This window comes from Alosa pseudoharengus, unplaced genomic scaffold (assembly GCF_046254945.1).
Source record: "Alosa pseudoharengus isolate Yale_2024_CS ecotype anadromous, Long Island Sound unplaced genomic scaffold, YU_APseudo_1.1 YU_APseudo_1.1_scf_3, whole genome shotgun sequence".
NCBI lineage: Eukaryota > Metazoa > Chordata > Actinopteri > Clupeiformes > Clupeidae > Alosa > Alosa pseudoharengus.
Genome location: NW_027468718.1, coordinates 11278553 through 11350641, shown reverse-complemented (window position 1 = coordinate 11350641; position 72089 = coordinate 11278553). Strand labels below are relative to the sequence as shown.

Here is a 72089-nt window from a genome sequence, read left to right as displayed (position 1 = left end):
ACTTGGTTTGGGCACATGTTGTTCTGACATCTAAAGTTGTACTTCAAGGCTTTGCAGTCTGCACATCATCATGTTTGAGTTTCCAAAAGTACAGCGTGCGGTTTACAAAGGTCAAAGCTGTATGCACAGGATTAACCTGTTGTGGATGGTCATCTACTTGATGGTTTGTGACACCAGTAAACAATTACATGACAACATGACAACAATAGTATAGCCTTTAGTGTCAATGTCACTTAGTTTTTACTTCAATTTTACTTCAAGATTAAGTTTCAGTAAGGCTTCATATGTGATATCTTTAAGAATATTTTGAATGGGGCTGTTGCATTCTGGGAGTAAACTTCCGCTAATGGGCGGGGGTTTGGGTCGGTTCATTGGATAAATGCATTCCCCATTCCCAGGAGGCTTTGCTCCATTCTACGTTAATTTAAGAACAAACAAACTAATTAAATTGTCATTTGTTTTATTTGTGACCATGAAAGTTTTGTAACGCCTGAATAACAATAATTAAAATCAAGATTGGCTACACAAAAATCAGTATCTGATCAGATTGGAGAGACGAGTGTGCAGGGTAACCATAACTGAGATATAGAGAGTGAGAGTAATCGATATAGATATAGAGAGTGAGCAAGTGGTATAAATATTGGATGGACTTATGTTTTATCTAATAATTGAATGTCAGTAATTTCAATGAACCCAAAGGCTGGGCTAGTAGCCTATGTCTCAGCCACTCCGATTAATCTAAAGAGTCGTTGGCTGGCTGAAGGGGAAAACAATGAATTGAATGCCACAAGGTATGTTCCTGTATAAATCTGATTATATTATCTTGTACATTGAGGTATATTCTCATATAATTGTACATATAACAAAACCAATGTCTACATTGCGTTATCTAAAAGTGTTTTGTTGACACCAGTAGAAGAAACCCTATTGGACAGTAGGCTAGGCTACCCAGGTCTGAACTAGATAGACCTGGAAGTAGAAATGAGGCCGGTTTTCGCTAATTCTGTGAGGAAGGGGGTCATATTGTCACCATCTGAATGAGTCTCTCTTGAGGCATAAAGGCTATAACCTACAAACATAATTTTGACCTGTTGCCAAAGCATGCATTGCAGCCATTTCAAAGCACCTCACAGACATTGGCACAGGACGTGGATGCTTAGTGTAGATTTTGCAATGTTCACAATCACAAACTCAAGCGAGGAGTAGGCTAGGCTTTCTCATGATGCGTAGTTGGAACTTGCCGTTTCGTCAGCAAACAGAACAGGCAACCACTAGTGCATTCAAACTTCTGTAGACTGCTCCAACCCGATGAAAATGTATGAGCGGCAGGTGATTAAAGGAACCATTGTTTTTGTTTCAGAAAATCTAGTTCAGAACTTTTAGGTAGCATACTATCCAAATAATGCTGTTACAGGGGGGCTACACTTAGCCTGGGATTCCTGATTTTCACCTCAACGAAGGAACCAATCACAGAACGGAAGGGGGACAGCAAGACGATGACGACGGCTATGCGACACACCGAAGAGGCTATGAGCTACGTACAGACACATTTGATAGACATTCGTAGTGACCAATGAATGGCTCTGGGCATTCGTAAACCACGTGTCAAATACGAGAAAATTAATGTGTAGTTCCCAGACTCCATCTCAATTAGATGAGGTCTGGTGTTAGCCAGGCTAGGCTACACTGGGCACATAACTGAAGCGTTCCGTTTGCGACGCGTAAAACAATTTTAGAAGACTGCACTGGTCTATTTTCTTCGAACATATGCTCAAATGACATTTCATTTTTCTTTATTGCATTTTGCATTTCACATTATCCAATTAGTTAGCATTGTCTTTGTAGCCTAATCCCTGAAATAAGTGAAAATACGGGATAATTTCCAATTAGCAAGTGACTATAGAACTTTAAAAAGTCATATACCACTTGTTTTTCCATTTTCCATTTCACTTCCAACATAGAAAAATGAATGAACGCAAAAGTACACAAACCTGTTTTGAGCAAGACCATTTATTTGCATTATCACTGAATGGGCTTACAGTGATGCAAACAGGGCAGGTTGCTATGTCACTATTTTTATACCACTAAACATGTAATTACACTTCTGTGGTAGTGTGGTGAGCGGTTCTACAGACAAACCGAAGTATTACGAACTTTGAAAGTGTACAGAGAGGTTATAACAAGACCTGAATCTGCATCAAGAAATCAGCAGACGCTTTGGATTGAATCAGTGCTGTGCAGATTTGGCTGAATTTTTCAACACAAACATTCCTTACAGGAAGCCATGGACATACAGTATGATCACATTCTGTTTTTATTTGCATTTTACAGAATGACCCAACTTGTTCTGACTTGGGGTTGTATTTGCCTGTTAAATAACAGTAAAGAACTGGCAGTATGGTTGCCATTATTTTCCTGTTTTTTTAACAGTGGACTACTGTGACAGTATCTTCCTGTATAACAGACCTTTGCTGTACATTTTGGGAAAAATGAGAATCAACTGGCAGTACACTCTTAAAGAAAAAAAGGTCCACTAGCCACATCAATTGCATCTGCTCATACTTGCACTGCTGTTTTGTCGCTCTGATTTTGTTTTTTGTTTTACTTCACATATCACCCGTCTGCGACATGATAGTGGTAGTCTAAGCTACTGTGTCTGCATGCATGCCTACGTGCCGTGCATTCTTTGTAACATTAATGAAAATATTTAAAATACTGTATATACAAGTACAATGTCTCTAACATTATTATACTTTATTGTACAAAATATTTTTATCACCTATAAAAAAGAATGCATACTGTGTTAGTCTTCTGAGTACCCTTACCTTGCACTGACTTGCTGCTTCATCTATGAGGCTGAAGCTGTGATCTTTATGTTTCTTTGTCTCTGGGCAAATATGACACACAGGCTGTTTATCCTCCAGACAGAAGAGCTTGAGTTCCTGTCTGTGAAAACTACAGAGCACCTCAACCTGCGATATGTCACCTTGCTCCACTAGGAAGGCCTCACACAGGTGCCTTAGAGCCAGGTTAGGGGGATACCCCATTTTTGAGCACTTTCTCCTGCAGAGTGGACACTCTGGCGATCCTTTGGTCTCCCACCACTGCTCCAGACAGGCTTTACAGATACTATGACTACATGTCAGAATCACAGGTAGTTTATAGATGTCACAGCACACTGGACAGGAGAAATCCTCTTTTGATAATTTGTTGGAGGCCATCTCCACCAGGATTTGTTGCAGGATTTAACTATAAATCCATAGATTGTGAAAGGGAGTCAAGAAGCCTGAAGTTTTGAAGTAAATGAAGTTTTCACTTCCTCCTTCCCTTAGGGAGAGAAAGAGGGAGGGAATCTCTAGAAAATGGATTCTGATTGGTCAATACAGCTCAAGGACAGGCATCACCTTCAATATATTTGAAATATGTGAAACTGGTTTTTCTTATCAGCCTTGTCAACAGAGAAAGAGTATGTGCCATGTGACTACGTGGCAAAGACTACCTGGGTCAGTCAACATTTATAGACGGGTTTCACGTTTGGCAACATTACTAAATGTGTATGGAGTCACAAGGCAAAAGACTTTCAGAAGCCTACCACAACATTATAAACTTAAATAATCGGATGCTGTAACATACAATTGGCATGGTTGGTATACCCAAGGCCCTGTGTCAGTACTGTCTCATATGCAATAACATGTCATTTCAGAGTTTATTTCAGAGTTTGCCTTTCATTTTTGTCTTTTGCATTATGAATATAACATAACCTCCATATTTTTTTTGTGAAGGCATGCATTCCTTTAGGAATATTGAACATTCTCTAACTATTGCTGTTTCAGTTGGTACATTTTACAACACAAAATCTCTTCTTGGGAGTGCTGCATTATGCAGTTCTGTGGTGCTCCCTGAGTTCCGCACACATTTTTCTGTGACGTTGCATCCATGTATACTGATGATGAGAAACTGGGTGTGTGGAAGTTAGAAACACACCAGTTAAAGTTAGATAAATACAAACTATGACTAACATATTAATTTCTCCAGTGTAACATGCTCTATATCAGATATAATGCAAAATGTAAAAGCATTTTCACATTAGTCACAAACCCTGAATGATTTTACTTTGTTTGTCAGTCACAGCTGACACTCACATAAATCTAATCTTCATTAAGCCCGGTAACTTTGTTTCCACAACATGGATCAAAGCAGTATTTGGAACTATTAGCTTAGAGGTAACTTGAGGGTGTGTGTGTATGTGTGTTGAAGAACCCCCCTTGTACTACAGTACTGTATTCAACATCTCCTACACTGTTTCATTTCATGTTTGCTTGTGATGTATAGTATTGTATATATACTCTTATGATTCCGTGAGGGAAATTAAAGATTTATTCTCTTTATCCCAATCCGTGAATTAGTGAAACACACACTAAACCGGAGCAGTGAGCTGCCTGTTACAGCGGCGCTCGAGGAGCAGTGAGGGGTTAGGTGTCTTGCTCAAGGGCACTTCAGCCGTGGATGTGGCATGGGAGAGCAGTGCTCAACCATTTCCCCCGCCCACATTTTTCCTACTAATCGGGGATCGAACCAGCAACCCTTTGGTTACAAGCCTGAAGGCCTAACCAGTAGGTCACGGCTGCCCCAATGTTTAGGTCACAGGACTGACTGACAGAACATAGAACACCTGCCTTCACATTCCTGACATTAATTCAAGATCACTGTCTGATCACACACACACACACACACACAGAGAGAGAGAGAGAGAGAGAGAGAGAGAGAGAGAGAGAGAAAGAGAGACAAACCATTAAGCAGTTACTGAATATGAGATGACATTCTTTCATTCAGAGCACTCATCTAACATAATAATAGCAATACATTTTAGATTCAGAGCTGATCTATACAAATTTAATTTAATCATATTACACAGTACATTCATTAAAAAATCATATTATTATTCATTTTAATTTACATTCATTAGAGTGTTTTAGAGTTTTTTGTTTTTAAAAAAAATATTTAAAGTGACATTTCAGTATGTAAATTCAAATGCTCTCCATGACAACTGTTATATAAAGTTCTGCCACCAGGATGTGCTATTTGTTATCATGCAATTAGCTTCAGTTGCTGGACCATATTCTGAAAGGCACCTGTACATTTATAATGAATGTTATAGTTGTGCTGTGACAAATACTGACTTCACATTTCCACGGTTGGATACAGTAGCATTGTAGCCTGGCTAACGTCAGACCTCATCTCATTGAGATGGGGTCTGGGAACTAGACATTCACTTTCTCGCATTTGAAATGTGGTTTACGAATGCCCAGAGCCGTTTATTGGGCGCTACGAATGTCTATCAAATGCGTCTGTACGTAGCTCATAACGACTTCGGTATGTCGTCATCGTCTTGCTGCCCTCCCTCCGTTCTGTGATTGGTCCCCTAACTGAGGCGAAAATTTGCTCCATGGAATCCAGGCTGCCTAGCAGTGTGAATAAAATTGCACGCGTAAGGCAGCATGGGAAAACTCAGGCTAGGAGCATTGAATATTAAGTGAAAATGTGAAAAGTGTGTGAAATCACTGTCATTTCTAAAGGCTTGTGGTAAAGTTGATTAATTCTGTTAATGGAGAGTGTGTGTGCCATAGTGCTAAATAGTGTAATAGTAGTGTAGCTCTAGTATTCTAAAATGTCAAACAAGTTTAATAATTTACATTCTATGACCTGATGCAAGACCGAGGGTTCACATGACTGAAAAGTAGTGAAACAATTTAAAAATGATATTATAGTCACATAATTGGGATGGTTCATGATTTATTAGGTTGTCACACATTTAAAACTAACTTTGGTCTAATACCACAATTGTCGGATTACACCAGTGGTGGAGGAAGTACTGAAATTCAGTACTTAAGTAAAAGTACAAATAAGCAGAGAAATACCCAGTAAACAAAATAAAGTCCTGGCGACATCCCCTAAAGGTCCCCTGGCGAACGTCACCTCCTCGACATTGTGTAGGGTTCCCTTTACGTCCCGCGGACCTCTGTTCGGGAGGTCTAAAAGACGTCCACGAGACTTTGAGAGGACGTCCTGTAATGGTCACCGCGACGTTATGCGCGCAACGTTTATATTTCCGCGATGGTAAAAGAAAAAAACATGAAGCGCGATTTGGTATGGTATTACATCCTGTAAGTCTCAGCGTTGCTAGGAGAGAGGTAGACGGAACATGAACACACATTAATGACTTGTTCTACAACTACACAATCAACTTCACTCACCACATATTTTCACGCATGTATGAAATCACTAACCTGACAATAGCCAGATGAATTTCGCTCCGCCTAGCTCCACTCATCCATCTGGAACCGATCCATTGAAGTGTTGCTTCAGAAGGCTGGGCCTAATCAAAAAATGCTTGCATATGATTGAATAAGCCACTTGTCCGTCATCTATTGATGTGCTACTTCAACCACTCACATCGAAGCCAACCCGTGACGCTAATAACAGTCTCACAGTCGCTTCTACGCTATGTCACATCTATGAAACTCCCGCCCTGCGTCCTGATTGGCTGAACCATAAAGTCGGTTGCAGAAATCACTCTCAATGGAAGAGGTCCCAGATGGATGTGAGTGAAGCTAGGCGGAGCGACATTCATCTGGCTATTGTCAGGTTATGAAATCACGTCCTCCGAATGTATTACAGTAATGATGAGTAGACATGGAAATTTATACCGGGCTAGGATGTGCTGCTTTCACATCTACGGTGTCATTTTCTTAATAAACTAATACGACGTTTTAATGGGCATACCCTGTAGCATATTGTTCAAAACATCATCAGAGTAGGCCTAGGCTAGCCTAAAATAAATTGTTCAAACCATATTGTTTCAAAATATTAAAAACTAATAATAGCCAAAATACTAAATGAATCGCAATGCATGCTGAAAAGCAAAACTCAACATGAAATAAAGTAGGCTACATGAAACATAACTAGAATGCATTGACATTCAGTCGTTTTCTTGGACCTGTGATCAAACAGGGACAGCCTATAAATGTAAGCCTATCTTCCTGGAACATTGCAGATAAAGAAAAATGTATCGTTTTCTCTATGAATGCTCTTTGTAGCCAACTTTAAGATGAAATAAATAGATTCCAGATGTTTCTATTCTATATCATTGTTTTATTAATAAACAGGCTCTAGTGAGGCAGAGAGATCCTTGTCAGAAATCTCATCGGATACGTGCACTCTTTGCTGTTTCCACAAGGAGCTGCTGTAACATCGGGGACAGCTATGCGTGACACTTTTAAACGCGAGCATGTGTCAAATAAATTACAATGACATTTAAACAAGTCATGAAGAAGCAGTATCCTTAATTCTTCTGCAATGTAGAGCTAGATCGTTTTGCTTTACAAATTAAGTAGTCACAGACGTGACGTCGTGTAACGTGAAGTCGTGCATGGATGTGATGTCTCCGTCCTGCAGGCGGCAGCCAGAGCGCTCTCAACTCCGCCATGTGTGAATAAACAAACGTCCCCCCCATGTCCCCGGTATAACGTTATTGTCGGGTCCTTAGGAGGTATTTGAAATGACCAAATGCAAATGTCATCCGAGGGACCTGACGGTGACGTCCCCAGAAAGTCCTGCACCGGACGTCAGGAAATAACCAAACGATAACTTGCTCCGGACGTCAATAAGGTCACCGGAACGTCCGCTAGAGAACATGACGTTAGGGACCAATCTGGGACGTTGTGAATGTCGGCATAAGGTCCGGGGGACGTCCCGTGTTTGTCGGGTATTTACTCTATAAAGTAAAAATACCACAATGACAACCCTACTTAAGTAAAAGTAAAAAGTACCTGTGTTTAAATGTACTTTAAGCATTAAAAGTAAAAGTATTTGCATTATGATTTATTCTCTTAATATCTATATAAAAAAACAGTATGGCCTGTGGCATTTTAATTAAGCTAGTTTTAGGTTATACCAGGCTAGTTTTAAGCTAATGTAATTGTGCTTACCATCTGTGGCTCAGTTTACATTCTGACTTACAATTCTGGAGACTGTAATTCTAGTTATCTACTAGGGTGATCTGCTGAGTTAAATATCATTCAGCACAACATGAAGTTTAGAAGAGGCTGAAGTTTAACGGGGTAGACAAGATAGATAGATAGATAGATAGATAGATACTTTATTGATCCCCAAGGGGAAATTCAAGGTCTCAGTACCATACAGACATCACACACAACATGCACTTACTGCAGAAAGAGTAAATATAAGTATATACATATAACAAAACTCCACTGTACAATAGAGACAGCAGAATATAAGAAAAACTAAAAAATGAAATACTAAATATACTATATAATTAAAGGGAAGGGAAGGGAAAAGGAAGGGAAGACAAGGGGAAAGTCCGGTGGATCGTAATGCCATGGTCCAGATTGAACAGAAAAGTTGTTGAGAAAGGTGTGTTTATGATGAGGTTCAGTTTCACTTGTGCAGACGTGCACAGACAATGAATGAGCGCTCACATTAAGCTCCCCCCAATTGTAGGCTATGCCTCTTTATTTGATCATACACAACTAAGAAATATTTCCTAATCCGGAAAATGTTTCGTTTTTTCTATAATAGTCTACCATTAATTTGCATGGCAAATGATCAGACATGTGACAGAAGAATGGGCATAGCATGTAACTTCGCTGCTCCGTGGACTAGCAATCTCATCGGAGAGGAGTCCCTAATGCTGCAGACAATAGACAGAGAAAGGCAAGCATGCTCAGGGCACAGAACACAGCTTCATGTCCAGCGTAGCCATGGGTCACTGTAAAAATTCTTTAGTCAAGCCAACTTAAAAATGTAAGGCAACCAGCTGCCAAAGGATTTTGAGTAAACTCAACTCAGGGCGAAATAATTGTGCTGACTTGCTCTAAAATACACAGATGTGTATTTTATGTTGACTTTACTTTATTTAAGTTCAGTCCATTCAAATTGTGACGTTGAAATAAATTGAAATAATCATTGAAGTTAAATCATCAAATGCTACTGCCAACTTATCTAAGGACTAAGTATTGTAAGTAAAGAGGACTTTAGTTTTTAGTTGGTACAACTTACAAAAACAAGTCTAAAAAACAAAAAACAATTAGTGGAAGTTTATTCCCCGAATGCAACACCCCAGTCAACAAATTCATAAAGATGTCACATACAAACACACACACTGAAATGTAATCTTGAAATAAAATACAACTAAGTGACAGTGACACTAAAGGCTGTACTGTTGTTGTCATGTTGTAATGTAATTGTTTATTGGTGCCACAAACCATCAAGTAGATGACCATCCACAACATCTTAATCCTGTGCATAAAGTTTAACCCTTTGCAGACTGCATGGTCAAACACCAGTATTGATGACGTGCAGTCTGCAAAGAGTTAAAGTATTGTGTTGGAGGCAGGAAGAAATGTACACAACCCTAGTTGTGCAATGATGTCATTGTGAATATAAACTATTACTTCAGTTTGCTTTAACTTGGGAGGGGGGGCTATTAGTACAATTCAAAGGGCGCAGCACTGACAGTGGGCCCCAGTCCACGACAATACTATACATTAGAGCCCCCTCCCCAATAATACTATATACAATTTGGGGGCCCACATTCTCCAGCAGCGCCCCTGCAGACACATAATGCAAGTTTCCAACTGTATGACACTGCCAAGGGTATATATTAGTGCTAATTAAGACAGTAGTCAATTTTGCATTGCATTCAAAACAAAGTATGCTACTCGCTAAAATTTCCATATATTTTAATAATGGCCTTCTCCTCAGTGGTAATCCTGACAAAACTCCCTTTTCACTCCCTTACACAGTCATTTTCTTCATCAGTTGTTCTTTGACCTACACATCCCAAAAACCCAAAATAAAGAGTTATGAGGAAAAAAAATAAACATTATAAACAAGAAAGTAACACTTACCCATAATCCCTAACTGCTGTAGGTAGGACCACAACTTTTAAGTAGGACCACCATTTTTAAGTTCAGCCCACATGTTATTGAGTTGACTTCAAGCAAAGATTGTTAAGGCGGAGCAAGATACTTCGTCGTAGTTCATGTCTATGGGCGTGAAATGGGGATCGAATCCTGTCTGCATAAAGAGGCGTGTCGATGACGTATTGATGAGCGTACGTTGCAAACCGCCAAGAGCAGCGGCATAAATAACCGGCGCACACCTGATATAAAGTCGATTTTCTCCAGACTGGAATGCTCAAAAATGCTACAAATGTTGTAGCATAAAAAAAAAAATGCTTACAAATGCTAACTCTATAGAACTAAGACCGTAGCATATGTGGTAAAATTCTGAGCTATGCCTATAGACTTCAATGGAGCAGTCGCTGCCTCTGCTCTGCATAAAGGGGGATTTTGAGCCCCCCCTCGTGCGATCCGGGTTCCCGGAAGTGGCTCCTGATGAAGTATCTTGCTCCGCCTTAACAATCTTTGCTTCAAGTTTAAAATGGGCTCTCCATACCAAAAGCTGCAGCTTCTTCTTCTTCCTTAAATTTATTGGCGGTTGGCATACCAACTTGGTGCATTACCGCCACCAACTGTTTGGGGTGCGGAGCTTCAATGCGGAATTAGACACCTATATTTATTTTGTGAAGGGAAAAAACCTTAAATTCTATTGAAAAGACCTGTTTCCTTTAAATACTGCATGAGCGCTGACCATGCTGATGAGTTCGATCCTCACATGGGGCATGACTCTTTTTTTATCAACTGTGATGAACCAGGGTTAATCCATGGTTAATTTTAGTAAGGGATAACTTAGAACCATGATGTGCCAACTTGCTCTTCTAAGTTGAGTTCACTCAAAATCCTTTGGCAGCTGGTTGCCTTACATTTATAAGTTGTCTTGAGTGAAGGTTTAACTGCAGTGCAACCATGATAAAACTAGTGATAAGCCATGAGGTCTCCATACAAGCATCTGCAGCTGAATCCTTGTTAGCGCAGTATGTAGCACACCAGTCTCATAATAGGCTGTGAGTTCAATCCTCAGATGGGTCATGATGCTGTGTTATCAACTACAGTGATAAACCATGGTTATCATGGTTACCCCAAAAAAACATAGTAAAACCATGGTTGGTCCATGGTTAATTTTCGTAAGGGTTTTGGAATGATTATTTAAATTTATTTCTACATCACAATTTTAATGGACTGAACTTGTTAAATAAAGTATAGTCAACATAATATACATAGCTGTGCTCACTTAAAACATCAAGTCAGCACAACTATTTAGCCTTTAAGTTAACTCAAAATCCTTTGGCAGCTGGTTGCCTTACATTTTTAAGTTGGTTTGACTAAATAATTTTCATAAGTCAAGTCAAGTCATTTATTTATATAGCACATTTAAAAACATCAGGGGTTGAGCCAAAGTGCTGAACAAAGAAAAGGTTAGCTAATAAGTCATAACAATAAGACCATACATCTACACAAAGGCCATACATCTACACAAACTAAGTGTGATTATTCGTAGCAAGACAGCATTAGTAGCAGCGACAAGAAAATAGAAAGATAAATAAAAATAAATAAGAAAATTAAAACAAGACCAAAAACATCATACTGTATTAAAAGCAAGTGAGAAAAAATATGTCTTGAGATTGGATTTGAAGGAGGTAATTGTAGGGGAGGATTTGATATGTGGAGTAAGGGTATTCCAGAGCTTTGGAGCAGCTACAGAAAAAGCTCGGTCGCAACGGGTTTTAAGGCATGTATGTGGGACAGCAAGCAGTAGTTGGTCTTGTGACCTGAACGACTTGGTAGTAGAGTGTGGGGGCAGAAGTTCAGAGATGTAAGGTGGGGCTAAACCTTTAAGGGCTTTAAAAACAAAAAGTAAAATTTTAAACTCAATCCTGAATTTGACCGGAAGCCAGTGTAGCTGAGCTAAAATTGGTGTTATGTGATCACTCTTTTTGGTGTTGGTGGAACGATGGTGTTGTAGAAATGTAGCGGAGCAAAAGTACAGATAATTGCTGCAAAATGTAACAAAGTAAAAGTCAAAAGTATGCACTATAGCTTCTACTTAAGTAAAGTACAAATACATTTACTTAAGTACCGTAACAAAGTATTTGTACTTTGTTACATTCCACCACTGGATTACACATACTACCACACACACACACACACTACCACACAACACAACTCTCAATTTAAAACATGCACTACCACACACTACCAAACTGTACTTTGATAGCTGTAATATGATTTAACCTAATACGTTAAATGAGGTGAGGTTGGAGGTGAGCATTAGCACAACTTTAACTTTTGATGTCCATTAGTATTATTTATTTGACAGAGGCCTTTACTGGTGAGATCCTTAGATGGACATTTCTGGGAGTACAAAAGTATGGAAACACTTTCTCAGTGAAAGTGTGTGTGAAAGTGTGTAGGTGTGTGTTATTATCAGGGTCAGAGAATAACAGCTCTCCTCTGTCCCAGTCCAGCTGCACTCTGATCCTCTGGAGTTTCTGCTGCACTGTGAGGAGAAGGTAGGCACGAGGAGGAGCACGTGCTGCATATACAGCACCATTATACAACACATACCACAGTTCACTCATGAAGTATATGTCTCCCTTCCTCTGGAGAGACTCTGCCATCACACCCACATACCACATTGTGTTCTCTCCAACCTCCACATCCCAGCAGTGAGTCCCTGAGTTAAAGCCCTCAGAGCCCAGGACATTGGGATACTCATCAAATCTCTCTGGGTTATCAGGAAGCTGCTGTCTCTCATCACCACATCTCACACTGGTCAGATCCTCAGACAGGATGAGTCGTGGGTGTGCAGTGTTGGGATCCAGAGTCACAGGAGCTGCAGAGAGAAAGAACACACACATGAGCTGAATACTGAGTGATGTGTGATGAGGATGTGAATGATGGTCATTATTAATAGTGGTGTTAGCAAGTGTAATGGCAGGAGAAGTAGTAACAGTGAAATGCTCTTTAGTCATCAGGATGAAGGGATCACAGCGGGAGTGGAATGATAGTGGAATTATGGGGTTATCATCACACACACACACATCGCCACTCTCTGATCTGATTTAATTTGCTAATAACCCCTGGTGTGTTTGGTTATGTGGAAACAGCAGACTACACACTGAACAGTCTCCTGCATCTTCTCCCAGACTCTGAACTTCAGGTTGCCCAGGTGCTTTGCCACATTGATCAGAGCTCCTGAAACCCTCTCTGGATCCTGCAGTGTGCACTGGGCTCTGAAATAACATTCAGGAGTCAGTGCTGCTGTGGGTTTGGGTTCAGAACCACAGAGAAGAGAGAGACAGGAGGCAGATCACTCACCTTTCCACTGTGCAATTGTACTGGAAAATAAGTAATGAGGAAACATTACACTGATGGACACTGATGCTCCCAAACAAAACTGTTTATTTTATTTATTTATTTATTTGGGGGGGGGGGGGGGGTTCTTTTGGAAACGGTGGTACCAATGATATAGACATAATGTATGGTTCATATTTGCCATTTACCCCTGTGAGATGACACTTATGATCATGCATCAGCCAAATGTAATGTAATGTAATATGATCATTTTTGTTATTTTGTGACACACACACATACAGAGAAAGACATACAAACACAAACACAGAATGATTTCAGTCAATGTATCACACACACACATTCTCTGTCCATGTCCTGGCCCAAGCCCAGAAGATATGACAGACGGGGATTGAATCTGATCTCACTATCCATCACAATCAACCATAGGAAGATGTGTAATATGGTGGTTAATACAATGATGTGAGTGGCATGAACAAGTCAATACAATATTATAGCCAGACTTTTTTATCCTTAAAGATCTAACACACTTCATTATACAGACAGTGGATGGTTCATACCTGCAGTAATGTGATGTCATCAGCTCCCATCTCCTCTTCTAGGTCTCTGATTGTGTCTGAAAGAGATGAGATCTCTCTGCTCATCTTCTCAATCTTCTCCTTCATCATCTGACTCTTCTGCTCCTCTTCCTCCCTCAGTGCAGTTATCCTGGCTGCCTCTTCATCTTGTAGAAACTGGTGAAGATTCTCAAACTCCTGCTTGATTTGCCTCTCTGTGTGTTGGGCCTGAGTCTAAATAAAAGAACATTACACAATGATTGTTCCAATTTCATGATTATTAGATCTGTGAATTTAATGTGAAATGAATCATCACTCTCGAAATTATTTGTGTTCACATGATGGCGTTAAAAATACTATTTCTTTATCATATAATCCATATCTCACCTTAATATGTGATGCTGTTTGGTCACAGATGAGTTTAACTTCATCAAAGGTCTCCAGTTTCGTCTGTAAGGGCTGCAGTTGGATCTTGAGCTCCTCCTGGAATGAATGAGCACAAGTTGCTGCATGTAGGGAGTGTGTGTAGATATCTGTGAGATGTTGATATACAGTATATGTGCATAGATTCAGGACTGCTATGGTGATAGCAGGGGGCAACCACAACATGTAAGAAAGTAATAGAAAAAAAATGGCTCTGATGAAGACGCCGTCCGCGTTGAAATGTTAGTCACCAGCTCCATTAAAGCTCAGTTCAAGTATTTGTGTGCTCCGGTCCTTCTGTGGTCCTTCTTCTGAAGTGGCCCAGGACCTGCTGTTGATTCTGTGGTCCTGCCCTGTGAGCACTGACGGACTAGAGTGCAAGTGATATCCACTTTATAAGTTATACCGGTATATGGGTGTTATACATTAAGAGATACCGAGATGTGAGAGATATGGTTTAATGCAAAAGCAAACTGAATGTGAAAAAAATATATATTTCAACAATTAAAAGGCAATTGTGGTGCATAGGCCACATCTCATTATATCTTGAAGAGTTAAAGGTTTCTTGAAGTTTGTTGCTAGAGACACGGTGAATTCTTGGAGTGACATAATGGGAGTGTCAAGAGTATCCCTCCAAGTACCAGCTCAGAAGTCTGGATGTTGCGCAACACTCATCAGTTGTAACAGCAGGGTGTAGAGTGCCATCTACTGGTGCATTAAAGGCATTACAATACCTCCTGCCATGACTCATCATGACTCCCAGTGGCGTGCACAGACAAGACCGCGCGAGTTCACGTGACAAAGGAAGAGAGATAGGTCGGGTGTGCGTGCGCAAGGAGGTGGCTCATTTCGGGGCATTGTTTCAGTCGTTTTTAATGGCTCAGGTTTTCAAAAGATCACTTCAAAACCGACCTCAGTAAACTCTTAATAATATTAATAATAAAAAAAGAAGAAAAATAACAAGTTTCAAAAGGGCATTTTCGTTGATAAAGGGCAAACTTCCTAGTGCTTTAGCACCACCTAGTGTCTATGTATGCACGCCTATGATGACTCCACTACATTATGGGCGAATAGATGATGATGTGTGTTCATAGAGCCCATCACCAATATTACCACAGTAGATTCTTACCTTACGATCCTGTGCTGCTTCATCTATGGGACTGAAGGTGTGATTCTTATGTTTCTTAGACGTCTGACACACCAAACACACAGGTTGTTTATCCTCCAGACAGAACAGCTTGAGTTTCTCACTGTGCAGACTGCAGAGCATCTCAGACCCTGCTGAAGCTCTCTGACTTCTCTCCTCTAAGGTCTCACACAGGTTCTTCAAGTGGAGGTTAAGTGGAGGTTTGTCATTTGAAGATGTTGTCCTGCAGACTGGACACTCTGTAGATCCCTTAGTGTCCCAGAACTGCTGCAGACAGACTTTACAGATGCTGTGACTACAGGACAGGAGCATGGGATCCTTGAAGACATCAGTGCACACAGGACAGGAGAAATCCTCCTCAGCAAATGATGTAGAAGCCATTTTCTTTTTCAGTGCAAGTCTCGTTCTATAACTGTTTGAAGATTTACTTTCACTTTTAGGTAGGTTGAAAAATGCTTTCAGCTTTTTAAGATTCTCCACAAAGAACCTCCTACTTCACAAGATTGTGAGACACATCAAATTCTTACAAAACAGGAATGACCAAATCAACACAGTTTGTATCCCACATAACATCTTAACATACTGACACAGCTGCTCCATCCAAGAGGCCTGACCAGAATTCAGTTACATCCTCAGTCAGGGAGGGGCTAAAGGGGAGTGGGACTGTTGCTCTTAAAGGGACAGGGCTTTCATTTTCCACCATAATCTGTTTAATCTGTTGCATATTGGCCACAAGCAGTGTTGGGAAGGCTAGTATTTCACTACAGATTACTGAATACTATTCAGAGATGTAAATGTCCAGCTTCAGAAAGTAAAAGTCCTGCCATATACTGGTTCTAACTGTGCACAGGTGATTTCACTAATTAGCTTCTTCTTCTTCTTCTTGTTTTTATGGCGGTTGGCAAACAACGTCTGGTTGCATTACCGCCACCTTCTGAAATGGAGTGTGGGTCTGAATAAATTATTTCCCTACACTTAAATTATCTTTATTAAACCTGTTCTTCTAAACAAGGAAAATAAAAACCCAAAACAAAAATCACCAGAATTCCTTAGCAAAATATCCCTTACTTTCAAAGGTATCTCTTCATCTTCTAGCTGCTGGATTAACTGTTGTCTCTCATTACTATATCTAGTACATTCTTCAATAGCATGTTCTATGGTATCCTGTGTGTTACATACACTACACCTCCCATCAGCATGTTTTTTCATTAAAAATAATGCCCAAATCTCATTCTTGAAATGATGTTCTCCTCCTGTGTATTTCTGCAAGTACTTCTACTCACCCCCACTCTTTTTTGGATATTATATAGTCTCCTACCAGTCTGACCATTATCCCACAATACTTGCCACTTCTCCTTTATCTTTCCTTTAATGATTGATTTCACCTCTGCTTTACTATACTTAATGCTTAAACTTATATACTCCATTTCTGTTGCCTTTTTTGCATACTTATCAGCCAACTCATTCCCTGTTACTCCTTTATGGGCAGGAACCCATACAAGTCCAACATTGACTCCAGTTTTAATTAATGTACTAGCCATTTGGACAATTTCTATAACAATGTCTTGTCTAGATTGTGAATTTATGTTCTGAATACTCATCAGAGCTGACGCTGAGTCTGAAGCAATTACTAAACTTCTTGGCCTGTTACTCTCAGCCCAAGAGAGCGCCATTAAAATAGCAATTAGTTCTGCTGTATAGACTGTTAAATTATCATTAATTCTTTTTTGTGTTGCTACTTTTAATTTTGGAATAACAAAAGCCACCCCCACTCTCCCATCCCTTTTGGACCCATCTGTGTACATTATAATCCTATCCCCATATCTTTCACTTAAATACCCCTGCACCATATTACTATCTATATCCCCATTCTTAGTTTCTTCCAAAAGACTGAGATCAACTGAAAGATCTTCAAGAGTCCATAAAGGAACTCTTGAAAACACTACTGTAGGACTTACATCCAACAAGGCTATTTCCATCTCATTTATTTTCTGTTTAATAGTCCACCCAAAACTACTTTTTGTACCATTCTGTCTCTCTTGACACTCTAACAATGTAGATTGACTAAAATGGTCTTCCCTATGACCTTTAAGGTTTGCCCAAAAAACCAGGCTAAGCTGGTCCCTTCTGAGATCTAAAGGCAACTCCCCCATCTCTACTTGGATGGCTGCCACTGGAGTTGTCTTCATGGCTCCACAACATAGTCTTAAACCTCGACTCTGCACTCTGTCTAGTTTATTTAAAGCTGTCTTAGCAGCAGACCCATATACAACACACCCATAATCAAAAACTGATCTAATCAGTCCAATATATATTGTATGCATAGCACTCCTAGTTGCACCCCATTCCACCCCATGCAAACACCTCATTACATTCAATACACTCTAAAAAACATTGGGTTAAAAACAACCCAATTTCAACCCATCCACTGGGTAAATAGTGGTCGAGCCCAGCACTGAGTTATATTAGCCCCGAAAATTGGGTTGTTCGGTCAACCCAATGAGTTGGGTTGATAGTCTAACCCAAACATTGGGTTATCGTAACAAAACTGTTAGGTTAAACCTACATAATTGTTGGGTAGGCGATCTTATACAACCCAGGATTTATATTATTTTCACTGTCATTTCTGGGTTATGCTGACCTAATTTATGGGTTATTCTAAGTATCTTATTTTTCTCCTTAATCCAATCACTATTAATTGATAACAATTCAAATAAATGTTTGCAAATCATTAATGTTACAATATAATGTTTTAAAATCCATCCAATGGGCAATAATAGCCATGCAATGAAATAAAACAGTTCGACATTTATTTATTTGGCAGTTTATTTTTTGAACAGATAGCTAGAAAAAGCTTGTGATACTTCCATGAAGGCAGGCAGATTCCACCGTCCGTTTTGGGGATCACCCCTGTGAATCAAAGAAGAAAAAAAAGAGTGCATTAATCACTGTTATTTACAGAACTTTATATCAAGATTTTCATGAACCATTATCATTGAATGATGTTGACAAACATTAAAAATCCACCAGGAGACAAAATATTAGCGCAACACACTCGGAAACCATGACCACCTATGCAGTTATAATAACTTGTAGCTTCTAGTTGAGACTCGTAAATGGTGTAAAAAAGTGATTTATTTGCATGGCTAGGCGGATAACTAGCGCCCGATTTCTGAGTGCAGGGGCCGTATTACAGAAACTTCCTATCTTAAGTCCTAAGTTAAGATAGGAGAGGTGTAAGATAGGATTTTTCTCAATTTGGTATTACAGAAACATATCCTATCTTAATTTAGGAATCCTATCTTATCTCAAGTTAAGATATCCTAAGTAGGCGATCTAGCATCGACGTTCCGCTTTTATGTCTGTTCCTTAGCAACAGATGAAACTTGTTGTTGGATCACCTCACTTCACAACTAGCAGCTATCATAAAAATAATTAACTAACGTTAGCTAACATTAACTTACAATTACTGTTCATGTAACTTTATCTAAATGACTGTCTGATAGTGCTATTACAACCAGAGCCCGTCTTCTCTGCTACAACCAAAAACACCCAGTAACGTTAAGTTACATGGCTATAATATGAAGCTACCCTGAATGAATTAATAAGATGTTGTTTGCCATTATTATTACCGTATGTGTGGCTTGTGAAGAGACTAACATTACCAGGGCTGCCAACTTTTCAAAAAACCTTGGAGTGAGATTTGGTGGGGCCAACCAAAATTTTGCTGCGGAAATTTTTGTTTGGCTCATTCAGCATTATACCGTACAGTAAAAAAAACCTACATCAGTGGTTCTCAGGTGTAGGGACCAGGCATGGACGGATTATCAACTTTCGGGCCCCTGGGCCCACATGTATTAAGGGCTCCCCACTAATTGTCGCATATGTGGAAGGGGGGTTTGGGGGTCTTCCCCCAGAATTTTTTTTCATTTGTTTGATGTGATTTCCTGTATTCTGGTGCATTTTGGTAGCTTAGAAATCTAGACACACCCTAGCGGCAGCAAATTACATTTGCTTCCAGGGCTAGTCTAGCAACTCTCCGTTGGCTTGTGAACTCGAAAAATTAAACTTCTATCAGGCCAATCAAATCGTCTATAGAGTCGTTAGGGGGGCATAACATAATGAATAATGGCAGAGTTGCAACAGTTTGGCACAACAGTGTGACACGAGTTAAGCTTGTTTTGAGATGGCAAAAGTTTGCACTAGCCAACTAGCTCCGCTGGTGGGAAAACTCATGGGACTCATAGCGCTGTCCTATTGCATGCAGAGGGAATTTGAAAGACAACCGATTATCCCGCCCCTCGGACTGAGCACTGCGAACGGTGAGTGCCCAGACCCTACATTTTAATGTGGGTCTGGCTCGTCAGGCTAGCATTTTGGGGATGGCCAATACTAAATTCAATCAGATTCATAGCCTACATCCTGATGTGTTGATATTGAGGCAATGATTCCATGCAAAGGCTTGGGCTTTAGGGCCCCCTGACACCTTGGGCCCCTGGGTCTGGGCCCGGAAGGCCCGTGCAGTAATCCATCCCAGGGACCAGGGTCCCAGAGTTAAATGAACATTGGTATCAAAGGGATCTAGCCTACTAGTAGGACCATGGGTGTCAGAGGCATTGTGAAAGTGGGTGGGACATTTCAGAGGGGGGGTATGGGGGTCTTCCCCCAGAAAAAATTTTTTTGGACTAGATGCAATTTCCTGAATTCTGGTACATTTTAACAGGTTATTTAGATACATCTATACTGTATAACAAAATAACCCTACTGAAAAAAACAGCCTGACCAGCTAAAGGTGGTTTGCTGGTTGACCAGCTTGTTTGACCACCCTATGATGGTTGACCAGCTAGACCAGCAAATCTCTTGCGAAAATATACCTTCAGCTGGTTTACCCACCTAACGATGGTAATTCAGCTGGTTTTGCTTGTCGTACCACCTCAAGCTGGTAATTTTAGCTGGTGTTGCTGGTCTACACTGCTGGTTTAACTGGCCGTGCCAGCTTATGTTGGTCAAACCAGCATGACCATCTTACACCAACAATGTCAAGCTTGGCAGGCTGGTCACCAGCATGACCATCTTGCACCAGCTGTATCCCACACGACAGGCTGGTCAAACCAGCATGACCAGCTTCCTCAGATGGTCACGCCAGCATATCCAGCTGGTGGTCCAACCAGCTACACCAGCAAAGACCAGCAAGAGCTGGAAGAAAACCAGCAAAGACCAGCTTAAACCAGCTAAAACCAGCTACCAGCATAAGCTGGTTTCTAGCTGTTTTTTTCAGCAGGGAAAGCCAGCCTACGAAATTAATAAAAAGTAAATCATGGATAATTTAAAAATAACTCAAGGCTACTTGGCTACGCAATAAGGTTTCCATTACAGCACCGCAGATGTTCAATGAATGCATGAAAGTGGATGGTTTGTTTGAAATCCCGACACTCTTTCAACTACATGGAACGTAATAGTGATCCCTCCCCAGATTTCATAGCCCATCAGTCCCAACATTTAACAATATAATCAAACGGTCCAAAAGTAAACTAAATATCAAACTAAACCGAAAATGTCATGCTTTTGAAGGCCTACCAGTATGCCGCTCCAAGAAACGCATGTCTCAAAATAAAACTCGCAAAAGAAATAAAGGGCTGTCTCGAATACAATCCTGCCCCTAAAGGCCTGTACTTTGTCTTAAGACCCCGGCCATAATTTGAGGATTTACAGTATCTAAGTAGACAAACTGGCTTCAGATATCCAACAGAGTGAATAGAGATTGTGCAGTCTTAGCTGTGGTTAGTGACGTGATGCTGTTAATGGGGAGTTTTACATAGCCTAGCGTAAACCTATAGGTTATTATTTATTTGGCGTACCTAAGGCTTTTTACCTTATCAAAAGTGAGGGGGATGACTGATCTCTTCAACACTGCAGGGGATTTGGCGCTTGTCACTGTGTGTGTGACAGAAGAGGAATGGGAGAATGCGTGTAACAAAAAAAAAAAAGTTTATGAGCGATTTACACGCAAATGGGAGAATCCAATGAATATGACAATGAAGCACTAAACAGATGCTGAAAACAGCACTGGTATTTCGCACGGCAAAAGCGTGGGGGGGGGGGGGGGTCCAAACTAACAATTTTAAAAAGTGTGTGTGTGTTTTGTAAGAATTTAAGAAATGTTTGTATATTTTAACTTTTAAATGCATCAATCAGGTGAGGTCAGACTTGCTTATTTTTATGGAAATATTTGTGCTGTAGCCTAAGCTATTTTGCACTTCAGAATTATAACCATGCACACACAGGTGGAATAGTTATGGTAATATTGCAATAAGTTCACAACCACAAAAATATATGCTACATTTCACAGTTCAGAAATGTTCAGAAATGTGTGTACATTTCAGCACTCCATGAAATTATGCAGAAGTGGTCACCTGTGTTATTCAGCTAGTTTATTTAAGATAATATATTGGTCATTGTAATGGCCATAGCCTAGGCCTACATGCTATTCCTTTTTCAGGATGTACCCATATCTGCATGATGTGAATGTTTGCATATGGCTTATGTCAGGCTTTAAACCAATATTTGTGTCTCGTTATTTGATTTTCTTCATATTTTTGCATTAATGTCACTATTTATCTGTAATGGGATGGGCTGGAACCTGACAATATAAGAACCATGATAGTGGGATAATCTATGGCTGAGCAATTTACAAAAATGTATGTAGGCCTACTGACAAATAGTTTACATTAATACATTATAATTTCGCCCCAATGAGGCTATGTAGAAATGTGTTGCAATTTCAAAACCGGATTACTCAGGAACCACTTATTGCACAGAGGCATGCTTTATATCCTCGTATTCGGTACGGTTTGCTGTTTGTTGTGATATTGGGTTTGCCACATGTTGTGTGAAGGGTTAGTGAAATATTAAACCGAGAGTAATGGGTGTGCACTGTGTGCAAAATGCAAATATGATTAGCCTAAATTGCACGTCGGTTCAATGTTAATTTTCTCGCGAACCATTTATCACAGCAACTTGGCGCTAATATCACTGGAAAGCTTAGAATCCGCACGTTCACCTGATGTGTGATATCATATGTATAGGTTTAGTTTAGCTGAACCTCATCTGCCAGGTATTTGACCTACCAGGTTGACACTTCAGCGTGAAAAATACTCAATAATACTCAAAGCATACCTGAAGCCGGGGAAATGCGGGGGGAATGCGCCTGGGACGGCTTCTGAAGTAGCATCGCAAATGAGAGAACATTTAGAAAATTCCACAGACGGGGGGTGCTCTTGAACCCTCTCACCGTCTCTGAAAGCATAACCGTGGCTCAACAGGTAGATCTATAGATAGGCTAAACTCATTTTTCAGGCATCTGACCGACCGGGTTGACACTTCAGCGTGAGAAATCGGGGGTGTGGCGTGTGAGTGTGTGAAACTAATCAAACGCGTGTGTCTCACGGCCAATGCGTGAGAGTTGGCACCTATGATTACTTCAACTGTGTTGGCTAATATTAGGTGACAAACGTTAGCTGCAACCATAGTCTAGGCTACAACCACCACGAAGCATATTTAATTAGCATTGATGCTAGCTATATGGTCTGCTAATGTCAACCAGCTTGGTATGCTCATTTTAGTTCGTTGTAAAAGTTCGTTTTGTTTCTGTCAGCAGTTCATGCCCAGTGAACAAAGAACTATGTTTTTATGAGTCTGTCTTTGTGTATATTTAACATGAACAGTAATTGTAAGTTAATGTTAGCAGAGAATGTCTAATAAGGGGAGAACTGCCACTCTCGGAAAACTTCCGGTTTCTGAACTGGTTGCAGTTCCTTCTGTGGTTCCACATGAGGGCGCTCGTCCACGAGTGCAGAATGCATGGAGGTCTATGGAGCTGTACCCCTCAAAATCTACTTTTCTCGGGATATAATTTTTTTTCAAGTAATTTGAATATTGTATTCGAAAGGGGAGGCAAAGAAAATACACTTGGTGGAGTATTATATTTTTTAAAGTCACTTAATTGTTCTAAAAAGCCTTTCAAACGTGTCAATGACATCACTCATTAGCACAATGCTAGCGTGTTATGGGCAACAACGACCCAAACTGTAAGAAATCAAAAGGACATAAGTACTCGTTCATTCAACCTTTGACCTATAACCCATGTTGAAGTTATACAAACTACAATCAAATCTGAGATTTGTCAACGACAATCAGGTGAAAGAGACAAATTTAGCCGTCTAGCTCCATTGACTCCCATTCATTCTGCACTCATGGCGATCGCCCCCAGTGGAAATATGGTGGAACTGCAACCAAAATTCGGTACAATGGGACTTAATACGGAGTGGCAAGGCTCTCCGTAGACGGGCTCTGATGTTAGCTAACGTTAGTTAGCATGAATGACACAATTGTTAACCTGTTTCAGGCTGAACGAAATTGGCAGGCAGAATATCCATTCATATCATGAAGGGTATAGCTTCTACATCTCTGGGTGGACTTTTAAAATCAGTCTGGATAAAACATTTTAAAAAAAGTTAAAGATACATACCTTACGAAATCGCCTGATTTCCATTGCATGCTGACAGCTGGTGGACTGGACGGTTGGAAGAATAACGATGTTTTTTCGAAATTCGAACTCTCAAATAACTATGCAGCTGTGTTAAAGTCACCCAGGTGCTGGGTAGTGTACTCCACGTCAGGTGGGAGAGAGGAGGGGCGCTGTCCTAACCTATCAACCCAACAAGCTGGGTTACAGAAAATAACCCAACATGAGTAAAAACAACCCCACAAAATGCCCTGACAGCCTCAACCCAACGTTTGGGTTGAGAAAATAACCCAGTATTTTTTAGAGTGTACCTTTTTACACTTTTCTACCATCTTCTGAATATGAACTGCCCATGTTAATCTTTTGTCAAACCATATACCTAGATATTTAAAGCTCTCTACTCTTTCCAATTCCTTACCTGATATTTGAATCTGTAACTCCTGACTTATTTTCTTCCTTGTGAAGAAAATGACCTTAGTTTTTTCCACAGATATCCTGAATCCCCATTCAATTGTCCATGTGTGTACTGTATCCACTGCTTGTTGTATCTTATTTACAATGTGATTGACATTTCTTCCCCTTTTCCACATTGCTCCATCATCTGCAAATAAAGCTACACCAATAGACCTTTCTACATTTATAAATATCTCATTTATCATTACTGAAAAAAGTAATGGGCTAATAATACTCCCTTGAGGAGTACCATTGTCTACCTCATATACCTCACTCAAAACCCCATTTACTTTAACTCTAATTTTCCTCCCAGATAAAAAGGATTTTACCCACGCAAACCCTCTCCCCTTTACTCCCAACTGATATAATTTGATAAGAAGCCCCTCCTTCCACATCATGTCATATGCTTTCTCTATATCAAAAAATATAGCTAGAACTGTTTCTTTGTTTACCTGAGCTTTTCTTATGTCATCTTCAAGTAACACAGTTGGGTCCATGGTCCCCCTACCTTTCCTAAAACCACTCTGGTAATTCCTTAATGCATCTTTAGTTTCTAAATAGAATACTAATCTATCATTTACCATTCGTTCCATGGTCTTACCCAACTGAGATGTCAGTGCAATAGGCCTATAACTACTAGGCAATTTAGCGTCTTTACCAGGTTTCCTAATAGGAATAATAATTGATTCCTTCCAAGTGCAAGGGATTACCCCTTCTACCCATATTTTATTAAAAAGAGCCAATATTACTTCCTTACCTTTATCAGTTAGATTTTCTATCATTGCATAGCAAACCTTGTCATTCCCTGGTGTAGATTTACCCACCTTCTTCAAAGCACAATTCAGTTCCTTCATTGTAAATAGAACCTCCATCACACCACCTTCCTCATTATCATTACCCAACTCAGCACTATATCTTAGTTTAGTAGCTTCTCTTCCTTCCCTTTCTATCTGATCTAAATTTGCTTCACTATGTACCTTTACTAATGTCTTTGCTATAACTTCAGCCTTGTCTCTACTATTAGTAATAATCCTGTTATCATCCATCATTATTGGATACTCATATTCTCTCCCATTACCCCTCATTTTCTTTATCATACCCCACACTTGTTGTATTGGTGTAGTTCTACCAATAGAATCACAAAACTTTTCCCAGTATATTTTTTTTGCCTTCCTTATTGTCTGTCTCACTATTGCTTGCAATCTTTTGTATTCAATCATTTTCTGAAAGTTGTGTGAACTTTTCAAAATTCTAAAGGCTCTATTTCTATGCTTTATACTCTCACTGCAATCCTTAGACCACCAAGGTACAATTCTGGTGACATTTTTATTCTTAGTTTTAGGTACAGCTACTTCTGCTGCATCTACTACGCTGCTGCTGATTTCCCTACATAAATTCTCAACACTTTGATCCTTATTTACACCCACCAATCTGTATTCACTGAACTCTCTAAATGTGTCCCAATCAGCTCTTTCTAACATCCACCTACCTTCCCTCATTACACTCTCTCTTATCACCTCCACTCCTACCTTAATTGCAATTGAAAAATGGTCACTGCCTATAGTACTTTCCCTCAATACTTCCCAGCTACATTTATCAGCTACTGTCTTTGTAGCCAAAGTCAGATCTATTGCAGATTCATATCCCCTAGCTATATCTATTCTCGTACCTGAGCCATCATTCAAGCATACTAGCCCCTTCTCACCCAAATATTCCTCAATCACTTTTCCATTAGAATCATCCCTATCCCCCCAAAGAGTACTGTGTGCATTAAAATCACCACACCAAATACCTTTACCATTTAAGTTATCCCACATTTCCACTAATTAGCTGATCTACTTTGCTAAAGAGTTGTGCTAATTAGAATCAGCTGATCAAGTGAATGATCAGAGACTACTTGCCTAAAATGAGTGTTACTTCATTTTGAGGTAGAAAAGTAAACAATCAAGTAAACAATACTTGACTTGCTGAAGTTTGTGCTACACTGTGAAGATCTGCAGTTTAAAGACTCCAAACCCTTCAACATGGTGGAGTTACTGCAGTTCAGCACATCAGGGACTGAATCAGGTTGTGCTCCATGACAACAGTTTCTAGCTGATTGGGACCCAGAACAGGAACTAAGAATTCCTGCTCTATATGGGACTAAGGAAGCATCCAGAGGACCAGCACTGAATAGGAAACAGTGACCTCCTCATCAGAGCTACATTACATGCAGGGTCAGGACCATCAGCAACACCTTCACAAACCACCAGGGGGCCACCACCCATATCATACTTTGCAGTCACGTGATTACCATGGATACCTGGCGGGCAAGAAACGCTAACAAAAAAAAAAAAGCCAGAGCCAGGGGAATTGCAGATTTCCAATACTACAATCAATTAACTATTTAGACCATATGTCACCAAATGTTCAAATAGATGTCAAGAAAAGATTAACATACTCGGAACGTGTGATCCATAACGTTACACAGCACCCGTTGATGTTTTCATTGCTTTGAAGCAGGCAAAGTCTCTACCAGACTTGGAGTTTGGAGATCTTTAGATCTACATATATCTTATAGAGAATCCGTCACTTTACACCGCACAAAATATAAAAGCCTACAAAAGTACAGATGGCTATCTTTTTATCAAGAGTGGATGGGCACAACGCTGTCTTATGGGAGGTGAAAAACAGGAATATCTTCATAAAAGGTGAGTGTTGAGTGTTACTAGTTAGCTAGCTAACATTACCCGTTTGCTAATGTTTGCATGTTTGTAGCTATAAGTTACACAAAGTGACATCTGTTTCATCGTGTGATGAAGTCTTCATCTGAATATGTACACCCTGCCTGCCGGCGAATGACAGCTTGATAAGTAGTTAAAAAAAAAAAAAAACGTATGCCAACTGTATCATATATGGCTAGCAGGATGTCAACATTGTAGCCTACCTGCTTATCCACTCCACATAGCAACAGACAAGAGCAGTTGGGGCAGCGAAATGCGTATAATCCTGTTAGCAATCTGTTAGGTTTTAATGTAGTAGTAATAAGTGTACGATAGTATGCATGCAAAGTAACTGTAAGTAATAAGTAGACGCAGTACAACAGTAACGTGTCATTCATTCACCATGTAATCTTCTCATATATCAAATCACGTACAGATGATAATGCGTTCTCGCCACCTACTGGCGAATGTGTAAGCACGTTTAGATAAGATTACACGATTGACATGAAACATAACATCAGCGAATCATAAATCTGAAATTATCCATTATGTCAACTGTCTCTATGACAGGAGACTTCATGACCTTCACTTAGAAGTGAAACCCAGCTGGACGCACATTAAAAAAAGGAAAGAAATGTGTAGCTTTAAAAAATATCTGTTGTAGGCTACTGTGCTTGTGAATGATATACTTTATCTAACTAAAACCTTTTTCTATGTTAGGTACATCATTCCTACAGTTTGAATGAATCGCCTCTGACAACTTGGGTTGCTGTGGAAAAGGAGGGACTAATTCGATTTGGCCACTGCACCTGTATCACCGGGTGAAGTGTGCTCACATGTAGTGTACATCAGGAATCTGTAAGAGACGAGAGATGCACAGAAGTTGTTTGCAGACTACTGATCTTAGTGTTTTGAATTGGAGGTGCAGTGTCTGCAAACAGGAATTGGCAAAACACAAGTGTGCACAAAGAAAACAAATGAAAAGTGCTACATTTTGAATTGCACTGTTAGACAGACAATTACAGATTTATTCAATACATAAATAAAATGCACATACATAGATAAATAAAACAGATGAATACAAATAAATACAATGCACAAAGGTATTTAAAGTGAAAATGTAATACATGTATTATTGTAATATATAAAGTGTCATATATTCATTATTATTATTATTTACAGTGTGTGTTTGTATAAATAAATCATTGCATATTTACATTGTATTATTGTAGTATTTAACCAGAAGGAATGATTGAGGGTGCCACATTTGTAAGGGCACAACACACATGGACTAGGCTACTTTGTCTAAAACTGTTGTTCGGCCTCCCCATCCCTTAGATATGAATATGACTGTTCCTTGTGGGGATATGCCTATTAGGTATTTCATGGTGTGATGATGTTTATAGGTCGAATATGTTTGTGCTCTTGCTTCTAAGTCTTTGGGTTTTTCTATAAAAATTTCGAAACAATCAATTATGCAGGCACATCTAGGGTAAGTTTGTCTAAATATCATGGGCATTGACAGCCGAAGCTCCTCTCTGTGGCCAAAATAAAAATGATGGGACAAGCTTTCCATGTCTTTCTCCCTTTTCCTCCTTTTGGTGGCAGGGGTGTGAGAGAAGACAGACGGAACCCAATCAGGGGAGCGGGTCATCAGATTTGGCACCTGAAATAATAAAATAAGATAATATAATAGATAAAACACGTTATTGCCACACAAGGTTTTGGGTATTTTCAACATTGAGTCTTGTAACGTTAGTTCCAGGTCTTTCTAGTAACTATCAAGTATGTTAGCAAGCTAGCTGCATAAGGGACTAGGATTAACTAGCTAAATTGTGTGAAGCAGACAAGTTTTTTTTAAATAATCGAGCAGTAATAATTCCTCCGTAAATAATCTAGCTCTACTGTTGGGTCATCTCTGGTTCTCATTGAAAACCATAGATATCACAAACCTCAAAACAACCTATCACACAACTTTTGTTGTTAGCAAAAGACGACAGCTGTTAGCCTAGCTTAGACTCATAACACAAACAGCTGACTCGCGGAACCAGCTGGTGGTGTTGATTGACGAAACTACAAGGTAACTTAAGACACGATTAATTACATGATCATACACCCATTGTATTCAAATGTTGAAATTACCTTTGATGAAATGATCACTGCACAGACGTGTAGGGCCCGTGAAGGTTGTCAGGTCCCATTTCCTGAAACGATTTCAAGCCTGTATCGATAGTTGTCGTCTTCTCTCTGAATTATCCTTATCAGATCCGGTAAAAACATAACCCCGGCTTATCTCCTCGGCATCCAATCGCACAACAAGTATCTGGCATGTTATTTACACCTCAAAAAAACAACTTTTGTATAGTAAAACTGGCGACGTCCTGGCCAGATCCTAGACTAATTTACTGCATTTCCTTGCTGGAGAACGACGTTCTTGCCCGCCAGCCAGTGGTTGTGACGTCATGTGCAAAGTATGAATAGACCCATTTACATCCGACGTCAGCAAATATTTGCGCGCGCATTTTGGCAACAGAAGTCGTGTTATTTTCCAGCAGTTCTGATTGAGGAAGACGAGGTAGCAACCAGTTAGTAGGTATTCACGAACTGTATAAGGCATCAACATGTCAGGTTGTTGCGTGTATGGTTGTACTAACCGCTATTCAACCAGTGGACTTAAGATTTATAGGATTCCGACAGGACCACGACCATTTCAGAGCAACCGAAGGCGTCTGTGGCTGCAAGCTATTAAACGTGTGGACTGGAATGAGGACATCATCAAAAATGCTTGTGTCTGCGGCGCCCACTTTATATCAGGTAAGGTTATCTATCTAGATAGGCTACTCTTTAATATTACAGGAAAGCCTTGTTTATATTTGTGATTGTATGATTTAGAATAATAATAAAATGCAGCTTAAATTGGATAGACTGGAGTTAGATTTAGCTAGTAGTAGCTGCTAGCTTGCTATGCAGCTTAAACGTTTGATAGCTTGCTAGCAGACGTGTTTGTATTTTATTTTTGCAGGCGAGATGTCATTGGACTCTAGTAGTCCTGATTTTGTGCCATCTGTGTTTACATACACAAAACAAAGCCAGAACCCAGGTGCAAAGATGGACAGGTAGGATTAGAGTTGCCCTCCTCGGTCGTTTTTTGTATTGTTTGTTTTCCCCTAAGCCATACCTGTCAACCCTGTGACTTAACCTCGAATTCCCTTCAGTTAACCCATGTGTCCAAAGTAGAAACGCTAGATAATCTTCCAATCTTTTGCTTTGTTCATGGTGCATTCACCGACTGATTTGGCGACTTCTGGATTAGTGAAAACATTTGACGTAACGTTAGATCTAGATTTGCTGCTCCACCTCGTTTAGGTGCTGCATTTTGTTTTTAATAAGCTTACAGCTGCTGTTTTGAGACATGTGGCTGAGTCTACCTGTATATTTCTGCTGTTACTGTAGGTACCATAGGAAAAGGAGGAGAGAAGACGGACCTAGTACTGCAGCAAACCAACGTGCTCCTTCTGAAACTCCAGAACCTCCAGAACAAGAATGCAGCATGGATCATTGTCCTGGTATAAATATATTAATTATCATCTTACAATTAACTGATTGATTGTCATAGTTCCCACCCTCACTGAAAGAGTCAGTTTGCTCCTAGTGTGTGTGTGTGTGTGTGTGTGTGAGCGTGCGCGTGCTCCTGCAAGGCCCACTGTCCCCTGGATGGGTTAAATGCAGAGGAGAAATCTCTCCCTGGGATCAATAATGTATTGCGGCCTATGGTGCAACCCTACGTATCCCTCATTTCACAAAAGGAAAGAAGCAGCTTTCTGCACAGGAAGTGGACACAGCTAGACAACTTTCTCGTGTAAGGATCCATGTAGAAAGAGTAATTGGTCGGTGGAAAAAGTTTAAGATTTTGCAGACAGTTATTCCAGTGTCGCAGGTTAACATACTAGATGATGTTGTTATTGTATGTGGTGCCCTCACAAACCTCTGTAAGAGTGTTGTTCCCAAATGAGTTACATATAAACATGTATGACATGTAAAGGGATTTTACTTTTTGTAAAACATGTATTTAGGCTTACTGTTCTTTAGACTTACATTTCTTCTCTGTTACTTAATGAATTTTAATAAACCTCCCCACATTGGCTGATACTGGTGTGTGTAATGGTCCTTCCCCTCCACCCAGATTATCTCAACAATTCCGAGTGTAGTTTAACTTTTTTATTTGTAATGTTGTTACTAATGAGTTTCATTCCATTTTCATTTCATTAAACAAAAACAACATGGATAGTAGGAGTATGTACAATATATTATAATCAAACTGGTTTTGTATGTTGTAAACAATAAACAATAATACTTTTAGGTCTAAATTATATCTATTGATACATACATTGAATTAAAGAGTACAACTTTTAAATATCTTGTTGCACTGAAGTGCATAGACACAGCAGTCAATAACACAAAACATTTACACAATGGGATGTTTAATCTATATATATGATCTGGAATAGTCATTACTGTAGATAGTCAGTACATCATTTAACTTTTTATCTAACTTCAAAAACAAAGGAAAAACATTCCATAACCAACATCTAACACCATATCTGGTCTTTTATCACAATAAATCATATTGCCCACTCGTACATGAAGGCATTCAAGCCTCTACCCTCACACATTTCCTACACAACCATGTTGCCCGCTTCCTTTTTATTTGTGCACAACTGTAGTGAATGTGGTTGTTGCATTTGGCACAGATTATCATTTTACCAAAATCTGGTCTTTCACAGTATTCACAGGCTCTCTGTGACACCAAGACAGGATCATGTCTTGTTAGTAATTCAGGCAACACATTTGAGATAAAGAAGTCATGTGCTTTTGGCAAAGCCTCCTGGAGAAACTCTTCATTTCTTATGATGCGTTGCACAATGAACTTCTCCTTCGTCCACAACACAAAGTCACAATAGCTTACATCACAGACAAAGATGTGAAGTTGAGTTTGATAATAGTATGTGTGTGAATGTTTCAACGAAAATGACTTGTCCAGACAAAACTGCTTGTCTTCTGTACATCCTTGAAGGCTATTCCTATATTTGTAGGGACACTTTATCTCTACCACCCCTTTTGCCACAGCAGGAACATCTTACATCTTATCCCATCTGGCGATGATCCAAGGTGTGGCTCAGAAGGTTGTACTACTAAGCCACATGAGCTGATGCTGAAATCTGGATGGCTTTGGGACATAAATGCAGTGTAGGCTTGTCTTGCTGTTTCCTTTATGTTTTGACCCCAGAGCACAGATGGGACATTTAACTCTGTTTTGTTGTACTGCATTATATCATTTAGGTATGTTTTGCTTATCTTGTCAGTTGTGGTTGCATGGTGAAATTTGGTGCTTGTGATCCGACCAGCCCTATAGGTGTGACACTCATTTGACTTTGACTGTTGCCGTGTCACAAATTCCAGTTTCTCACATTGCTGAGGTTGTAGTGTAGTTTTTAGTTTATGAAATGCATCTTCACATTTCACCTGCATGTCCTGTGGTGAGAGCTCCCTTAGTGTTGCATCCCATAAAGCTGTCAAGGGCTCAGGTAAGTCTGGATGTTCCTCTGAATCAGTGTCAGATGATGCTGTGTCCATGTCACTGTTTTCAAGGCTTGTCAGCACTGCAGCACCTGGGTCCACATCCCGCAGTTCCCGAATGTCATCATCTGTCAACACTGACACACAATCAGTGTGCTTTATAAGAATATTTCTAAAAACCAGACCAGTTAAACTGTAGATAACTAATTTCTAGAATCAGTAATCTGAAGACATTCAAACTAACATAATAGTGAAACTATTCAATGAAAAATCAACCATGTTGGTCTGTCAGCCTGTTCATTTTTGCATTATCAACACCTTTCTCAGGCTATTATTGTGTCAAAACACTGAAAAGAAATCCTGAGAATTAATTAAACGCACAATGGCAAAAGGAAACTTATCTAGGCTCTGTCCACTATTATACACTACATGCCTCTGGGTGTGATACTATTCTTCCTAGTAGATGTTGAAGCTGCTGAAAGTTGCCTGCCTAGCCTTTTTGGTTTCTGGAAGCAGATATCCCTCAATGGAGCCGGTGTGACTTCTTTCCTGCTGACATCTTTCCACATGCACACTCCAGAAGTAACCGCTTCTTTCTCTGTCCTTCCCATCCTACCATATAACTCAACTTTGAATAATATTGCAGCTGCATGGCTGCAGCATGACCCAAGCCTGAAATTTCACAAAAACATACAGTAGGCTAATAAACATACATTCTGATCCATAATGTTATGACCAGGGCTTGAAAGTAACACTCAAAAAGATCTCAACTCTGGCTATGAGGTAGGTACACATCTAACTTACTAGATGGTAATAAACATCTAACTTACTAGACATATGACTACCGGTAAGTATCCTAAACGTAATCAGGTTATAACTGAATGATATTGGTTGCTGACATGTTGAACCCTGTTGTATGTGTTCATGAAAATGTTAGTTTCAAACCCTGGTTATTTCATAGCAAAAATAAGATAGCTCTACCGCACACTGTTGACGTTTACTCGAGTCGTTAAATCGAGTAAACGTCAACAGTGTGCGGTAGAGCTATTTTATTTTTGCATTTAAGTATGTTCCTGCAATCTACCTGCACCTAACCAGCTTCACGTGGATCTTGGCATCACCTGGTTATTTCATCTTTGCATAACAACTAGATCAAAGAGCTCTCGACGCTTTCCCAAAACCATAGCAACAGCAACTTATTCACCCCTTGCAGACACGTGACTTAAGTCACGTGACGGCTCCATGCTGGACGGCAAAAAGATAGGAGACGGACGGCAAATTACATTATGTCATAACGATTATGATGAACTGAACACCATTACTATAACATCTTTGTAGTTCAATGTATTGCTGTTTGGGGTCTGATAGTCAAAGAAAGATGCCAGTGGTGTTGTTAGATGAAATGGGTCATGATCGCAAATGTAAAGTTATTAAAACTGGTGGTAACAGCAAGTAGAGATAACGTTAGGTCGTAACGTTAGGCTACTGTAATTAACATTATGGTAAATGAACACCCATAAGTATTTCAGGACTAAAATATTGCAAAGCGATTTGGTTACTTTATTTGTCTTGCTTTTATCAGTTGTAACATAGTCAAAACGTTAAGAATGTCATATCAGAACATGAAATAATAACTTAGCTGCCACACTTAGAAGCTAGCTATTCTAGCTAACGTTTATCGTAGCTCATAGTGCTAGGGCTAATGTAACTCGTCAGTTTGTACGTTGCCCAGTGAATAAACTTACTTCTTAGGCCTACATGTCTTAAGTTAAAGAACTGAAAGAAATAGGAAATAAAAAAACTTGAACGGTATGCAATTGTGGTTGATATACTCCCGAAACACAAAGAAAACAAACCAAAATATATCTATGCAAGAACATGGGATGTTGTATTCCAAACAATAAGCCAACAGTCGTGGAAGGGCATTACTACGGTTAAATCTCACTATAATCTCCTAGCTGTGCGCTATGTCCCATTAGAACCCATTGATTTGATTCGTGTTCTTGCCGTCCACTAGGCTATTTTGCTGTGGCGCGAACAAAACGTGACGTCACTTGCAAGGGGTCAATATGCTATGTTATGCTACCTGTTAGCAACTTAGTTGGAAATTGCATTAACCAACAACGTTGCTGACTTAAGTTTGTTACTATAGGCTAGTTCATCTATGTTTTTTGGGAAACGCACCTCTGAACTGTTATCTAAAAGTCTACAACACCAAATAATAATACTACTTACCCTGCCATACAGGTGCAATTAGCTGTGAGGACGTAGGTTTCTCGTTTGTTGATAATAACCCAAGCATCGTACATCTTTGTCTTGTGTCCTTGTCGTTGACTAGGGAGAACTTCTGCTCTTAAAACACAAAACTCTGAGTCTATGTCATGGTATTTGACATCCTGTACATGTCCACAGACAACGTATTCATAAGCATCCAGTGACTTATAGGCTCGTAATTTCTCTCTGGTGTACACACTTGGTTTCTCAATTAAATAGGTATATATATCCGGTCACTGTATATTTGGCCACTTTCTAACATCTTCAACCCACGTATTAATAGAAGACGGATCTGTAAGTCGGACACCATTTGTTAAAGTTAACTTGTTAAAGTAACATTCGCGATCTTTAGCTGATAATCCCCTTGCATAGCTTGACAAGCTGTGTATCTCCTCCATACTTCTGTTGCCAAAACGCGCGCGCAAACGTTCTACGTCATCATTGTGTACAAACAGAAAACGGGTCTATGAGATCCTGGGTCTGCAGTGTAATTACAGATAAATGGCCACCAGGTGTCAGTATTGGCAATGTGGTTTGGAACACATTTCCCCAGCATGGCTTGCTAATAAGATCATAGTTAAAAGGATGATAAAATAAGTGAAAATATCTAAATAATGTGAAATCACTGTCATTTTAAAAGGGTTGTGGTAAAGTTGATGTATTCTGTCTATGGACAGCCTACCAGAAATCCCTCTCAGATATTCTGTTATGGTTCACTGAAGTGTGTGATGTGCTGGTGATAATAGGGGAATACAGATAACAGTAAACATAATCTAGAACTTCTCACAACAAATGGTGCTTGAATGATTGAAAAACAAATGGTAAAATATTACACACATGATAATCAAATACATGAAATGGTTAATGCTTTTAATGTTTTATTTTCCTTATTCATAGACCAATCCATTTTTGTTAAATACCACAATATTACTGTGGTATATTATAGGAATGAAATTACTACACAGTGCAGTACATACAGCAAGTTACCTTTACCTTTAACATTTTATATCCACACAATGAAATGTATTTTTACTTTTCATACACACACACACACACACACACACACACACACACACACACACACACACACACACACACACCAAAACTCTCAGATCACATACAGTATCACACCCTACCAAATTGTATGGTAAACCTGATAGATTAAAAGGGGTGGATTAGCACAACTTTAACTTTTGATGTTTACTTTTGTTAGATTTATTTCTTTGAAGTACAATAAGACATATTTTGGTCTCATATAAAATGGCTTTGTTTCTTCCTAGTCTCCTCTCCTATAGGTTTCCCTCTCAGTATGTCATCCCTGGTTCAGAGTCAGTATCAGCTCTAACTGTGCTGCTCTACTCTTACTGAGGCCTTCACTGGTAACATCCTCAGAGGCACATTTCTGTCAGTCCAAAAGTATGGAAACACTCTCTCAGTGAAAGTGTGTGTGAGAGTGTGTAGGTGTGTGTTATTATCAGGGTCAGAGAATGACAGCTCTCCTCTGTCCCAGTCCAGTTGCACTCTGATCCTCTGGAGTTTCTGCTGCACTGTGAGGGGAGTGTGAGGCTGAGGAGGAGCACGTGCTTCATATGCCATATCATAATACCACACATACCACCGTCCACTTCTGTAGTATATGTTCCCCTTCCTCTGGAGAAACTCTGTCATCACACCCACCTGCCATTCATCATTCTCCCCAACCTCCACATCCCAGCAGGGAGTCCCTGAGTTAAAGCCCTCAGAGCCCAGGACACTCTCCCAGTAATCAAATCTCTCTGGGTTATCAGGAAGCTGCTGCTCCTCATCACCACGTCTCACACTGGTCAGATCCTCAGACAGGATGAGATCTGGGTGTGCAGTGTTGGGATCCAGTCACAGGAGCTGCAGAGAGAAAGAACACACACATGAGCTGAACACTGAGTGATGTGTGATGAGGATGTGAATGGCACACACACTACCACACACTTCAATCACACACACACACACACACACTAGCACTCTGATCACATCACACACACACTCTGATCACAGAGAAGAGGGATGCTAGTGGAACGATGAGGAGTGACATCTCATACACTACTTACACACACTTACACACACACACACACACACACACACACACACAAACACAACCAAACACAAACACACCCACACACACTACCACAATGTACTGCACTGATCACACACACACACACACACACACACACTACCTCTCTCTGATGAGATATACTAGCATTGGTCACACACACACCAAACACACAAACACAAACACACACACACACTACATCTCTCTGATGAGATAAACTACCACTGGTCACACACACACACACACACATAAACACACACACACATAAACACAAACACACACTACCTCACTCTTAACAAATATACTAGCACTGGTCATGTACACTCACACACAAACACAGTGCTGAAGAGACGGCCGTCGTCCCCCTCACTTTTGATGAGGAAAAAAAGCCTTATAGGTACGCTAAATAAATGATAACCTATAGGTTTACGCTAGCTATGTAAAACCCATTAATAGCATCACATCACTAACCACAGCCATAAGACTGCACAATCTCGTATTCACTCAGTTGGATATCTGAAGCCAGTTTGTCTACCAACCATCTTAAAATAATCCAGGCTACTTGTTTAGTGTAAATCCTTAAATTATGGCTGGGGTATTTTATTTACTTAGGCTGTGCAAAGCACAGCACCTTTATTTGAGGCAGGCTGGTATTCGAGGCAGGCTTTTTTTATTTCTAACCTGCGTTTAGACATGCGTTTTGTTTGGAGCGGCATACCGGTAGGCTATCAAAAGCATAACATTTTCGGTTTGGTTTGGGATTTAATTTACTTTTGGACTGTTTGATTATATTGCTAAATGTTGGGACTGATGGGTACTAAAATCTGGGGGGTATTTGATGGTTCACTATTATGTTGCAGTTGAAAAAGTGTCAGGATTTCCACCACTGTTTAGAGACAAGGCAACCGTTCATTGAACAGGGGCTGTGCCTGTGCTGTAATGGAAACCTTTTCACGTAGCCAAGTATAGCCTAAATTGAGTTATTGTTTAATTATACATGATTTACTTTTTATTAAATTCGTAGGCTGGAAAGCCTTGAGTCGCAGCAACAATTGTGTTTAAATGTAGTCTATGCTTCAGGCTCTGGCAAGCTTTAAGGGGGCGGCAAGCGAAAGGGCTTGAGAGTGAGTGTTGGAGACCCATGGTGTAGGAAAACGACTTTCCTTTGCCAACAGTATTAATCCAACCAACAATATTGTGTAACATCGGTGCCAAAGACCTGCAGCTGCGGCTCCAAGGGCAGTGCATGCTGGGACGGACTGTGTAGTGTATGTGTGTGTTTGACCTGCCTCGTGTGTGCTGTATTCGTTGTGTAGTGTATACGTGTGTTTGACCTGCCTCGTGTGTGCTGTATTCGTTGTGTAGTGTATACGTGTGTTTGACCTGCCTCGTGTGTGGGTGGCTGTGTCCACCCCTGTCGTGTAGTGTCCCAGATAGCAATTTCCTTTGGGCCGGATCCGCATAAAAGCCTTTAGATCCGCCTGTAGCGGACATACGGTATCTGGCTGTGGGCCAGATCTGCTCCTGATAGAGGTTTCAGCTCTGCTAGTAATGCTGTTTTATCACCGGTTTACAGATTTGTCCCAGGTCCGATTTCCGCAACTCAACTGGAAGTCAGGAAATGCGTTTAAAATACAAAACACTGATTTGGCCCAAACCTGTGATACGGATATGAGCCGAAGGACCATTTTTTCACAGCAGACCCAGGTGGTAATGATATTAATTAAGGTGCGGATTCTGCTAAATTGACTGTCCTTTCCCTACTTCATTGTCAACTGGCTGCTAAAGAAAAAAAAAGGTATTTTGGAATGGCACAAATTTAGAAGCCATGGGGGGGGGCACTATGTTCCCTTGGCCACTTCATTTCTACAGTAAGGCTGGAAAAGAAGATATAGTTGGCTCAATAGGCCTATTGATCATATGGTAGTTTCATTATTTTTATTATTACCTAGCAGTGGTAAAAGTAGTCAATTGCTGTTTGTGTCAGATCAAACAGTGCTATGAGACAATCCCATATTCTTCCCATGCATGCAGAAGTCCAAGCAGTAACGTTAATCAAGGATCTTTGGTTTGCGCACTATCAATCTTTTGACATGATTTGCCAGCCTGGGGTTGGACTAGGACACAGCTCAACTTTTCAAGGTAGGCTATCTGCTTTTTATCTCTGTTGGTTTATTCAGAGACAACAACAAGCAGCCGAGCGATTGATAACTTTAGGCCTACTGTAAGTTTATACTATTATTTTCCAGCAATATAGGCTACTAGCTTAGCTTGAGCAAAATAACTCACAATAACTAGCCTATTTTGGAAAAAACAGTGATAACGCTAACAGGATCACTGATGATAAAAAAACGAGTGTAATTGTGACTTAGCCTATTTTCAAAAAGGAATAAATGGCTAATGTTTATTTTGTGTTGTTTCAGATTGACCATGGAGATGACTGGAATATCGATGGGAACAGTGGAATTAACACGACTTAAACTTTGTCTGGGATTGCACTTCTACAGCCAGGTTGTTGAATAAAAAAAATAATAAGACACTTATTTGTAAAGGTTTTTTTTACCCCCCTATTGTGTTTGTAGCCTAGCTTATGTTTATTAGTTGAGCTGTTGGGAAAACGTTACGAACTTTAGCCTGGGTGAACCTATAACGAACCTGTTAGCAAATGTGTAGTGTAGCAAACAGATTTTCAGGATAATTAGCCTAATTACCAATCACATTTCACATGTCAAATAAAGCCAGCTGATATCTGATAAACGGGTCCGTACCACACACAATAAGCGGACCCGTATTGCATATGATAAGCAGATCTGGAACACGTCAGTAACACAGACTCTCATACGGAACTGGGCCAGTCTTAGCCCTTATTGGAACCAGATCCGTCAAACGGATCCAGACCAGTTTTGGACCGATGTGCGTTTGGATGCCGGATCAGGTCCATTATGCAGATCCGTGCCGGACGTTGTGGTAGGTGTGGCCCAGTTCCGTCCCAGTGTATGTTTGCTATCTGGGTTGTATGATGTAAATTGAGGGAGCAAAATAAAAGCAGTATCGGCTCCAAATATCGGCTCAAGAAAATCGGCAGCCTGTATCGGTCATCGGCTAAGGCTGATGGAAAAAAATCGGTATCGGTATCGGCACTAAAAAATCCATATCGGTCGATCCCTAATTCTGATTGTACCCAAGAAAGACGCAAAAGAAGTGAGGCTATGTGTAGACCTCAGGGAAGTGAATAAGGCAGTTATCAGGGAAACACACTCAGTGCCAACAGTAGACAGCATCTTACAGGCATTGCAGGGAACAAAAGTGTATGCTAAACTGGACGCCAGAAACGGATTTTGGCAGTGTGATTTGGCCTCAGAATCCAGACCCCTGACAAGTTTCATCACACAGAGGGTGCTACCGCTTCAGGAACGTTCCTTTCGGATTATCCAGTGCTCCTGAAGCCTATCAGAAGCCTATGGACTCTATGTTATGTGCAATGGAATGCCTGGCACCATCTGCTACATGGATGATGTGGTAGTCTTTGGAGAGGACGAAGTGCAACTTGAACAGAGACTGAGACAAGTTTTCAGAGATTCCGGGACAGAGGTCTAACCCTCAACAATGACAAGTGCATCTTCGGACTGTAACAGATTGAGATACTTGGACATGTGATCACCGCCAAAGGAATCAAACCAGACCTGAGAAAGGTCAAAGCCATCTGCAAAGCGCCCAGACCTGAGAACGTTCAGCTACTCCGCTCATTCCGAATCCGCTCATGTGGATTCCTCATGAAATTCATACCGAACTATGCAAACTTATCGGAACCATTACGGAGGCTGACTAGGAAAGGACAAGTATGGGAGTGGACAAGTGAAACAGAGAGATCATTCCAAGCAATGAAAGAGGCATTAGTGAGTGAGACGTGCCTGGCCTTTAACCCTTAGAACCCTAAGCTGTTTTTAGGGCATTTTCACTACCTTTATTCATAAGGATTTATTCTGGTCATTGTAAGTGCCACACACATATATTATATATTGTTTTTTTCAGGAGAGTTTAGGCTATTCAGATCTGCCATCATTTCATGTATTAATACTAGCATTGATTTTATTTTGATTTTTAAAGAATTAAAATATAAAAAGTGTATTATAAAAATTCTTATATTTCGACATGTATCTCACCACAGCAAGCTCACAGCTCTACATGCATTTCATATGTGTGCAGGGCAGACTGTCCTGAATCGGGCAATATAATTGCCATGTTGGAGGGATACTCTGGGGCTGAGCAATTTACAGAAATATTTGCTGTGTGATTTACGGAAATAAATGCCATTTTTTATTTAGTGATGAAAAATGACCTTTCTGCGCTCCATATCTGTGACACGAACTGATCTGACCTGACTTGACCCGAGGTTGCGTGTTAGCCTGCGTGCCTGTGTGTATGCAGTCATAATAATTCTCAACTCTTTACTGCATTGCCATGAACAAAGTAAAGGCAAAAAAGGTGTTTATTTGTTGAACAAATTGGGATGCAATGTGAGCCTTGAATTGGATGCCATGCAGGAATTTGCTAGGATCTCAAAACCGGAATATGAACATGCTTTGCCATAGAGAAACACATGATAGCATTGGATTATAAACATGCTTTGCCACAAGAACAGACAAAAACGTGGGGTAAGTCCAGCTATATGAAGTTATTATTTTGCTGTCACTTCGTCTGTTTTATAACCCAGAAGGATGTACTTGGTATCAAATGATAGCTCTGAGTCTCCTCTTTCATCTGACATGCGTGGCATATCTATGCGATCACGGGTCCGCGAGTAATTCAAACGAGAGTAATGAGTGTGCAGCGTTGGTTTGTGTACATGACGTTATTATTTTGCAGTCACTTCGTCTGGTTTTATAAGCCAGAAGGATCGATAAACATGGTACCAATAGATAGCCCTGTGCCCCCTCTTTCATCTGATATGCTTGCCATATCGATGCGATCACGGGTTCGCGAGTAATTCAAACTAGAGTAATGTGTGTGCAGGTGAACGCAGAGAAGTATAGACTGTAAATATGATGCAATTTGATTTAATTTCATGATTTTTTTTAATTTTCATACTTGATCGTACAGACAAGTGTCTAGTCTCGTTGGAAAGCCCCACTTCTGCTCTGTCGTGCAATAAAGGTTTCATCTCGCTGCGATGAACCATTCCGGAGCAATGTAACAGAGAAGAAAGGGTGTGTTTTTTGACGCACTTTGCGTCAATCGGGTTCTAAGGGTTAAACTGCATGCACCGACAGTGGTCATTAGTGATGCAAGTCCAGTAGGACTAGGTGCCATTTTGCTACAGATTCAATCAGATGGACAGAACAAGGCAATAGCCTATGCAAGCCGTTCATTGACCCCAACAGAACGTTCTTATTCTCAAATGGAATGGGAGGCTTTAGGATGTGTATGGGCTGTGGAACATTTTAGAACATATTTGTGGGGAGCTAAGTTTACTTTGCAAACTGACCACAAACCCCTCATTTACATGTTCAACCCAGAGAAAGCAACACTGTCACCACCGCACATAGAGAGACTTGGCTTAAGGCTACAACCATATGACTACAAGATAGAACATATAGTTGGAAAGTCCAATGTAGCGGATTCACTATCACGACTCCCTCTACCAGAGACAGGGTGTAGTGAGTATGTGGAAACCTATGAGCCATGAGCCTTGAGGACATAAAACAGAAAATGACTGAGGATGACACACTGGAGCAACTAAAATCAATTGTGGAGACAGGAAAATGGCCGAGCCCAGTTCCAGAGGAACTGCAACCTTACAACAGATGCGCTGGAGTCAGAGAGATCAAAAGTGATCAGGAATGTCAACATCTTCGACACACACCAGTGTTAATGGACTTTGATGTTTCTGAGCCTCCATTGGTCCACAATGATCAATCAACAAGGACACAGTAGACGTGCCGATTGCTGAGATCCCACCAGCAGTCCAGATACCACCTGATCCTGACCCACCTGTGTCTGATGTCATCACCACCAGGAAGGGCCGGGTGATCATTAAGCCTAGCCGATTTTGTTAACTTAAAATGGAACCATTTTAGGGGCAAGGCCACTTGGCCTTCAGTTGGGCATATTTGGTGGGGGGCTCAAAGGCCACATGTCAGGGCACCAAGGCCACAGTTGACTATATAGTAGTAAGCTATAAAAATGATCAAAGTTGTATTTAGTCTATAGCAGTAGACCTGCATCACTGTGTGAAACATTACAAAAACATAAAACATGACATATTACAAAGAACTGTAAATCATCTGATCGTCTAATATTTACAGATGTCTAGGCTATATTTAACATTTATTTTATATTTGACCTGTTATGAAATCATGTATTGAACAATTTAAACACAGCTCAGCTTTAAGAAACTCAAATAGCTTAGATGCATTTTGTGATCATTAAGGCTACTTTCACAAACTCTTAGTGAGGATCATTATGACACCCTCTGTATGCACGCCAAGTTTCGTGGAATTCCGTTCATGGGGGGCCACACAATAAATTAATTTATGTTACTATACACCAACTGCCCTGTAGGTGGCCGGAGACAGTTTTCTGTGAATATCTCGAGAACCGTAGGGCCTAGGAGGTCCCCCTTTTTTATGTATGTTGGTCTTAAGGGGGCATGTCAACCCATCCCATTACCACTTATTTCATGTATAGCGCCACCTAGTTAAAAATTAAAAAGCAAAAAAATTAGGTGTTTTCATCACAATATCTCTGGCTGACAAGGTCAAAACTGCATGAAATTAAAAGTGTAGGATCATTATGACACCCTCCATATGCATGCCAAGTTTTGTGTACTTTCGTTCATGGGGGGCCTTACAATAAAATAATGTATGTGTACATTTAGTGACGTACACCAACAAGGATTCCCGGGACACTGAAAGACCGGGGTACACAAAACTTGGTGGGCATGTAACCCCACATGGATAGCATGGAACCGTCGTTTTTCGTTTTGATCTGTAGCCCCCCCGCTGGACTGGACCCCCGAAAGTAGGGTAGTGCAGACACAGTTCTCTGTGAATATCTTGAGAACTGTAGGGACTAGGATGACCATTTTTTTCCGTATGTTTGCCTCCAGGGGTCGTGTTAACCCATTTCATGTACACACGTGCACAAACAGATACACACACACACACATACATTCACAGTAATCATACGTATGACATACTCACACAGTAGACATATGTACGCTTGCACAGGCACATACGCAGGCACACACACAAGCACGCACGCACACACACACACACACACACACACACACACACACACACACACATAACATAAACATGTACATGAATTTCTCAGAATTATGAACAGGCAACGGAGTGGTAATCGGGATTCTTATTTGTAAAAGTGTTTTTACTTCGCCCTCCTATAGCCTGGACTGCGCGATCGCAGCCCTTTACTTTTACTTCCCGCCGCCCTCATAGTCAGCATAGACAGTAGCCTGATAACGTGGGATGCTGCATAGTACTAAGATTTTAAATGAGTGACCACGATAGTAGTCTTAAGTAGCTTTTTTGCTGGGCCCAGCGAAGGCTGGCAATGTGTAATATTCCGCTGGTTGGTGCACACGCAAGTGTTCAGATTGATTGTCTATCCGTCTTTCACAACAATTTTCTTGGAGCAGATCTTCCACACCGGTAGCCTCGGTAGCCTGGTCAGTATGTCTCTCTTAGTTGTCCACTTTCATCAGGCCGTATAGCCTATATAATATATTTTTTATTTTTTTATGTAGAACATTATAAATGTATTTCTGTACAGACATACCTGTAGGCTAATTAATTAGTGTTTACTACACTAAACCCCCCCCCCCCCGACAATATCATCGTCCATCACAATGTTTTACTCTACACATCATCAAATGCCAATTTAGGCGACATCACCCAACCCTAATTTGGACGCACTTTCTTTCTTGCCGTGCGCTGTCACTTTCTCCACTGCATAAAAGACTACATTAATTTGTGCTGTGAATGCTAAGATTATTTTGAAAGGCCATAGGCGAAAATAAAAAACGCTATTAGTCGGACGCAAATTTCAGAATGAAAGAAGGGGGCACCAAGGCCACTGTGGCCTGTAAACCTCTGATTTTCAAAGGGGCATCACGGCCAACGCAATGGCCGTCGTGGCCGCCGTGAAATTCCTACCCTGGTGACAAGTTTATATCACTGTGGTTTGAAAAGAGAATATTTAATTTGAAAAGTGAATGTTTTTCATTTGGAAAGTTTTGAAACAAGGTGATTTATTTTTGAGATTTATATAGCATAAGAAGGAAACTTTTTAGTTTTTGGGGCAGCCAGCGCTTCAGACTTGTAACCGGAGGGTTGCCGGTACGAACCCCGACCAATAGGCAAGGCTGAAGTGCCCTTGAACAAGGCCCCAAACCCCTCACTGCTCCCAGAGTGTCGCTGTTGTTGCAGGCAGCTCACTGCGCCGGGATTAGTGTGTGCTTCACCTCACTATGTGTTCACTGTGTGCTGAGTGTGTTTCACTAATTCACAGATTGGAATAAATGCAGAGACCAAATTTCCCTCACGGGATCAAAAGAGTATATATACTTATACTTATGCTATACTTAGTTACATTACAGATATGCTTTTATTCTAAGCAAGGGAGGAAAATGTAGTATAGCAGATGTTAGTAGGTTATCCTGAGAGCACCTGGAATGATAACTAGAATGAGACAGACCAGCAGCAAGAACTGTGAATTGAACTTGTGTTAATAAAGTGAACATAATGTTGAACTAAAGGACTGATTATTGAAGATAACACAACAGTTCCTACCTGTAGGAATGTGATGTCATCAGCTCCCATCTCCTCTTCTATGGCTCTGATAGTGTCTGAAAGAGATGAGATCTCTCTGCTCATCTTCTCAATCTTCTCCTTCATCATCTGACTCTTCTGCTCCTCTTCCTCCCTCAGTGCAGCTATCCTGGCTGCCTCTTCATCTCGTAGAAACTGGTGAAGCTTCTCAATCTCCTCTTTGATCTGCTTCTCTGTGTTCTGGGTTTGAGTCTGAAAAAAGGCATCAGCTTCATGAGTGTTTATAGTTCATAAAACATTTGGAAATAAAGTAAGACAAATAGCACATAACTCATTTTACAAATCTGTGTCCTGAAACATTTCCAAAACATCATAACAGTATATTATGTAAATTCTGAAAATCCTTAGTGATGAAATAAATAATAACGCAATTGCATATGCCATTGCCTCCTTGTTATTTTTTGTACACTGTCAAAATAATGTCAAGTTTTTTTTTACAGTTGTTCTAAACTGGTTAGAAAGGTTGACATCAGTGTTACAGTTCAGAAGTTACAGTTATTACGTTACTGGCGCAGGACTACTGCAATGGATTGACTGACATGCAGAGGTTTGTGTGTGTGGGAGGGGGCAACTCTCTAAAGCTGGAAGCCAGGAAGAGATGAGCTATGTGAAGACTTTGGAGAGAGCACCTCCTGTTGGATATGGTTGGATATGGCAGGCTGTGGGTTCAAGCCCGGGCAGGTCGGTGGCCAGTCAACGCGACACAGGTTACACAAATCATGACAGTAGATCACACTAACCTTAATGTATTCAGTTGTTTTGTCATAGTTGACTTTAGCTTGCTCAAAGTACTTCAGCTTCTCCTGTAGAAGTTGCAGATTGCCCTTGAGCTCCTCCTGAAATAAATGGGCCACATTAGTGTGGAACTTAAATCCATTATCACACACCACAACTAGCTGTCATTAACAAAGACAATTAACCACTGCCTTTTCTGCTGGCAGTCCTTGTGTACATGTAGTACTGTAGCAGCCGGTTGAGCTGGCAGCAGCTTCAATTGTAGGGATGGAAGGACATGCAAAAAGGTGCTGCCATGGTATATAGCATGTTCAAAAGGCCTTACCTTCATCTCAGAAGCTGCTTCTCCAGTAGGACTGAAGCTGTGATTTTTGTGTAATTTTGAGCACAGACACACCAGGCACACAAGCTGTTTGTCATCTTGGCAGAAGAGCTCCAGTTTTCTTTTGTGCTCTTTGCAGAGTGTGTCTGCCTGATCTCTCTCTTGTAAGTAAGTCTCACACAGGTTCTTTAAAACCAGATTTGGGAGGGGGAACTCCTTTGATGACTTAGTCCTGCAGACAGGACATTCTGTGGACCCTTTGCTCTCCCAGAACTGCTGCAGACAGGCTTTACAGATGCTGTGACTGCAGGACAGGAAAACGGGATCCTTGAAAAATTCACAGCACACTGGACAGGAGAGATCCTCCTCTAGCTTTGAAGCCATTCTCTTTGACAGAAAAAACACAACAAACAATTACAAATATTACCTTTTCTCTTCAGATATCTAAACTACAGTCTAAAACATTGTACTTTTTAAATGACCTCACGTCCAACATGAGATTCCTTTTATAGCCTTTCCCTTTCACGGCGGTAAATACAATTTAACATTCACTCTACAAGCTTTAGGCCTTCATCTTTATATGTTATTTGCAATCACCTTATGGTCAGTTAAAGTATCTTTAAAAACTACTACTTTTTAACCAAAATTGTCACATACCAATGTAATTCCTCGTGTTGTACAGCGAACCGTCCATGCATAACTGAAATTCCTGAAAACAGTCATGGGGAGGAATCTAGAGAAGGTGCCAGCTGATTGGTCAGGTACAGCACTCCCATGATAAAAACCTTCCTATGGGTAGACGAGTATGTCTATGGGCGCGAAATGGGGATCGAGTCTTTAAGAGGAGCCTATTGATGGGCGTAGCAACTGCAGACATCCCAAGTCTCCCGGAAGTTCCGGGAGTCTCCCGCATATTGATAGCGGCTCCTTGACGCCCGCAAATTAGATAAAATCTCCCGGAATCTAGAGCGAGCGCGCACGCGAGAGGGAGACTTAAAATCGCGTGTGCATCTGAGTGTAGCGCGCACACGACAGGGGAGAGAGAGAGAGGGGTGGTGGTGCGTGTGTGTCTGAGGGCATCCAAGACAGAGAGCATCATGATCAGTTCAGTGTATCTAGGAACAGGAGAGTCACGACAGAGTCAGTGTCCCCAAAAAAGGAAAATGTAAGACCCATTTCAAAGTGTACCCTTGTTTATAAGAGTAAAAAATAAAGATAGGCCTAGTCTTGCATGCTGCACTGTTTGTAACAGTGTTAGCATTGCCCATGGTGGGTTAAGTGTCAATTAATGTGCATATTATTCAGGCCTATACTAGATGGCTTAGTTGCCAAGGCTACATGAAAAGACCAAACTGCAAGATCTACATATTTTATTTTCACAATTAGGCTGCTATCTATAGGCCTTCCTTATTTGGTGTACTGACTAGACATTATTGAACAAACATATTAATCTCTATTTCAGTATCTAAGTAGGCTAAAGTTTTTTTTAGTATTGCTATTTATTTTAATTATTTATTTTTTGAGGGGGGGGGGGGGGGGGCTTCGTGATACCTCCCTGAAAGTACTTTTTGCAGGTTGCCTGCAACTGGCCCAAAGTAGCAGAAACAAATAACAGGCGCACACCTGATATAAGGTCAATTTTCTCCAGACTGGAAAAATCTAAGACTAGAAAATGCTATCTCCAGGCTCAAAATTGCTAAAAATGTACCTGAAATGGTCATAAGGGTTTGAGGATCATGAAAACGTGCCCACATTTTACATCCCTAACTCTATAGAACCAAGACCCTAGCATTTGTTGTTATGGCCATAGACTTCAATGGAACAGTCGCTGCCTCTGGACTGCATAAAGGGGGGGAGGAGGGGTAGAATATAATGTCATTTGTACCCATATACATAATATACATTTATAATAATACATGATATACATGTATATTATGTCTATGTTTGTACCCCTCCTCGTGCGACCCGGGTTCCCGGAAGTGTCTCCTGATTATCTTGCTCCGCTACGATCTTTGACTATTCTGATCAGGGGCAAGTTCAATGTGAATGTTTGATTGCAGTCAGCAACGGCTTTGATGTAGACTCGTTTTCTCTCGTTTGTGTGCCAGAGACTGTCGTAGGGCTAGGCTATAAAACATTAAAAACGAGCTATAGCATCCACAGCATCCACATTTAGCCTACAGATGAGATGACAGATAAGAATGAAGAGTTGAAACGGAAGGTATGGGAACATGAAAAGTAAACAAACAGCAATGGCCTAGGCTACACCTTGTGCAAGCAACAGAGCATTCAACTTAGCACTTTTTTTATGACGAATCAACTCTTGCCAATATGGAAGTCCGTTTCAGCCACTTAAAAAAAGCTAAACGCAAAGTTTAAAAAAAAATGAGAATGAAAGAGTCAAAATGTTCCTATTTTGACAATGTTAGGCTGTAGACATGCCATGATAGGCTTGATGAAAAGTCACATGGAGTATTTTATAAGAGGAAATACAAATGATGAAACTCAAACCTTGCTGGCTGATGCATGGAGTTAAAACTTTTCATCAGGTGGCTTAATCATGTCACAAATTAAATACGTGCATTGAAGGTCAATTTGCAATGATGTCAGTCAAAATAATATCCAAGATATTTATTTTACACATAATTAGCTACATTTTAGAATTGTCAAAGTGCCATGATAATTGTTATTCAGGTTATGATGATTTACCTGAAATGCATTTGATCAGAAAAGATATCAAGGATGATGACAAAACCAATTTAATATCAAGACTTAGCCTACACAAGAGGTAGAATAGGCTGTTGTCCCAGTTAGCCTGCTAAGATTCAGACATCCGTGCAGCCAAGTAACCACTGGCTCATGGGTAACATAGTCAGTTTCAATGTCATATCTTGTGGAAGTTTTCTTCATTTAAAGCACAATCACACAATGAAGTGTTCTGATGATGTACTTTACCAGAGCTCACTTATAGGCTAGCCTAACCCATTGGCAACTCTGACAGGACAGGCCCTATAACCACAACTACTAAAGTAGGCCTAGTTGGACTTTCCCATTGAGTTTCACTTTCAAATATTTTTTTTTCCCAAATACATCAGGCTGGATTAAGGCGATAGGCGGCGTTAACCTGCAAATAAGTCTGTTTCCTCTGCCAGTGCTATTCACCTTCAAACAAAACAAACAAAAAACCAACAACAAACAAACAAACAAAACTACTTCTCAACTATTCTCTCTTATTTTTGTTTTGTTTTCCCTTTCCTGTGCACTTCCTAAAGCAGAACATACAAGATTTAATGGTGACAAGAACAACAGTGAGTATGGCGGTTGTAAGCAACGCGATCACATCAAGGCTGTGGTACTGGACCCAGTTCAGCTCGTGGGCAGTGGACCGCAAGTGGTCCGCTCCTTTGTGTGTCTCATTACAAACTCGGTCTAGAAGACGGCCAGGTCAAGAGGTTCAATCGGACGGTCCTTTCAGGTTCTAGCAAAAGTATCGCACATGAAGGTGTCTAGTGGAGGGAAAAAAACAACTGTTCACTTAAAGGTGCTCTAAGCGATACTTAACTTCACTTCCTGCACCTGCACAAGTCAGGTAAAGGGAGGGACTATATGGTAAAAAGGATCAGTTCCTCGATCTCTGCTACCACCAAGTGGAGTTCAGTTCAAAATTCCAGTTGTGGGTGTGAACTGTAGCTTCTGCAGACACAGATATTCCTTTTTATCATTCCAAATATGAGAAATAGATCATATAATGATTTTTAGGAATAAATAGTTGTATAAATCAGACGATGAATGTTTACAAATCCCTCTCCAAATACAAATATACAACTGAGAAGTTTGGGTTATGTAAGTTCTACGAAGTGGAGATTTCTGAATTGTTTTTTTAAGAAAACATGTATTGAGACATGCATGTGTTTTGATAGGAACATTAACATTCAAATAGACAACGTGTAATGCAATAAATACCTAAATGTGTATTTTGAACATTTTCTTTGCACTAGTCTGAAAGAATACATGTAATGGAAACAACACAATCTCAAAATTGACCAGAGCAATAAAAACAGTGCTGTTTCCTGCATTCACATTTATTCATTTGGAAGATGCTTTTATCAAAAGCCACTTACAGAAATAACAGAGTAACATTTAAGCTACAGTGCAGAGGAGACCTTAGCAAGGAATTACCACTGCATCTGTCAACACTACAGGATAGGAGAGCCTACTCTATACATACTAATACAGTGTGGTAGGAGGAGAAAGTGGTAGAGGAAGGAGGTAGAGAGGGGAAGAGGAGAAAAAGTTGAGGAGGGGAGAGAGGGAAGAGCACGGCAGGTGTGCATCAGGTGTGTATAAGGTGTGCATCAGGTGTGCATCAGGTGTGTATAAGGTGGTCATAAGTGCTAGGAGAGGACGTATTGGAAAAGTTGCATCTTCAAGAGTTTTTCGAAGAGAGAGACGAATGCCCCTGCCCTGATGACACTTGGCCGATCGCTCCACCGCCGGGGGACCAGACGTCTTATCAAGACAAAGTTGGCTAACATACTGGCAACCAAGTTGGCTTGTTTTTAAGACAAATTTGCTTAAAGCACTGGCAGACAAATTTCCTTGTTTTCATGATGAGACGTCTTAAAATAACTCTTTTTAAATGGAGTCAAATGATTTAACGAGGAATTGCTAAATTTCTTTATACTAAAACAAAACAAACTAGATTTTTTTTTATCTTAATAGAAAATTAATAATTCTCATGGTTTTTAGATAACTAGTTTTAGCAGTGTGACTGGGCTGCTCTACTGTTACTGAAACCTTCACTGGTAACATCCTCAGAGGAGACATCCGACAGCCATTAAAGTATGGAAACACTCTCTCAGTGAAAGTGTGTGTGAGAGTGTGTAGGTGTGTGTTATTATCAGGGTCAGAGAATGACAGCTCTCCTCTGTCCCAGTCCAGCTGCACTCTGAGCCTCTGGAGTTTCTTCTTCAGTGTGAGGACAGTGAGGGGCTGTGGTGCAGTACATACTCCATATACAGCACCATTACACCCAACACACCACCATCCACTCGTGGAGGATAAGTCTCCCTTCCTCTGGAGAGACTCTGTCATCACACCCACATGCCACAATGTGTTCTCCCCAACCTCCACATCCCAGCAGTGAGTCCCTGAGTTAAAGCCCTCAGAGCCCAGGACACTGGCAAAGTGATCAAATCTCTCTGGGTTATCAGGAAGCTGCTGCCTCTCATCACCCCATTTCACACTGGTCAGATCCTCAGACAGGATGAGATTGGATTTTGCAGTGTTGGGATCCAGAGTCACAGGAGCTGCAGAGAGAAAGAACACAGAGATTCGTGATGAGAATGTGACTCGTTATCAATAAGGCTGTTTGATTCAGAAACAATACATTTGAATACAGTCGATTTGATGTGATACAATGTGATGGAGCCTGGGGACAGGTTCACAATTAGTGGGCTAAAGTCAATCACACCACAAATGGCCTCCAAATTCCATTCATAATATCTTCGATACAGATTTATACAGTTTCACTGTAGCCTGTGTTCTTTTTCAGGATTGTGTGAAATTGTTAAAAAAAATAAAACAAAACAAATCTGACAAATATCACCAAAGTAAATTGGTTTAGTCTTGAAAATTGGTTGCCGAGGGCGTCATAAAAGCTAAGACTGCCATTGCTCGCGTCTTCAAGGTTCAAATACCGATATGTATCAGTGAATATTGTGTTTATGTGTTTGTGTGTGTGTGTGTGTGTGTGTGACTGTACTGTACTTACTGTATTGAACAGTCTCCTGCATCTTCTCCCAGACTCTGAACTTCAGGTTGCCCAGATGCTTTGCCACATTGATCAGAGCTCCCGAAACCCTCTCTGTTTCCTGCAGTGAGCACTGGGCTCTGGAATAACATTCAGGAGTCAGTGCTGCTGTGGGTTTGGGTTCAGAACCACAGAGAAGAGAGAGAGAGGAGGCAGATCACTCACCTTTCCACTGTGCTCTTGTAGCTCTGGAAAATTATAAATAAATAAATGTCAATCAGTGTTGCACCGTCTTTTCAAATTCAAATACATGTAGTACATGTATATGAGTACATGAGTATATGATACATATAACCATAACATCAGTAATCCAATGTTTACATAACTCACTTCATGAGAGTGGATGGTTCTTACCTGCAGTAATGTGATGTCATCAGCTCCCATCTCCTCTTCTATGGTTCTGATTGTGTCTGAAAGAGTTGAGATCTCTCTGCTCATCTTCTCAATCTTCTCCTTCATCATCTGACTCTTCTGCTCCTCTTCCTCCCTCAGTGCAGCTATCCTGGCTGCCTCTTCATCTCGTAGAAACTGGTGAAGCTTCACAAACTCCTCCTTGATCTGCTTCTCTGTGTGATGGGCCTGAGTCTAGATCAAATCAATTTATGTTCATTCATTGCTCCAGTGCACTGTCACTTTAAGAAGAGTCTCAATGGTTCTGGCCCTTTTGCCAGCTCTTGGTAGAGTCTCTTGCTCAACAGTCTCACCAATTCTAGCCTTGTTTGATTGCACCTCATTGATATCACAATATTAAGTTATTACAAGCAGCCTTCACTCGTTGCTTTGGAAATGGAAGCATGTAATGTAGCAAGCTTTACATTTATGTTTGCAATTAAAAGAGCATTTTGAGCCTTAGCGTTTCAACAGGCATATCTGATTCTTCAGAAGGAAAGTAGAATGTTAGCTAATTTTTATATTCTTGGCCATGTTACAAATCACAGTGAGTGCAGCCATGTGAAAGAGTCCTCTCACCACCAACCTGAGCTTATAAATGGTAAGGCAACCTAAGGAACCTGATAATCTGCCACCTCCTCGTCTTTGTTGCCTTTATCATCTCTTTTCTCTTGACATTTCTTATATTTATATTTCTTATATTTAACAGGAGATGTCAACCATGACACGCTACCTGGAACCTGCCTCTTACTCTCTGTCTCTTCTGCATGCTCATGATTCGTTCCAAATTACGCTTTAGTGTGTAGTAGACTAACGTTCAAGCTAGAGCTGCGGAATGGAGAGGCAAGACCCAAAAATATCATCCTTGAATATTGAACATCCTTGATAACTCATTTCTGAAGGTTTTAATGCACTATTGGAATAAAAACTATAAATAAATGCTGTGTTGTTTGCGTTAGTCTTTTAAACGTGAGAATGATCCGGGGCTGATGCTTGGCATAAGAGCAAGATACACCAGGCATGTACTATACATCATTCACTAGTCAGTGCAGTCGCAATTTGATGACGTTCATGGATCCTCCAGATATCGTACCCATCATGCACTGCAGTTGTCGGCCTCATTTAAATGCTGGGGGAGGGCCCAGAGGCAGCGGCCCCACCTATAGCTCCGCCCCTGGCTCTAGCTGTAGACCTTTGTGAAAATCGCCTGAATTCTCCATTAAAGCTGTTGTCAAGGTTATCCAACTAGCAGCAAACTTTGTTCCTTTAAAAACATATTTTGAGTGACAGGTACATCTGACTTGATTCACATCTCCACCTATGTTATGTAACATGTGCCTGGTCCTCACCTCGATGTGTTTTGCTGATTTATCACAGGTCACTTTAGCCTCCTCCAAAGTCTTCAGTTTCTCCTGTAAGAGCTGCAGTTTGATCTTGAGCTCCTCCTGGAAATAATAACAGACTTCACTGCAGACTGCAGCATCTACATTCAACAGTGACGTGCATTCATCTCCAAGGTGATCATGTGGTGCTGCGATATCCCATCACCATAATTAAGAGAAATCATTCTTACCTTACAGTCAAGAGTTGCTTCATCTATAGGATGGAATTTATGGCCAGTGTGTTTTTTGGAGTCTCTACACACCAAACACACAGGCTGTTTATCATCCAGACAGAAGAGCTTGAGTTTCTCACTGTGCAGACTGCAGAGCAACTCAGACCCTGCTGAAGCTCTCTGACTTCTCTCCTGTAAGAAGGTCTCACACAGATTCCTTAATGCCTTGCTAGGAGGATATAAATCCTCGGAGCACTTTCTCCTGCAGATGGGACATTCTCTGGATCCCTTACTCTCCCAGAACTGCTGCAGACAGGCTTTACACACACTGTGAGCACAGGATAAAATGACGGGATCCTTGAAGATGTCACAGCACACAGGACATGTGAGATCCTCTTCATGTTTAGAAGCCATTTCGTCTTTTCTGTAAAGTCTCTCCTCAATCGCCAGCTTCACTTTCACTTTCAGCAGTCAGAGCACACGTGTCATTCCCAAACTGAGATCCTTCTGTTTCACACTTTATCCAGCCAACTTTCAGCCTCACCAGCTTCAGACCCAAACTGTTCCCCTCATTACTTTTAAAAACTGTGTTTAAGTAAGAAGGTTCTAGCTAAAGTATCCCACATGAAGGCGTCTAGCGGAGGGAACAAATCAACCTGTCACTTAACTTCACTTCCTGCTCCTGCACCAGTCAGGTAGAGGGAGGGACTATGGTAAGAAAGGATTCCGATTGGCCAGCCGTAGTTGCCAGGCCAGTTCCCTGGTCTTTGCTGCCACCAACTGGAGTTCAGTTCAAAGTTCCAGTTGTGGGTGTGAACTGTATAAGGTGACCTAGAACTCAGCCTAGAACTGTAGCTGCTAGAGGCACAGGGACTGACTCCAGAACAGTAGGGTGCAGACTCTCCCCATACTTAACTCATGGAGTTCAGGTTACAAGTAGACAGGCAAGACTTTCCCTGATGCCTGATGAGGCAATTAAGATGTTTTTGAATACATATTAAAAATGAACGTAAATGTAAGAAATTGAAAAAGAGCAAGAAGTCTGTAAGTCCCACATAGTCACATGGATAACATGTGCATGCAACATAATGTTGTGTATAGGTTAATTTAGCATGGATAACATAGTGTACATATGGGTTCATTTAGCTGCACACTGAGGCTGGCCCCAGATCAGTGGATTAAGTATAAGTATATATACTTTTTTGATCCTGTGAGGGAAATTTGATCTCTGCATTTAACCCAATCGGTGAATTAGTGAAACACAAACAGCACACAGTGAACACACAGTGAGGTGAAGCACACACTAATCCCGGCGCAGTGAGCTGCCTGCTACAATGGCGGCGCTAGGGGAGCAGTGAGGGGTTAGGTGCCTTGCTCAAGGGCACTTCAGCCGCGGCCCACTGGTCGGGGCTCGAACCGGCAACCCTCCGGTTACAAGTCCAGAGTGCTAACCAGTGGGCCACGGCTGCCCCACTTTCACACACTCTCTCCAACACAGACACTGATCCTGGTGTTCAGGTTCCAAATAGGCAGATGATATTCTCAATGTGTGGTCTGTACAGATGAATGTCCTACATAATGAAGAGAACAAAGTGTTTTGTAGTACAGGTACATATACACATTACAATGAAGTGTGTGCTCAAGAATGTAAAGTAAAGTGAGAGGTGCGTAATCACATGTGAGCCACATACAGCTGTGATCTCCTCTCTTAATCTGATCGTAAACAACTCTATGCACAGTTGTATGAATGTGGTCAGCAGTGGACAATCAATGTTAAAAATGTTGCTTTAAATAAAGCAATTAAATAAATAAACGTGTGTGTGTGGTGTGCTGCTCCTTACTCTTATGTGACCTCCAGCTCTTAAAGGTGCAGGACATCATTATAATCCAGTCAAGTACTACAGCATACTTCAGATAACTCTTCACAGTAACTCTTCACATTAAGTTCCATTAATTATAGTCTTTTTGTCTTTATTTTGTCTTTTTTATATTGTCTTTATTTTATTTTATATATTTTATCTTTATCATGCTGCAGCTGTCTGAATGATGGATAATTTCCCAGAACTGATTCATCAGGCAAGTGTTAGTGATTGAAATTTGTTGCGGGCAGCCATAGGTAGCCAGTGTAGCTGGGTGAGCAGTGGAGTTACCTCAGGATGACCAGAAGGCCAAGAGCAACACATTCAGCACTCCCTGATCTGCAGCTTAAAGATACCAAACCCTTCCACAGGGTGGAGTCACTGCTGTTCAGCAGGGGCCTCATTTATACGCTCTTGTACACACAGATTGGATCTTAGACCATAGGTACGCTGAAATCCACGCCAATGATCAGATTTATAAAAAACATCTTCGACGTGGAAAAGTGGTTTGCTCCACGTCAGGTTCCTACTTTACGTACGACCATTTTCATCTGGTAATGTTGGGGTACTGCAGGCAATCTGAGGTCCAAGAGCGAAGCATTTTCAGTTATCCAAAACCAACAATCTAACGTCTTTCTTTGCCATATGTATGATCAAGATCAGAGGTGTTTGAAGTATTTTTAAAGATTGTTGGCAGCTTAATGTTTTATGATTTGATATGAAACTGCCACTGAAAACTAGCCCAAGAAAGTGGAAAAATGTGGCCTTACTTATTTTATGAGATAAGTTAAAAACAAGACACATCATAGCTTTTGTGCAAGGTTGGGGCCCCATGTTGTGACATGTCACCCTTTTAGTTTTTTCAAGAAGTGTGTGCACACCAGTGTCAATAGGGTCTCTTGTCTACACAACCATACTCTATCTGCACTTGGTATTTAATGCTTCTTTGCACTTCTGGTTGGATGTCAACTGCATTTCACTGGCTTTGTACCAACTGCCAACAAGGGTCTTCTCTCTGTGGCCTGCACCCGCCTCAAGCAAAGAGGCGATAGAGCTTTTGCGGTAGCAGCCCCACGTCTGTGGAATTGTCTGCCCCCAGATGTTAGACTGTCTCCCTCCATCACCACTTTTAAATCAAGACTAAAGACCCACCTTTACTCCTTGGCCTTCCCTGCTTCCTAGCTGTCCATCTCTCTCTTCTCTTCTTTATATTCAAGTGTCTTCTGTACTGTTGCTATTTATTTGTTCAGGGCTGTCTATTTGTCTATTGTATTTCTGTATTTGTCTTGCTTACTTTCTCTGTGCTTGCCTTTTATATTTTGCTTGTTCTGATTTGCTTTTATTTTCTATTTTTAGCCATATCCTCTGTACAGCACTTTGGTCAATGGTATTTTGTATGTGTTCATAGCTATAACACAGAATATGCTGTGGCTGTACAAAAATCATCAACAATGGTCTAGATTGCTGGCACTCTAGGACAAAGCTCCCGAAAACAGCTTGGCATTCAATGAGTTAAAATGATTACAAATCCCCCCTTTGGCGGCCCTCAGGTCAATGTTGGGTTCCTGAATTGGCCCTCATCAATCAAAACTTTGAGAACCCCTGACATACATGTAGTGGTTACTGATTTATTAAATCCTCCAACCCTATAGTTGTGCTTTAAATTATTCTGGTTAAGCTCTATGCTGCTTTACTGTTACTGAGGCCTGGTAGGATCCTCAGAGGAGAGATTTCACAGGGAATGTTAAAGTATGGAAACACTCTCTCAGTGAAAGTGTGTGTGAGAGTGTGTATGTGTGTGTTATTATCAGGGTCAGAGAATGACAGCTCTCCTCTGTCCCAGTCCAGCTGCACTCTGATCCTCTGGAGTTTCTGCTGCACTGTGAGTAGAGTGGAGGGCTGTGGTGCAGCACCTACTCCATATTCACCATCATGATGCCACACAGTCCACTCTCCACTCACATCATCATCATATTCTCCCTTCCTCTGGGTCGACTCTGCCTTCACACCCACATACCACCATGTGTTCTCTCCAACCTCCACATCCCAGCAGTGAGTCCCTGAGTTAAAGCCCTCAGAGCCCAGGACATTGGCATACTCATCAAATCTCTCTGGGTTGTCAGGAAGCTGCTGCTCCTCATCAACACATCTCACACTGGTCAGATCCTCAGACAGGATGAGTCGTGGGTGTGCAGTGTTGGGATCCATTGTCACAGGAGCTGCAGAGAGAAAGAACACACACATGAGCTGTGATGTGAGGGATGTGTGATGAGGATGTGAATGATGGTCATTATCAATAGGGCTGAGTGATGTGTGATGAGGATGTGAATGATGGTCATTATCAATAGGGCTGAGTGATGTGTGATGAGGATGTGAATGATGGTCATTATCAATAGGGCTGGTACCAAGTATAATGACACCTGTAACTGGGCAGTTGTAGTTTATTTCTGTAACTTACATGAAATTGATTATCTCTAGAAGGAAGTGTGAGTACAAGGTTTTTTGTGAGAGGGGGATCATAGAGATGTGGAGTAGATGTTCCCACTGAACTGGGAATGACCTCCATCCATCATCCATCCATCAGGCCTACCATGCACTGTAGTTATCATGTGATGTTTGTGTGTGTGTGTGTGTGTGTGTGTGTCACTGTGTACTCAATGTACTGAACAATCTCCTGCATCTTCTCTTCGTGTGTGTGTGTGTGTGTGTGTGTGTGTGTGTGTGTGTGTGTGTGTGTGTGTGTGTGTGTGACTGTACTTACTGTATTGAACAATGTCCTGAATCTTCTCCCAGACACTGAACTTCAGGTTGCCCAGGTGCTTTGCCACATTGATCAGAGCTCCTGAAACCCTCTCTGGATCCTGCAGTGTGCATTGGGCTCTGGAATAACATTCAGGAGTCAGTGCTGCTGTGGTTTTGGGTTCAGAACTACAGAGAAGAGAGAGACAGGAGGCAGATCACTCACCTTTCCACTGTGCTCTTGTAGTTCTGGAAAATAAGAAAAGAGAAAGTAGGTTAAACATGATTGCTATAATAAGGGTCTAAGGTCTTTTGCTACATCTTGGTCAATTTTGAATGTTCCTAAAGCACTGTTTTTATTTTTGTTACAGACAGACCAATTGACACAATACCGAAAAGATTCTAATCAAGCGCCTTGTGTCAGTGACCCACACTGTCCCTATATGTACAGTTACTCTATCTCTGCAACCTTATTTCCCTTTGGGTATGTTGTGATGCACCTCTCAGGTCTTGTCTTTAATTGTAGTTTGTCTTAAGGGGTGCTGTTTGTACCCTCTCTCTTGTGTCTTCGGCTAGCCAGCAAGCCTTGACATAAGGGTGGGGGTGTGTGACAGTGACCCACACTGTCACTATATTTATAGTTAATTATGACATGTTTTTTCATTGTAGGTGGTATGTTCCTTTGGCAGAGTGCACAGATTCTGTTAGTGTTTTTTCTGCCAGTGATAGTGTTATGATTTTAACTGCAGGTTCTTTGATTTAGTTTGTGTAGTTGCGCTGGAGTTCCAAAAGGGGCGTGTGCCCCTGGGTACCCAAATTGGCTGATTAGCCTAATAGGAGTAGGCCTGTTTTTTCAGTTAGTGGAGGTCACCTGATCACTTTAAATCCCTGGGGGGGGGGGGGGGGATTGCAAATGTTGTGCATACCTGACACTGAGTGTTTAGGAAGATTGTAGGCCTACGGTTATTTATAGTCAAATGTGTGACTCCACGTTTCATTGTATTTTGTTTAGTCATTGTTTTTTTGTAATTAATATAGGTTCCATTTCACAGGTGTTTTCGGAGTATATCCACTGATTCAATAAACCTATTTTACACCAAAATCTGTCTGCTTCTCCTGGACCACATAGTTACATTATCACACGCCTCAGAGGAAAGGTTATTCCTCCATCTGAACACCCCCCCCCCCCTAGTCAAATGTGCTATTGTTCAATTACAACTGGACTTAAGAGTTGTAGATCTAACACCCTTACAGCCAGGTGTGCTATTGTTAAAGGAGAATTCCGGTGTGATATTGACCTAAAGTGTGTTGAAACATGATACCGATTGTGAACGTATGTCTCATAGCCCATCTCGGCTTGTCCCCTGCACTCCAAAATCTGGCGCTAGTTAGCCGATGCTACCAACAGCTTTTTCAATTGTGGTGCTTCGGCATTGGGCTAGCCATGCAAATAAATCACTGTTTTACACCATTTACGAGGCTCAATGTATCTCCACACTTCATTGGTAGACTACCGAAGGCCCTGACATTTAAAACGAGACATTGAGAACTTTTAAAAAGCACTGGTAGTTTACTTACAAGACGATTTATACAGACAGTATCTTCATGAAGTTTAGCGTTTGCAGCCATCTTGAATTTAGTCACGATAAGTAGAGCGACGAGTAAGAATGAACAGGTATGATAAGGGATCAGATTTCAAAAATAATTCTGTAGAAATGCATGGATTCCAGTTTCTTCCAGTAGCAGCAACTGGAATCCATGCATTTCCACGGAATTATTTTTGGAAGTCTGAATCGTGACTAAATTCAAGATGGCTGCAAACGCTAAACTTCGTGAAGATACTGTCTGTATAAATCGTCTTGTAAGTAAACTACCAGTGCTTTTTAAAAGTTCTCAATGTCTCGTTTTAAATGTCAGGGCCTTCGATAGTCTACCAATGAAGTGTGGAGATACATTGAGCCTCGTAAATGGTGTAAAACAGTGATTTATTTGCATGGCTAGCCCGATGCCGAAGCACCACAATTGAAAAAGCTGTTGGTAGCATCGGCTAACTAGCGCCAGATTTTGGAGTGCAGGGGACAAGCCAAGATGGGCTATGAGACATACGTTCACACTCGGTATCATGTTTCAACACACTTTAGGACAATATCACACCGGAATTCTCCTTTAAATTATCACTGGAGTTAGAGTTAGAGATCTAACACCCTTACAGACACATGTGCTATTGTTAAATTATAACTGGACTTAGAGTTAGAGATCCAACACCCTTACAGACAGTGGATGGTTCCTACCTGCAGGAATGTGATGTCATCAGCTCCCATCTCCTCTTCTATGGCTCTGATTGTGTCTGAAAGAGATGAGATCTCTCTGCTCATCTTCTCAATCTTCTCCTTCATCATCTGACTCTTCTGCTCTTCTTCCTCCCTCAGTGCAGCTATCCTGGCTGCCTCTTCATCTCGTAGAAACTGGTGAAGCTTCACAAACTCCTCCTTGATCTGCTTTTCTGTGTTCTGGGTTTGAGTCTGAATAAGATTGTATGACAAAATCAATCATTCAATTTAACTACAGGTATGAGCAGATGTTTCAGTTACGTTGAAATGTTCCTTAACTTTAAATTATTTATTGATAACGTAATTATGCTTCTTTATTACATTATGCTGCATGTGTCACCTTAACATGAGCTGCCGTTTGGTCACAGATGAGTTTGACTTCTTCAAAGGTCTTCAGTTTCTTCTGTAAGGGCTGCAGTTTGATCTTGAGCTCTTCCTGGAAACAATGATCAACAATAATTTAGACTTGCCTACACCACACTACACTCTATAAACCAAGTTGCTTAATTTGTAAGGAGTCTAGGGTGAGGGTGGTGTGTGTGTGTGTGGGGGGGGGGGGGGGGGGGGTATCTATGCAGATACTGCATATTGCATAGAATAGAGACATAGAGGCAACATGGAGGCTACTACAAAGTGTACTAAAAAAAACGTTGGGTCACAATTAAACCATCATCATCACTTTGTTGTTGGTAATGACTATGACTATAAGAGACATTCGGAGTGGAAGTGGTGATTTGGAGGGATTTGAGGGGTTCCTTAAGTTTGCTGCTGTATTCTCAGTGAGAGTCAGAGTGTTGAGCATGGAGGAACCAGCGGGGAAAAGCCCACAACGCCCAACACACAAAAGAGCAGACACCTATGGCAAGCCGATTGAGCATTTATTCAGATATCTTGATATCAGGCATAATTGTCATGTACATGCAAGCCATTTCTGTCCACTAGTTAACTAGTGAGCCATTTCTGTGTGAACTAGTTAACTAGTGACAGACAAAATGCTCACTAGTTAACTAGTAAGGCCCAAATTCTCTCTAGTTAACTAGTTCATATGTTTCATATCTTACTAGTTAACTAGTAATGCTCAGCATGTTCACTAGTTAACTAGTGGACACTGAAATGTGCACTAGTTAACTAGTTTAAAGACTTCTATATTTTACTAGTCAACTAGTAAGGTACAAAAATGTTTACTAGCTGACTACTGAATGTCAAATTCCCACTTGTTAACTTCTACAGTATGTAATTTGGCCAGCCGCTTGGGCATTTATTCTGATATCTTGATATCAGGCCAACATGCAAGCCATTTTTGTCAACTAGTTAACTAGTGAGCCATGTTTGTGCACACTAGTTAACTAGTAACAGCATAAATGGCCACTAGTTAACTAGTGAACACATTTCAGCTTCACTAGTTAACTAGTGAGAGCCAGAAATGTCCACTAGTTAACTAGTAAAGGCCAAAATGCATACCAGTCAGCTAGTTGAAGGCTTTTGGGTTTCACTAGTTAACTAGTGACTGCCAAAAATGTGCACATGTTTACTAGTGAAGGCAAAACACCTCACTAGTTAACTAGTTGCAGTAGGTCAATGTCACTAGTTAACTAGTGAACCATAAATGGCTTACTAGCTAGCTAGGTGATGGCAGTAGTCTAACTAGTTAACTAGTTGATGCATCCTTTGTCCAAACTAGTTAACTAGTGAGGTCATAAATGTATACTAGTAAACTAGTTCAAGACAAAATTCACACTAGTCAACTAGTGGCGCAGAATTCAAATTAGGAGGCGGAGAATTCTGGAAATTGAGGCTTTCTATTGGCTCCCTATGTCCAAATAGAACATGACAACCAATCACAGCGCAGAATTTCACAAAATCCCACCCACAACATTTGCTTGTGGCACACAAGTTAACATGCTGGCCAAAGGAACTTTAACTAGTAAACTAGTGGCTTCAATGTGACACTTACATGTAAACTAGTGAAGGCAGAACTGCTCACTAGTTAACTAGTGAAGACACAAATGTCCACTAGTTAACTAGTGAGGTCTAAAAAGTGTCACTAGTTTACTAGTGTGCACCAAAACACCCACTAGTGAACTAGTCATGGCAATTTCCATTCGACTAGTTAACTAGTGAGGTGCAAAAAGTGTCACTAGTTTACTAGTGTGCCCAAAAATGCCCACTAGTTAACTAGTGAAGGCCATTCTAGCCCCACTAGTTAACTAGTGAGATGCCAAAATGCTCACTTGTTAACATGTAAAGGCCAAAATGCCCACTAGTTTACTAGTGAGGGTGTTGTGGGCCTTACTAGTTAACTAGTGGCATGCATATTTTGTTCATTAGTTAACTAGTTACACCTAAAAACACAAACAAGGTGACCGTTTTTGTCCACTAGTTAACTAGTGGAACAATTTAAGTCTTACTAGTTTGCATGTGTGGCAGTGAAGCAGCTCACTAGTTAACTAGTGCCTGAAACGATCATTATGCATATTCTAATGAGAGGGTGGGTAGAAGACTCCTATTGGGTATCATGTAAGAATCCTACCCAGTCTATATGTAAATTTACTGTTCATAGCCTCGCGATCAGGTCCTGATGGGTGCCCCTAGTGGCTAAAGTGACACACTGCTCTGCAACGGTACTTCAGTATAGATAGTAAAGCAGAGCCTGCAGTATGCAGTATCTCATATTCTGTCAAAATTGTTTTTAATAATAACAGGGAAACCCCATGCAAGGGATCGATTTTAATATTATTCTTTGTTTATTGTTGCTAGGCAACCACAGACATGTATCCATTCAGTCGCGCTTTTCTGATTAATAACTGAATAACAAAAGATTGTACACATTAACTGCACACATTAACTGCACATGGTTTCAAAAGTAATTTAAAGCTCAAGAAAAAAACTTCATGCACTTCTAAGGAATTGTAACCTGGTTTCCCACATGATGTCCTGCTGCTTAACCACTTGAGCTAGTCTTGCCACATCAGCAATGCTATCATCAATGTTCATGTTACTGAAATGTTTTGTTGCTAGTCAACCATATACAAATGCCTCCAGTTTTATTGCGATTTTCAGACTAATAACTGAAAAACTAAAGATTGTAGACATTAAAGAGGCCCTATGCAACAATTTTAGCAAAAATGACCTTAATTATGCAGGTTGAGAGTCATTGTGATGGTTCTACAACACTTTTTGGGTCGTTTGGTGGGTGCTTCGTCTCCCCCTAGTGCTTCTCCGCGGAAAAAACGAATATGCAACTTTCTGGTCGCGGTCCGAACACATCAGGATGTAACTCGGCGGAAATACTCGAAAATGTAGTCAGATTGTAGTTTCTAAGAAGACTGCAAAACGGACTCCGACTTGGCTTTTTTGCTGTTGGAAATGTAAGTAGCCTACCCTTGGGTGAACTTCGTTTTTGTAATGTGATTTGATAGTCTCTTGAACAATGTGTTTGCTCGACCGTTTTATTGTGAGCCCTATGTGTTTAGCTTGGTTTATTGATGGCTAGCTCACTAGCTAGTGGGGTTTAGCGTAGCAGTCACTTGCTACCGAAGCTGCAGGGGGAGCTACTGTATGTCGTGAAAAATGCGAGCCCAAAACCCAGAAACAGCGAAGGAATAACCAGACCTGCATAGGGCTTTTTGTAACTGAATGAAGATTACAGCAATACACCACAACTTTTTTATGCTTTATTTTTATGCTCAAACGATCTTAGTTTATAAAAGTTTGCTCTTAGAACAGCCTGGACGAAGTCAGCCATGTTTTCTAGGTTTCTGAGTCCTAAATGGACCAATCAAAATCCTTGTTCCGCCTTCTTCATTTGCATGCAAGTGCGACATTACGCACTAGTTAACTAGTTGCACAAAATGCCAGCCGTTTGTGTATTTATTCAAATTCCACTAGTTTACTAGTGTGAGGGGCATTTTTCTCCTGCTAGTTCATTATGGACAGTGTTTTGTCCTCACTAGCTAACATGTAAGGCTAAAAAAAAGCCCTCTATAAGCTAGTGAAAGGCATTAATAATGCAGATATGCTCACTACAGTAGTTAACTAGTAAGCATGTCCTGTTCCATTACTAGTAAACTAGTAAGGCCAAACATGTCAACTAGTTAACTAGTGAAGGCCAATGTGTCACTAGTTAACTAGTAAGAGTACCTTTTGCATTACTAGTGAACTAGATAGCTCCAAAAACAGCCACTAGTGTGTGTCTTGTGCGCACTAGTTAACTTGTGAGCTGCTTCACTGACACACATGCAAACTAGTGAGACTTAAATTGTTCCACTAGTTAACTAGTGGACAAAAACGGTCAGCTTGTTTGTGTTTTTAGGTGTAACTAGTTAACTAGTGAACAAAATATGCATGCCACTAGTTAACTAGTAAGGCCCACAACACCCTCACTAGTAAACTAGTGGGTATTTTGGCCTTTACATGTTAACAAGTGACCATTTTGGCATCTCACTAGTTAACTAGTGGGGCTGAAATGGCCTTCACTAGTTAACTAGTGGGCATTTTGGGGCACACTAGTAAACTAGTGACACTTTTTGCACCTCACTAGTTAACTAGTCGAATGGAAATTGCCATCACTAGTTCACTAGTGGGTGTTTTGGTGCACACTAGTAAACTAGTGACACTTTTTAGACCTCACTAATTAACTAGTGGGCATTTGTGTCTTCACTAGTTAACTAGTGAGCAGTTCTGCCTTCACTAGTTTACATGTAAGTGTCACACTGAAGCCACTAGTTTACTAGCTAGAGTACCTTTGGCCAGCATGTTAACTTGTGTGCCACATGCAAATGTTGTGGGTGGGATTTCGTGAAATTCTGCACTGTGATTGGTTGTCATGTTCTATTTGGACATAGGGAGCCAATAGAAAGCCTCAATTTCCAGAATTCTCCGCCTCCTAATTTGAATTCTGCGCCACTAGTTGACTAGTGTGAATTTTGTCTTGAACTAGTTTACTAATATACATTTATGACCTCACTAGTTAACTAGTTTGGACAAATGATGCATCAACTAGTTAACTAGTGAGCCTACTGCCATCTCCTAGCTAGCTAGTAAGCCATTTATGGTTCACTAGTTTACTAGTGACATTGACCTGCAACTAGTTAACTAGTGAGGTGTTTTGCCTTCACTAGTAAACATCTAGTGCACATTTTTCTTCACTAGTGCACATTTTTGGCTGTCACTAGTTAACTAGTGAGACCCAAAAGCCTTCAACTAGCTGACTGGTATGCATTTTGGCCTTTACTAGTTAACTAGTAGACATTTCTGGCTCTCACTAGTTAACTAGTGAAGCTAAAATGTGTTCACTAGTTAACTAGTGAGCCTTTTGGCTCCCACTAGTGAACTAGTGTGCATATTTTGGCCCTCACTAGTTAACTAGTTCACAGAAACATGGCTCACTAGTTAACTAGTTGACAAAAATGGCTTACATGTACATGACAATTATGCCTGATATCAAGATATCAGAATAAATGCTCAATCGGCTTGCCATAGACACCGCCATCTGCTGTTATATTAAAGGAACTGCAGTACCTCCTGCCATAAATCATCCACACTGGGTAGGCTCACTGTATTACTTTATGTCCAGGGTAAAGAGATCAAGATTTGTTGTTGTTAATCTAGAGTACTACAGTACAGTGTCATATATCAGAGTAAGATTCTTTACCTTACGGTCAATTGCTGCTTCATCTATGGGACTAATGGTGTGATTTTTATGTTTCCTAGAGTCTCTACACACCAGACACACAGGCTGCTTATCCTCCAGACAGAATAGCTTGAGTTTCTCACTGTGCAGACTGCAGAGCACCTCAGACACTGCTGAAGCTCTCTGACTTCCCTCCTGATCGAAGGTCTCACACAGGTTCCTTAATGCCATGTTAAGGGGATATTCTTCTTTTGAGCACTTCCTCCTGCAGTAGGGACATTCTCTGTGTCCTTTACTCTCCCAGAACTGCTGCAGACAGGTTTTACACACACTGTGAGTGCAGGTCAACAACACGGGATCCTTGAAGATGTCACAGCACACAGCACATGTGAGATCCTCTTCCAGTTTAGAAGCCATTTTGTCTCCACACTAAACTCTCTCTCCTCTGAAAGCAATTTCACCAGCTTCACTTTCACTTTCAGCAGCAGCCTGAGTTTGAGTCCATCTCTCAAAAGAATTGCAAAACACTATATTTCAAAATGTTTCTAACAAAAGTACACGAGTCCGCCTAGCAAAGAACAGAGAACCAACCCGTCACTCAACTTTACTTCCTGCTCTGGTGCCTGTCAGACAGAGGGAGGGACTATTGTAAAGAAGGATTCTGATTGGCCAGCCTTATTGTTGGCAGACCAGTTCCCCTATCACACCTACCTCAGACTCCACTGGAGTTCAGGTCAAAGTCCCAGTTGTGATCGTGAACTGTACCTGCCAGAGACACAGGGACTGACCCCAGATCAGTGGATTAGGCTCTCTCTACATTGAAATGTTCAGTTTAAAAGTAGGCAGGCAAGACTTTCCATGTGTGATTTGTGCAAATAACTAGCGAACATGATGAAACTAATAACCTGGGACACATGCTCACACAACAATGTATTATTAATGTCAAAAAATAATCTTACTCACTGGTAAGATAGGAAGTCAAGATATAGGACATTATCCTACATAATTGTCATTCAATGCAGACATGCACTAGACACATACCATAATGCTCTTTTCATGAGATTTGTTTGTTTTTAAATCACACACACAAGGTTTGAGTAAATTATTGATCTGTTCCGATCTAAAATATAACACTATGCAAAGGGAAGTAGGAAATATGGTTATGGTTATGGCAGACACTTTCATCCAAAGTGACTTATCATAAAAATGTGTTTTTTAACCGATTTGATGGTGCCCCCCCCACTTTCATCCCAGACCCAGTTCACCAGAGTCCAGACCAGTCGGTGCTACTCCCCCCCCCCCGTCTCCCTCCACTGGGGCCCCACTGTCACCAGTTACCACCCCCCCCCCCACACACACACACACTACCCTACCCCCTTACACTATATGCACCCCCCCCCCCCACACACACACACACTACCCCCTTACACTATATGCACCCCCCCCCCCCACACACACACACTACCCCCTTACACTATATGTACTTCCCCCCCCCCCACACACACACACTACCCTACCCCCTTACACTATATGCACCCCCCCCACACACACACACACTACCCCCTTACACTATATGCATCTCCCACACACACACACTACCCCCTTACACTATATGCACCCCCCCCCCCCCCACACACACACTACCCCCTTACACTATATGTACCCCCCCCCCCACACACACACACTACCCCCTTACACTATATGCATCCCCCCCCCCCACACACACACTACCCCCTTACACTATATGCATCCCCCCCACACACACACACACTACTGTTTTGCCCCCTGCAGGTAACCCCCAGAACCTAGTCAACGTCAGCCGCTTCTCAGCTCAGACGTAACCCCAGGCCTAGGCAGTTAAGACCCACGATACCCTCCTTGAGGTTATTGTAGATAGCAGGGACCTACTGTCGAGCGAAGTCGCATGTCTTCCCTCTGCGGCGCAGATAACCCTTTTGCTCCTATATTTAAATATCCCCCTTGGAAGCTGATCAGGCTTCCGTGGTGGGCTTATTGAGTTGTTTATGAAATAAGGAGCAACTACGCCTAGGTCTCGAACAGTTGGCTATCGTGCGAAGATGTTTGACCCTAGAGTTTATCTAGAGACACAGGTTATAGGCTACTTCTTGCTCAGGTTTTATAAGGATGGAGATTTGGTTACCGTCCTTCAGTATGAAGTCACGCTGACCTAAGTCTTAGAAAAGACAGATGAATAACCACAGAAGAGACAAGTTATCTTACCCTCCTGCTGGAATTCGTAGAAAGACCAAGAAAAGACAAAAATACTGCTTGAAGAATTAGATGCCAAGGTTAAATAAGTTCTTTACTTTTCAGCACTTTGGTGATGTTAACAAAATGCGGCGTAATATCCACTTGCAGGTTACAATGTTGTAAAAAATGGAAAAAGAGTAAATCCACAACATAGGTAAATAGTAAATCCACAAATGGAGAAGAGATTACAATAAAAATGGTAAATCCACAAATGGGGAAAAAGAGATTACAATAAAAATGGTACATCCACAAATGGAGAAAAACAGAATATAAGGATAAAAGTAAGTCCTCAAAAAGGGGAAAAAGTCAGCTGATTGTCTTCTGCAGTCACTCTCTGTCGGAGTAGCAGGTCTGATATCTGCAACAGGTTCCACGGAGTTTCGGTCCGCGATTCAGCCTGGCACGACGTCCAACACTTTGCTTCTCAACGAATTTCGGAGGACGAATTCTAACAACCGCACACGACATCATAAAGCAAAAACCCAACGAGTTGAAGGAAGGAAAAAAAGAAGAAGCAGCCCCGATCATTTGGTTCGGCCCCTATTTATACTAGGTAGACTTGACCTCCCCCACACATTCCTAAGGCAAATCAATCTTTCTTTCCCACGACAGTTTACCTTCTAGAAGGTTCCCACGATAGCTTGGGAACATAACTGGGAATATTCTCAGAATTGCTTGAGAATATAGCTGGGAATATTCTCACAATGGCTAATACATCCTAGAAGTCACTGATCTTAACCAACAATTTAAAATGACACACATTAGGCCTACTTCTCCGGGTTACATTTCGGAGATGCAACATTACATTCAGTAATTATGGTTTAGATAGTTTACAGAGGTTACACAAACAGTTTACATTCAACAACAATTATGACAATGTGACACATTACATTTAACAACATACACTTTTACAATCATCAAGAGAGATTGGTTACATTCTTACAGGTTACAAACACTTATGGCATTAACTCTTCACACAATGCAATCTGAATACATTCATTTAAACAGTTTAAGGCACTTTACCCATTTCACAGTTTGAGACATACAATTCTTTACATGCATAATTCCCTAGACTTTACAAGGTCAGGCTACTAAAATCGCATTTTATTATTTATTATGAGGTCATTGTTTGCAATTATGATTCATTTTCCATTCTTTTATTCACATTTCAATAATCATCAAGTATTCCTGAGGTCAGGGTAATCTGGTTCAGTAATCCAGCACATTGTTCAACATCTGTTTCAACACATTCATTCACTTCCACACTTTCAGGTGATCTTAATTCAAGAGTAGGTTGCAAGGTCATTGGTTTAACATTACGATTCAATTCCTGGTCAGTTTCTTTCCTAATTTGTCTAATCATATTTTCTAGATCAGAGAGATTACCTTGATAGCTAGCGCTGAATCTAGCCTTTCTGCGTTTTCGCCTTGTAAGACGTATTGGTTTTGTGCTATCGCTCTGTGGTCCATACGGTTGGTGTTCTGGCAACACGTCACTACCCCCTTACACTATATGCACCCCCCCCCACACACACACACACACACTATATCCACCCCCCCCCCACACACACACTACCCCTTTACACTATATGCATCCCCCCCCCCACACACACACTATATGCATCCCGCCCCCACACACACACACACACTATATGCACACCCCCCCCCCCCACACACACACTACCCCTTTACACTATATGCATCCCCCCCCCCCACACACACACTATATGCACCCCCCCCCACACACACACACACACTATATGCACACCCCCCCCCCCCCCACACACACACACACACACTACCCCTTTTACACTATATGCATCCCCCCCCACACACACACTATATGCATCCCCCCCCACACACACACACTACACTACCCCCTTACACTATATGCACCCCCCCCCCCACACACTACCCCTTACACTATATGCATCCCCGCCCCCACACACACACACACTACCCCCTTACACTATATGCACCCCCCCCCACACACTACCCCCTTACACTACATGCACCCCCCCCCCACACACACACACACACTACCCCCTTACATATGGCATATAATCGATGCTCTCTCCCACCGCCCAGCCTTCATGAGTCTCGCCACAGCCCCCCTCTCCCCAGCCTCTCCATAACAGCAGAACAGGGGAGAGATGTGCTTAGGAACACAAAAGCAGGAAAGGCTACGGGCCCTGGTGGTATCAGCTCCAGGCTGCTCAGGGACTGTGCAGATCAACTGTGCAGGGTCTTTGCACATATTTAACTTTAGCCTCAGGCTGGAGAAGGTCCCAACCCCGTGGAAGACCTCCTGTGTGGTTCCTGTCCCCAAGACGGCGCACGATAAGGAGCCCAACCAGTTCAGGCCGGTAGCCCTGACATCCCATCTGATGAAGAGCATGGAGGGGATCCTTCCCATCTGATGAAGAGCATGTAGAGGATCATTCCCATCTGATGAAGAGCATGGAGGGGATGATGAAGAGCATGGAGGGGATCATTCCCATCTGATGAAGAGCATGGAGAGGATCATTCCCATCTGATGAAGAGCATGGAGGGG

At 41.1% G+C, this 72089-nt stretch overlaps 4 protein-coding genes across 4 annotated transcripts; all 4 read right to left on the bottom strand.

Moving 5' to 3' along the window:
- Positions 1-12289: 12289 nt before the first annotated feature.
- LOC143100926 (zinc-binding protein A33-like) lies at positions 12290-15803 on the bottom strand. The gene is made up of 6 exons (XM_076264518.1): positions 15405-15803; positions 14240-14335; positions 13856-14086; positions 13302-13321; positions 13101-13216; positions 12290-12816 (listed from the first exon to the last, which is right to left on the bottom strand). Exons 1-6 carry the CDS (start codon positions 15801-15803, stop codon positions 12290-12292), a joined length of 1389 nt encoding a protein of 462 aa, XP_076120633.1.
- A 29937-nt stretch (positions 15804-45740) lies between these two features.
- On the bottom strand, positions 45741-47331 carry LOC143100925 (E3 ubiquitin-protein ligase TRIM35-like). Its single transcript, XM_076264517.1, has 3 exons — positions 46951-47331; positions 46631-46726; positions 45741-46082 (listed from the first exon to the last, which is right to left on the bottom strand). Exons 1-3 carry the CDS (start codon positions 47329-47331, stop codon positions 45741-45743), a joined length of 819 nt encoding a protein of 272 aa, XP_076120632.1.
- Positions 47332-51008: 3677 nt separating this feature from the next.
- LOC143100186 (zinc-binding protein A33-like) lies at positions 51009-55552 on the bottom strand. The gene is made up of 6 exons (XM_076263157.1): positions 54723-55552; positions 54499-54594; positions 53114-53344; positions 52925-52947; positions 52721-52839; positions 51009-52256 (listed from the first exon to the last, which is right to left on the bottom strand). Exons 1-6 carry the CDS (start codon positions 55116-55118, stop codon positions 51658-51660), a joined length of 1464 nt encoding a protein of 487 aa, XP_076119272.1. The 5' UTR covers positions 55119-55552; the 3' UTR covers positions 51009-51657.
- Positions 55553-57987: 2435 nt separating this feature from the next.
- On the bottom strand, positions 57988-67866 carry LOC143100187 (zinc-binding protein A33-like). Its single transcript, XM_076263158.1, has 6 exons — positions 67286-67866; positions 61973-62068; positions 61594-61824; positions 59529-59551; positions 59325-59443; positions 57988-58782 (listed from the first exon to the last, which is right to left on the bottom strand). The coding sequence occupies exons 1-6, from the start codon at positions 67679-67681 to the stop codon at positions 58244-58246; spliced, it is 1404 nt and encodes a 467-aa protein (XP_076119273.1). The 5' UTR covers positions 67682-67866; the 3' UTR covers positions 57988-58243.
- Positions 67867-72089: the final 4223 nt, after the last annotated feature.

Excerpts from the sequence above, each read along its gene's own strand:
- LOC143100925 (XM_076264517.1), bottom strand. The coding sequence starts at position 47,331 with ATGGCTTCAAAGCTAGAGGAGGATCTCTCCTGTCCAGTGTGCTGTGAA. Across the intron at positions 46,727-46,950 it reads AAGCAGCTTCTGAGATGAAG|GAGGAGCTCAAGGGCAATCT; the intron begins GTAAGGCCTTTT and ends CATTTATTTCAG. Across the intron at positions 46,083-46,630 it reads AAACAACTGAATACATTAAG|ACTCAAACCCAGAACACAGA; the intron begins GTTAGTGTGATC and ends GCCTTTTTTCAG.
- LOC143100187 (XM_076263158.1), bottom strand. The coding sequence starts at position 67,681 with ATGGCTTCTAAACTGGAAGAGGATCTCACATGTGCTGTGTGCTGTGAC. Across the intron at positions 62,069-67,285 it reads AAGCAGCAATTGACCGTAAG|GAAGAGCTCAAGATCAAACT; the intron begins GTAAAGAATCTT and ends CATTGTTTCCAG. Across the intron at positions 59,552-61,593 it reads ATGACATCACATTCCTGCAG|AACTACAAGAGCACAGTGGA; the intron begins GTAGGAACCATC and ends CTTATTTTCCAG.
- LOC143100926 (XM_076264518.1), bottom strand. The coding sequence starts at position 15,803 with ATGGCTTCTACATCATTTGCTGAGGAGGATTTCTCCTGTCCTGTGTGC. Across the intron at positions 14,336-15,404 it reads AAGCAGCACAGGATCGTAAG|GAGGAGCTCAAGATCCAACT; the intron begins GTAAGAATCTAC and ends CATTCATTCCAG. Across the intron at positions 12,817-13,100 it reads GATGCAGGAGACTGTTCAGT|CTCCTGTGACTCTGGATCCC; the intron begins GTGTAGTCTGCT and ends TTCTCTCTGCAG.
- LOC143100186 (XM_076263157.1), bottom strand. The coding sequence starts at position 55,118 with ATGGCTTCTAAACATGAAGAGGATCTCACATGTCCTGTGTGCTGTGAC. Across the intron at positions 53,345-54,498 it reads AATCAGCAAAACACATCGAG|ACTCAGGCCCATCACACAGA; the intron begins GTGAGGACCAGG and ends GATTTGATCTAG. Across the intron at positions 52,840-52,924 it reads TACAAGAGCACAGTGGAAAG|AGCCCAGTGCTCACTGCAGG; the intron begins GTGAGTGATCTG and ends ATGTTATTCCAG.